Source organism: Phocoena phocoena, chromosome 13 (assembly GCF_963924675.1).
Source record: "Phocoena phocoena chromosome 13, mPhoPho1.1, whole genome shotgun sequence".
NCBI classification, from domain to species: domain Eukaryota; kingdom Metazoa; phylum Chordata; class Mammalia; order Artiodactyla; family Phocoenidae; genus Phocoena; species Phocoena phocoena.
In genome coordinates, this window is record NC_089231.1 from 13,373,342 (window position 1) to 13,445,430 (window position 72,089).

Genomic DNA, 72,089 nt, shown 5'->3' on the forward strand with positions numbered 1-72,089 from the left:
GGCTGTGACGCTAAGTCTGAGGCATTAGGATCCGGGCTGCGGGCGGGCCGCGTGCACAGAGGGACAAACCCATCCAAGGGGAATGTGTCCTGGCCTCGCGGTCAGGACAGTTCCAGTTGCGGCGCCGGGAACCAGTTGAAGGGACGGGGAGCACTTTCTAGACCAACCCTGGGGAAACTGTGCTGAGCCTCTTGGAAAGGCCCCTTTCTCACCGTCTGCGAGACCCGCACACACTGATGCTCCGAAGGTCAGGTGGTGCCGGGTTGGGGCCCACCTGGTTGGGTCCCATCTCCCGAGCTCTTCGGCTCTTCCGGGCCGCTGCGCAGGCCGAGGGGGCGCGAGAGGGCGGGGCGAGGCGAGGCCTCCACGTGGACGCCGCGCGCGGGTGGGAGGGGCGAGGCCTACACTTGGACCCTGAGCGCCGGCGGGCGGGGCGAGGCCTCCTCCGGGGCCCGATCGCCTTTCCGGAGGGACCGTCCTTGGTGGTGCGGGCCTCTGTCAGGGCATTTAGCATCCTCAGCTCCGGCAGGACAACACCCCTGGGGGCGGCGCGCCAGGGGAAGATCCCCTGGGCGGCTCTCTCGGTCCTAAAATGGGTTAGGAGAAGCGCAGAGGGGCATCCACGCGGCCGGGGGGAGGGGGGGCAGAGGCCGCGGGGGTCGCTGAGAAGGCCCCTCCTCGCCCGCCCTGCCGCCGCCCCCAGCCCTGCAGCCGGTCAGTCCCTGGGCGCCCGAGGTCAGCCGGCTGCACCTGCCGCGGCACCTTTGTCAAAAATCAGTTTTGGGCATATGTGTGGGCCTACATCCGGACTCTCTAGTCTCTTCCAGGGATCTATTGACTTAAATAACTATCTGTGGCTACTGGCTACCAGATTGGACAGCTCGGGTTTAGACTGAGCATCTCAGAAAGGATACTGTTTGTAAGGCTCGTCAGAGAAAACATTGTTCTGCCTTGGGCTCCACAATAATAATTATTTGAACATTCCATGCTTACCATGTGGTTGCTGAAGAGGAGTTAAACTTCCACTGTTTCCCAGGAAGTGGACTTCCATTTTTCTCTATCAGTTTACTGTCAGGTCTTTAAGGGCTAGAGGCCCAAGAAGAGAGCTCCAGGCTCCAGGTCCCGCATTCAAATGCGGACTTCGAAACTGAGTGGGCAAGTTCCTTAACCTGTCCTTGACTCGATTTCTCCATCTATAAAGTGGGTATCATAATTATACCTATTTTATAGGCTTGAGGGTTAATAATACGTGGAAGTGCTCAGGATAATGCCTGGTGCATGGTATGGACTCAAATAACAGCTAGTCATTATTACTTGGTGTAAAACAAACAAAACCCCACAGTAGAGGAGGGGGACAGCCTACACTTTCTGAAGCCCCCTTTCTTGTCTTCTGAGGACCTCTTGGGTGTATCAGTACATGTTTCAAGCACTTTAGCTTTGGTAGCTGTGCAGGCACTGGGGGGGGGTCTCCACGACCCCATTGCTATTATTCCCATTTTGCAGATAAGAGCGAAGCCATTTAAATATTTGTCCAAAGTCACACGGCTACTGGGTGACAGAGTCAAGATCTAAAGCCAGCTTTTTAGGCTTCTGAAGTTTGTGCTTTTAACTTAATGATTTTCAAAATTCTGTGCATCGGAATGGAGAGCTTGTGAAGGGCTCGCTCTTGCGCCTTCCGCCAGGCACCCTGTGCAGGGGGGGCCGGGGGGCGGTGGTGGTGGTGCTGGAGTCTGTATTTCACAGGCCTCCCAAGGGGCTCCCCAGGCGGCACTGGGAGAAACAATGCGCTCCACCAATTTCCCTCCACGTGACGGGCCTTTTCCAACTGTTTTCATTCAAGAGACCATCTTTGCTAGAGTAAACACACCTCCACTTTCCATTAGGTGGAAAGTCTGGCTTAAGAGGAAACTGGGATTCAGAACGAGCTGGGCACAATGATTTATTTCCGCTTGGATCACACGCACTCTAGAGTAGTTCACTTCCTCCTCACCAGGGTTTTCAATGTAGCCAGAAATATGCCTATTTCGATACTGAACTCCAGAGAAGATACTCAGCTATGTGGAAGCATTAAGGCATTGCATCAATTTATCACGAGATGGGTGGGTGGGAGGGGAGATCTGAAGACCCACAGGCAAAGCCCCTCTGTGGAGCTGAACTTCCCGTCTGCTGCGGGGTGACGACTTTCCATCCTGGGGGAAGCACTATTGTCTCTTGTTCCGCCGAGGCCCCACCAAGGTCTGTTTGCGTCTGGCGGAAAGGAAGCTCATCCACACCGAGGCGCACAGGCAACGCCGGCAGCCCTGCTTGAAGCCCGGCGTGGAAACGGCTTGCTTCCTTTGCCGTGCACGTCTCTGTAAACACACTGGGGAGGAACTCGGTCCTCTGTGTCCCAAGTAAGGTTGAAGAAGTTACGAAGGGATGTCGCTGTAGACCCACAATTTCTGTTCTCTGGGCAAGTAATAAAAGGGCCAGCGGTGGCCCAGCCGCTTAATCTTGCCGGTTGTCCCTTCAGAGGAGGTACTTGGAAGCCTCCAGGGTCCCACCCCAGTTGCCAAGTGCACCCCCAGCTCTGCATTGAGGACCTGGCAACCACTACAGGATCCCGCTTCTGACATGTTGTCGGACGCCCGCTGGAGATGTCTGGCGCTGCGTCTGAGAAGAGTAAAGACGCAGGGGGACCCTCTGGGCTCTGTCCCTTGGTGGCCTCACATTCCCGTTTCATCCCAATAAAAAGAAAAAAGCGTTAAAAGAATGCTTTTAAGGAGAAAATATTTGCAAAGCACAAAGGATTGGTGTCCAAAATATACAAAGAATGCTTAAAACTCAATAATAAGGAAATAAACAGCCCAATTTAAAAACATCAGCAAAAGATCTGGACACCTCACCAAAAATGACAAACATGTGAAAAATGCTCCACATCTTATGTCATTAGAGAATTGCAAGTTCACACAATAAGGTGCTACTACGTACTTATAACGGCTAAAATCCAAACAAGGACAACACCAAGTGTTGGTAAGGATGCAGAGCAACAAGGACTCCTGTTCACCGCCGATGGGAACGGAAACGGGGCACCACTTTGGAAGACAGTTTGGCAGGTTCTTACAAAACTAAACACAGCTTACCATATGATCCAGCAATCGCACTCTTTGGTATTTACCCAAGTAAGATGAACACTTACATCCACACAAAAACCTGCACAGGGATGTTTAGAGCAGCTTTATTTATAATTGCCAAAACCTGGAAGCAGACAAGATGTCCTTCGGTAGGTGAGTGGATAAACAAACTGGCACATCCAGACAGTGGATTATTCAGAGGAAAAAAAAAAAAAAAAGAGCTATTGAGCCATGAAAAGAGATAGAGGAAACTTACAAACTTACATGCATATTACTAAGTGAAAGAAGCCAATTTGAAAAGGCTACATACTGTGTGATTCCAACTATATGACCACCTGGAAAAGGCAGAACTATAGAGACAGTAGAAAGATCAGTGGATGCCAGGGGTGGGAGGGAGGGGTAAAAAGGCAGAGCATGGGATGTTTTGGGCAGTGAAACTATTCTGTATGATACTACAATGCTGGATACACGTCATCATACATTTGTCAAAACCCACCGAATGTTCAAGACCAAGAGTGAACCTTGATGTAAACTGTGGACTTTAGTTAGTAATAAAGTGTCGATATTGGCTTATCAGCTGTAAACAAACAAACAAAAAAGATATAAAATGCGTGTATAGGATGACTGCAATTATGTAAAACAAAAAGAGCTAACAGGAAAGAACAAAGCCCAGTCATAATCCAAAGGGAGGCATTCCTAATTCTGACAGGCCCTAAAATAGGAAGGCAGGTTCTGAATAAGAAAGTATTTTTAAAGGAAATATAACGTTGTGTTAGTGCTCCCTGTATGCCTGGCACCACGTTGGAACGTTTTAACCCTCACAAAAACCCCAGAAGGTTGACACTCTTGTAATCTTTGTTTACAGGTAAGGGAACTTGCTCAGAGGCCCCAGCTCAAGTGACAGCCTTGGGATTCAAAGCACTACATTATACTGCCTTTAAAAATAAGTAGCAACTAGAGTGAGGTTAGTTGTCCATCCTCACATCCTTCTGTCTTCCTCTGGCTCTCCTCTCAATCCCCCGCAACTGTCGTCTTAAAGTTACCAGTGACCTCGTGACTGTCAAGCTCGTGGCCATACCTCCTGACCTCTACTGTATGTGGCAATGACGACCATTTCATTCTCAAAGTTTATCTTCCGGTCTTCAGGGGACATTCTCCACTATCTGGATCCTCCTTCTCAGCCTTCTTTGACGGATCGGCTTTGCTCTCCCCTGCACCCACCAAAATAGACATTGCGAACTTCCATTCTCTAGGTGTGTGTTTGCAGGGAGGGAGAGTTGAGGAGTGTGTGTTTTAGTGACGCCCTTCAGGTGACTCTACTGCAGGTGACCCAGGGCCACGCTGTGAGACAAACACTGGATGACCAGGTGTCACTCAAGCACCACAAATTCAGCAAGAGTAAAAGAATGCATGTTTTTTCCTTCCAAACCCTTGCCCGTCTGGCTCCCTCCCGTCTTCATGCCCTGCTGCCCCACACCTGCCCTTGCCTGTTCCTCCCACCCTCTCACCTCCCTACCCAGCACTCCTGAAGTCGATGACATTTTCTTTGCCATCTCTTTACCTCTTCACTAAGAATATCTCACTTCTCCCTTTCTGGCCCAGCGGAAATGTTGTCCTTTGAAAACCCTTTCCCAGTTCTCAGCAGGCAGAGTTCACCTGTCCACCCACTGGGACCCCACGGCTTGTGACCAGGCTGTAGCTGGTTATGCCCCTCGTGACACTCAGCTCCCAGCCAAGAGATATTTGCTAAACAGCTGATGGAATGTGTGCACCAGAGGTGATCTCATTTTGCTAAGAAGACCCAGCAGCAAAAAGGAGAGTGAAATTCCTGCACTCGCACGTAGGACCTGAAAGACACCGGAGAGCGCACCTTTACTTAGAGAAGGTTGCTGTGTGTCAGGGGTCAGCAAGCTTTTTCCATAAAGGTACAGACAGTACCTCAGGCTCTGAGGGCCACGTGGTCTCTGTCGTAACTGCTCAACTTGACCATTTCTGACGAAAGCAGCCACAACGAGACAAACGAGTGGCCGTGTTCCAAGAAACTTTGTGCACACGGAAATGTGAATTTCATATAATTCTTTTATGCGTCATGAAAACGTATTCTTTTCAACCATTTAAAGATGTAAAAACCATTCTTAGCTGTGGACCGTAGTTTGTCCATCTCTACGTGTTGCTGACCTGTGAGCTATGGCTAACCCTGTGTCCTTCAGCACAGGACTCGGTACGCGAGCTTCGTTTTTTGACTGGAAGGCCCCCCCAGGTGAAAACTTTATCAGTACAAGTAGAGGAGAACCTAGAATCTTGAGGACAGGACAGAGCACCTGCTCCTCCGCTGGACCAGACACAGTCAGAAGCCGGTGCTGCCACCTAGTGCCCAGCCAGCCCCAATTGGGGTCTTTTCCCTTGCCGCTCCCTAAGGACCTGGAAACATTTCCTGTCCTGTTAGCACATGGTGACAGCTGGGGTTTGTGCTCCTGGCCACACCCAAAAAGGACTTCAAATCAGTTAAACAAAAGTGTAGAGGTAAAGAATTATAAAAACTTGATAAATCACTTAAAGTGAAAAAGTAAGCTTCAAGCCACAGAATTCTAAGGTCATTTAGCTCAGTTTCTACCACTCTTTTCCAAGCAACACTCAGCTTTCGGGTAATAAAAATGAAGGTCCAGGAGGGCCAGGTGTTCAAGATGACAGAGTTTACGGCGGAGCTGGCCTGAATGCTGCCTACCTTACCCCAGTGCGGGGTGCCCTGCACTGTCACACCATGCCTGTAGCATCCTGTGACCCAGGCACAAAGAATTGGAGGAGCCTGGGGGCTAAGAGCGGCAGGTTCCAGCCCCAGCCTTGCCACTGACCCGCTCTGTGCCCTCAGACACTTGGGCGGCCTTCATGCCTCAACCTCCCCAACGGTAAGATGGAGCGGAGTACCCACCTCATATGGCTGCGGTGAGGCTGACATGTGCCTGCCCCCCGCTGGGCATGAAGGCGTTCGCCACCATCACCAATGTCCTGAGCACCTACTGTGTGCCAGACACTGAGTGCTTTATGTATTTTGCCAGATTCAATCCTTATAACTATTCTAACAAAGTGGATGTTATCCCCATTCTGTAAATGAGCCTGAGAAAAGTCATGCGTACTGTGGGTGGGTGCTGAAAATAAGGCTTTACCAGCGCCACCTCTTTGTACAAGTTCACCTGATGGAGGCTTCCAATGCAAAAGTGAGTTACCATGTCACAAATACCCAACCCTGATACGCTAGCAAGAATGAGCACCGAGTACTAGGTGACCGACCTGGTGGCATTCTTAACATCCAGAAAGGCTTTTGGGGCGGGTGTGACTGTCACCGTTCCTGCTTGAAGGTGACTTTGCCTCTGTCATTTTTGGTCTTTGGAGTGTCTTTGAGTAGCGGTGGCGGGTAGAGGGAGTGCTTGGGACAATCTATATATAACGGTCAGAGCTTTTCAAATAGCAGCAGTGAAGTATCTTTCCTGTGTGCCCTGCTACTGCACTTCTTAACTTCTGAAGTCTTAAAATTATGGACTAGCCACCAAATGCTCAAGAGTCACCGAGACATCTGGGGACAATAAAAACCTTTGCAGAGCAAGATTCAGTGTTCCAACAGAGCACATTGCTGCATGTTTCAAACCTTGGATGTAGGCAACAGCTGCTGCTCCTTGAATTCATCTGAGACAGGCAAACGCTGAAAGCCTAGTTCTAAAAGTACTGAGGTCTCCCAGCTCTGCAAACTTTCCCTCACCCCTTCAACAGAGATACAGAAAAGAGACATTCTGACTGACCAGGACCCAGCCCACTCCTCTCTCGGGAATCCAGAGGCCCCATGGTTCTTAAGACATGGGTGCCTATCGCTGTATACGGTTTAAAAGGTCACTGCCCTGCGGTCAGAGAAGAAGCAGTTGCAGGCCAGGAAGTGGGGCAGGAGGTAAGCACTAATCTGAAGTTGGGGCCTGGCCTTCATCACTGGTGGCATGTCTGTGGCACTTAACTCCTCCGAACCCTGAGTTCCTAATCTGTAAAACAGGGAGGAGGGAGACCCCATACCCTTCACAGTTGTGCAGGCCAATGAGCACAGAGAAAAGTGCAAAGGAAACTCTAAAGGACCATCAATGCGTTTAAGATGAGATTGCAATGTCTGAAAGAGGAGACCGCTCAGATTACTTTTATGGCCAGTTGCCTGCATTCTTTAAGGTTTTGAGCACAGGTTTACAATCTCAAATGTTTTCTGCCTTACGCTCAATTTTCTCTACATCAGGTCAAGTGGGCAATGACGTCCGCTTGCTTGCATTGTCCTCGTCCCCCACCAGGCGGCGCTGCTTCCCAATTAGCAATTTCTTTTGGTGAGAGGCTGGCCGAGCGAGACCTTTTACAGTGGATCAAGTCGGAGCTGCAAGAGGAAAAAGACAGACAATGAAGAACCACCCAGCCCCCCACCTCGCCCCACCCCCAAAGTTCAAGTAGCAAATCAGGATCTTAGAATTAAGAGCTCTGGAGACTTGAGGCCAACAGTCACTGAAGAAGAGGTGTGACTGCAGGCAGGCAGGATTTTTGATGCCTACACTTGTGATGTACCCCACTTTCCAGAGCAGGAACGAGGGAGCCTAAAGCCATCTTGCTTCCAAGATGGACAGACATTTGCATACACACAGAGTTCACGTCATATGTACCCATGCTCCAATGTAGGGGCTCACAGTTTTCAAAAGAGGACAGCATTTAAGAATTAGGTCAATTTTTCCTGAAACGTGGAAAAGTTATTTTTGCACATATGAGTACAACAGCTGTGACTCATAAGCAGTGGTATACTAAAATACTGATGTTCGATTGACCTTAGGTATACAAACCGTGCAAGCGGACGGGCGTGCTCTGGGAAAGGATGGTGCTGCCCTCTGCAGGCGGTCTAGGGCACTGCAGTGAGAACACGCCCTCATCTGAGTTTACACCTTGCCTCTCAAATCTGGGGCCCCAGAGCCCTTCATTCTCATAATAGAACCCAACTGCAGACTGTCTTCCATCCCCGAGGTAAGGTCCAGAGGTGCAGCCACCATGTTTATGGTCAGGGCACCTCTTTCGTCTTTCATCCCCCAGACCTCAACTCATTTCTCTGGACAGAAACGGGCCCTTTCTATGGGTGGGGTAGGCGGAGGGAGTCAGCATTTTTCTTTATCCTTTGAGAGGAAAGATGGAAGGGTTATCGGGTTAACTACTGTCACAGCTTGCCTCCATTTGGTTTCACTGCCTTAACCTTAAATGTTTTTGTAATCAGTATGTAGAACTGAAAAAAGGTGTCCTCCAAGCTCAAATGGATGGTGGTGCTCAAGTACTAGATGCTACCTGTTAAAAAAAAAAGAGAGAGAGAAATTATTTTACACTGTGCTTTAACCTTTTTGGAAACTTCTCAGAAAAATTAGATGTTTAGCACTTACATAAAAAATTAAATGTGGATTTGCCTTGTAAGACCTTGTTCTACTTTGGTACTGCAAGACTCAGCCCATGGATATAGAGCCCATAGCTACCTCCACATAGATTTAATTTTTGAGCACAAGAAATATTTTGTCTTTTATAAGTGGACAGAGCTGAAACAACTAAGCTTAATATAATGAAGAACTACAGTTACCAGGCTCCTTGCCACCCAGAGAACCACTGCCTTCACACAGACTTAACTCTCATCCACATTTTCCTCATCTCTGAAAACAGAATCACAATTCTCCTGTGCGTTGAAACGGAATTCAACTAACATTTGGGTGCCTCCTTGGTGCTACTTCATCATGCTGGACCTTTCCCATGTATTATGTAATCCTCACAGCCGTAACTTAGACCAGCTCATCTTCTATCTGGGGAAAACGTGGCTCTGAAGCCCGGGGTTCCTTCCATCCTCTTCCTTCCTGTCGCCTCATCCTAACCGGTCTCTCAACTTCCAAGCCTTCTTTCAAAAACTATCGTCAATGTATTTTTTCTCTACTTAAAACTTGGCAACTTCCAATTTTTCACTCAATCAACTCCAAATTCTCCAGTCTGGCTCTATTTTACCTACTGAACCACAAATCTCATAACTCTTTCAAGATGTTCCCTCTATGACAGCTGCCTGTGTCACCTCCCGACCTCACAACCCATCACCTCGGGTCCTGTGCCTTTCCACACACCTTCTGCCTAGAGCGCGCCCCCTGGTCCACACTGGTCCAAACCTTGCCCGTGCTGTCATGTCAGGCTCTCCTCCACACTCACCTCCTCCATGAAGCCTCACACAAATCCCTCCAAGCCTACACTTATTTCTCCCTCCCCAAGCCGCCGCGGGCACTATCACAGCATTGGGATATGGACTGAGGGGCATGCATGCTGCTGGTGAGAGTGTAAACCACTTGGAAAACCACATGGCGAATCTGGGAAAACTGAATACTTGGCATGTCCTACAACCCAGCACTTGCATTCCTAGATGTATATCCCTGGGAACTCTCGCACATACAAGCCAGGAGACTGGTACAAAACTGCTCCTGTTACAAGAGCAAACGAGTGAAAACCACCCAACTGTCTGTTGACAGAACGGATAAGTGTGTGTGTGTGTGTGTGTGTATTGTTCTCCCCCAATGCAACATCAGGACTGTAAAACCAGATGAGTAGAGATAGTCACAGAAGACGAGGTAAAGGGTACCCTTTCTAAAAAGCTCAAGAAAAGTAGAAATACACTATATTTGGGGAAGGAGGATGTAAAATGTGAGGGGAAAAGAGGATAGTGAAATTGAGAGTAGTGGTGACGTTGCGCAGTGGGGGCAGGAAGGAGAAGGGTCGGTTAAGGGACACAGGTGATGACACTGGAGGTGTGTGAGTTAACTGGAGGCGGGTCCATAACTGCCGTGTGTTACGTGTAGGTGCCTGTTTGCTGGCTAACAGAAAAGCCATCAGGGGTCCTGTGATCTTTTCAAACCTACTGCCCAACTGGGTACAGAGGGAACGTGCGTTAGGTGGCTCAGGACAATCATTCTTAGTGTCCGTCACTGCACGGAACGTTGGGAACAACCGGAGGGGCTGGGCCGAGTGACATCCGTCGTCACCAGAGGACATGACTGATGCATGGATATGTGGAAAGCACCTCCCCACAATCTCTTATAAAATTACTGATTGTGTAAAGACTGACTTGAGACTGGGTTACACAAGATAGAACCAATGTAATTCAAAGGTACTGTATTGGGAGAGTTTCCTGGAAAACAAAATGGTATTAATAAATTTGAGGAAGTAAGTTAGGTCCTCTACGCTTTCGGTGAGGGAGGGCCTGAACCAGAAACACCGCTCTTGGGTGATAAGGACTCTGTCTGAGCCGCCACGGTGCCTCTGGCACACAGTGTGTGCTCAGGAAGCACAGAAGTGCAGACTCTTCTTTCAGCGGTCACACAGGTGCCCCATATATATAGTAAGGCTGCTTGTGGGAAACATTTCCAGATGGTAAGTAACTTGGGGATTCACTGCCCACATTGCAGGAAAATAACGGGTTGATTCTTTAAAAAGGGAAAAAACCCCAAACCCACGAGGTATGATGTCCTCCTATCTTTCACTTTTACAAAATTTGCAATAAAGCACAATTCTTAAGCCATTTTTCATTTTTTTATTGCTGTTAATTCAAGGAAAAAAGGTTGCATAAAATCCAATCTGTTCTAGAAATATAAGTGGCCTTTCCAGTACATAACATTTCAAATATCAAAGTATATGGTAAACATACAAATAAGGAGAAGGTAACATACCTCCTATGTACAGTACAGTCTTTTAAATCATAAAATAAGCTCCGTAAAGTACAACTGGCAATGGTTCACAATGCGGTCCAGATGGGGCTTATCAAAACTCTCACTTGAACAACTCAACTGCAGCTCAACAATTAATTTAATAATGTGGTCCAAAAATACCCAGATCAAACAAAATACATTTAATCAAAATAATTTCCTTTACTCGGACTTCTTCTCTTTTTAAATTAAAGCTTTCGCCTACCCCCCCTTCACACCCTCCCCTTCCTTCCCCTTTAACTCCCACCCCAGAAAGAAGGTTTCAAAATGTACATTGGTGCTATAAATATAAACTCTATCTGTGAAGCATTACACGAAGCTTCTTTCTTCAAGTGTCTCCTTTTGTCCGGCAATCTGTTAGGCTTCCGAACCGAGACCAGATATTCAAGTTCCTCTGCTGGACACCAACGTGACCCCACACAACAAACATCTGTCGATTCTGCCCTGTACTGAGGATGGGGAAACAAACCCAACCCCAAGCCCTCAACCTGCGACTCTACAGTGGTAGCTGCTCACTGCTGTTGAATGCAGCGGTCCAAACCTGCACCCCGTTCTTCCAGATAACCTCAGTGCACTTTAGGAAATCAAAAATTACCTGGAAGCAATTTAGTACATAGATTGGCTTTAAAAAAACTTTTGTTTTTAAACAGCAGCATTAAACTTAGTGATGTGACACTGACATGATTCATACCATCTTAACACACGCAGAATTCAGTCTTTCACATTATAATCAAGCATAGTGGTAAACTGTTATAAAAGTGACTTTGCTACGAGACAAGTTAGGGAACAAATACCTGACTTTTGTAGAAACGCAGAGCTTCTGTTCAGATTGCAATAAAGCATACACATTTTAAACACAATGGAACACTGTAACAGTTGGTGTAGGAAAAGAAATCTTGACTCAAGTGTCTCTTTTACATGACACAGTGGTAGACTACAGGTAAAATTGGCTGTTGATTTTCATGACAAACAAACACACAGAAGAACCACACTCACACTAGTTTGTTCACTTTATGTCTCTCTGAAGCAACAGGCTAAAAAAGTATGATGAAGTAAAAAGGTTTTGTTTTTTTTTTAAAGAAAAAGCTCTTTGTCCACTTCATATGTCATATTTTCTCAGTTTCATATGATTTTACTTCCTCCTCTCTCTTCCACTTGTTTTAATTTTTATTTGGACAACAAGCACTGCATATATGTATTTACGTGGTGCTGTTTATTACATATATACACACTATTTTGGGAATGTGATTCTCCCTTATGATTAAGGTGAAACATTCTACCCTCAATTTATATGCAGAGCAGTTTACAAAGTGTGGACAATGCAGTGCCAACCACTCCTGCGGCCACTGGAAAGAGTGAGGGTGGGGGAGAAAAGCGGAGTGTAGGACGAAAGTGAGAAAAACTGGGGAAGAAGCAAAGTTTTTTTCCAAAACCATAGGACTGTCACCAGTGTTATTAAAAAAGGTCAAATACACAGTTTTAAAGATTCAGTAAACATCGCACACAGCAAGTATTCAGTGTAAAAAAAAAAAAAAAAGCACGCATTAGCATTTTCCTTTTGGTAGTCTGTTTGGATGTTTAAATTACATGTATCATACAGATAAGCCTGTTGTTGTACCAGGAGACCAGAGGCTCAAAAGCAATGCATTCTTTTCTGTTTTGGACATTTTGGTACAAGAGAAATGAAAACTCCCAACTGCATAGAAATCTAGGAAATGTACAGACAAAGAAACACAAACAAAATACCTTTCCTTTCCTCCCCTCCACACCCCAACCATGACTCCCCACACTTCAGTGTATTAAGTAGGCAAGCTTTACTTGTTTCAGTCTGCAGAATCCAACGTATCATTAGAAGGGGGGAGGGGAGGTGCGTATCTCAGTCTGTAAGTGCCTAAAATGGGAAAGACAGAACTGCTAAGTCACTGCGTACAATGCAATGCATCACAAACCACTACAAGATATCAAATGGGCATGCTCCTCAGCCGCTGCTCCTTCGGCAATACTCGGACCGCAAAATGGTCCATAAAACGACTTTTAAAAAGTAATAATGAAGTTTGTGCTTTAAGTTCAACCTAAAGCTATCAAACTCAATTTTCCCTTAAAAATGTCAAGCACATACTCCCAAGTCAAGCCTTTTTTCTGTGTGAGATCTGGCAAAATGACAAAAGCCTAATGTGAGTGAAAGGTAACAGTTTCAGGTCTACACTGAACTGGGTATCTTACACGTACTTATTGAAGAACAATTTCTTTATTCTGGTGGTAATAATATTAAACTCAGTTTGAATCTCCTTACTCCAAAAACCAGTGCTTAAATATTTTGTGCCTTTTAAAATGTAATAGCACTGAAAAAAAAAGTGTCTGCTGGGAAGGAAGGGTGTAGCATGAGGCCAGTTGGTTATGCATAGATAGACCCAAACAACTAAAAATCTTCCATGTCAGATGACTATCACTTCCTAGTTTTTCAGCATTTAAAAATTTTGCTTACTCTATGACACAGGATTGTAGCTTTAAAAAAAAAAAGTGCTGCTAGCAAGAGATTCGCAAATCCCCATTATATTCCTTAAGAAGTGCCTTTATGGTTTATTCCTTAATTGGGAACTGAATTTCTCTGAGCTTCCTTGTGCTGTGTGTGTGTCCTGTGTGTGTCCACACTAGGTTTTGCCGTTTGCACTTTATGATTTGTCACGGAAAGCACAACATCCGTAAACAAACACACAACAGCTCTTTCTGCTTCAACAGGATCACCGTGATCACCAGGGGAGGGAGGGACGGGCACACTCAAAAACAAGTCCTCTGGGAGCTCTCATGATTACCTTGTTGACTGGCCTCCATGGACGACTGCTTACACTCCTGTGCATAGTGCCCGCTCACACCACAGTTGTAACATGAAACGTTCCCATTCTTCTTGGGCCCCGAACCGCTCGTGCTGGCGACTACATTAGGTGCTGGATACACAGGATAGAACCTCCCGAATCCTGCCATCTGCTGCATGCCATAGTTGGCTTGGACTGGGTCATGCACCAGTCCATTTGCATATGGAGTCTGAGGCAGAAAAAAAGGAAGTTGGTTTCCATTGCTCTGATGTGCTTGGTTGAGGTAGCTGCCATTGCAGATGGATGGCAGAGTAAAGAACGATGGGACTCGGTACATTGGTCCAGGCATTGGATTAGGATAATAGTAACTATTTAGCTGAAGGTTTCCATTGGTCCCACAGCTGCACCTTCGCCCACAAGAACCACAAGGACCTGAGCCCATCTGCTGTGGAGGCAACACTGTCCCGTTGGCGTTCGTGTTTCCCACAGCACTGATGTAAGACGTGCTGTCGCCCTGCGCAGTACTGTGTGTCAAAGCAGGGCTCGGGCTTGGGGCGGGACCGGGGGTGTGGGTAGGAACCGCGGGAGGAACACTCGACTGGGCCTGGCTGATGCCTGCTCCCGCGGACTGGGCAGACGGTGCCGCCGTGCTGAGGACCGTGGAATTCTGGCTGGGTAACACCCCGGCAGCAAGGGGAGAGCCTGGCAAGGGGTAGGAAGCTGGTGGCTGTACGGCCGAGAGGCCAGCTGCTGGAAGAACTACCTTCACATTGGTAGGCTGAGGGGCTGTCCCTGTGTTTCCCTCAATCTGAGGCACCATTTGATTTAGTCCTACCACTTGAGATGCAGATTTTGTGATGGGGTCTGTGGTAGCAACAGGAGATCCTGGAAAACTACCTGGATTATGAACAGGAATAAAGGCAGTGTTTGGTGATCCGACGCTCAGACTCCCGGTTGGTTGCTGGGAGAGGTTCACCGTGCAACTCTCGGAAGATCCCTGCGGCGGCGGCAGTTTTAGCCTCTGAATTGTGAGGTGCAAAGCGGGAGTACTACTATGTGGAAGGAATGTTGATGGAACAGGTAAAGGGGACGCCAGTAATTCAAGGTGCTTTTCTGATTCTGCAGTAGAAGCTGTTGACCCTAGTATTCCGACGGGGGTTGAGTTCGTGGACTCCCTTATTGCAGAGAGAGCAACAGGGCTAGGAACAAGCATCCCTATTGTTTTACCATCAGCAGATTTGGGTGGAGGAACGACCACCTCAGACTTCTGGGCACCATTGTGCATGACACAGTGTAAAGTTGGCATAAAAGAAATATGCTGATACTTGGGTGAGCTTAAGGGATCTTCTAAAAGGTTTGCATCGTCGTTTCCTAATGAAGCAATCTGAACAGGTGGCTTGACAGTGACAGTCTGGTTGACAGAACCATAACCTGTAAACCTGGTTGTGGATGGATTTCCAGAATCCTCAGAATTGCTGTCTGTGTCTGAGGGAAACAAACATAACTAGATGTTAACACAAGCATAATCTCCCAACCTTCTTGCTAGAAATAAACTTTAAGTATATCTAAAGTAAACACTGAAGTTTGGACTAATAAATGTATCCCTAAGCTTCCTGACTACCAAGCTGAACTTCTTTTAATTTTTGGCTTTCTGTGGCCTTCACTGTAAACATATGGAGATTCTGGAAAAGAGGCAAGACTATGGAAACAATAAAAGCTTGGTGGCTGCCAGGGGTGGGGGCTCCGGAGAAGGATGAACAGGCAGAGCCCGGGGTGTTTTCAGGGCAGTGGAAATACTCTGTGTGATGCTGTAATGATGGATATGTATCATTATACATTTGTCCAAAGCCACTGAAGGTGAACCCTTAGATAAACCATGGACTTTGGGTGATAATGATGCATCAAAGTAGATTGGTTCATCCTTGGTAAAACATGTGTCATTCTAGGGAGCAATTGTTGATAACAGGGCAGACTATATATGTGTGAGAGCACGGAATATTTCTGTATCTTTCTCTCAATTTTATAGTAAACCCAAAACTGCTCTAAAAAAATTAAATCTTAAATTAAAAAAAATCCATGGAGAGGTAAGAAACAAAAGGTTAATGGAGACTGAATGAAGCACAGTATAAAATACAGACCTTTATTACAGAGAAAGGGATCAGATATTTTTAACCTTAATCAATTTTAGGCAATTCACTTGATTTATATTCTGTACTACTAAACCCGAGGTCTTCACATTTGTCTCACATAAATAATACAATTTAAAGGAGTTCAATCAAGACTATATTTAACTCGGGACTTCCCTGGTGGCGCATTGGTTAAGAATCCGCCTGCCAATGCATGGGGACACAGGTTCGAGCCCCGGTCCGGGAAGATCCCACATGCCACGGAGCAGCTAAGCCCGTGCACCACAACTATTGAGCCCACGTGCTGTAACTACTTAATCCCGCATGCCTAGAGCCCATGCTCCGCAACGAGAGGACACCACAAGGAGAAACCCGCACACCACAACCAGAGAAAGCCCGCGTGCAGCAACGAAGACCCAACACAGCCGAAAATAAATAAATAAATTTATTAAAAAAAAAAAAAAAGACTATATTTAACTCAAATATCCAGAGATAGGGAAGGGAACAGAGTTTTCTTAGAATGGAATAAATATTCTTACTTTTAAATATTTCAGTGGGGGAAAGAAAATTTAAAGCTACCATTATGGTCATAAAACAAGTGTGCTAGAGCACAAGAAGCAGTGCCATTTCTCCTAAAACAAAACAGCAAAGTGGCAGATACAAAATTGTACTGCATTTGTTTTTATTACTGCATCACTCTTCTGCTTGTAAACAGAAATAACTTCAATCTAGACTTCCCCTGGATTTCTTGACTTTTGGTATAAAGGGGACAAAAGACAAAATCTAACTCACAATGTTTAAATATCGTAAACCCAGATACTGCAGTACTATGTATAGAGACCATTCAGTTAAATGTAGTGCCTAATTTAACATCTTTCTGCCCATAAATATAAGCAGAATGGCACTGTGTACTTAAAATGTTTATATTTGTTAAGGTAATAATTAGTTATATTCAGTTAAGATGCTACAATTTTTTGAAACAATACTAAAAACAAATCATACTAGTCTTCCTGGAGAAAGGTTAAATAGAACCTTCCTGGAGAAAGGTTAAACCTGAACCAACCTACAGAATGTCAACAATGTTATTAATTCAACAATAATAATTTATATTAGAAGAGATTCAACTTATGAGTAAGTGGTTCTAACATATACTCTCCTTAATAGCTGAGGAGTTTCTGGTTAAACTTTGCAAAACAAAAAGTATCCAAAAATTAGTAACTTATTTAAGGCACTGTATTTATATCTGTACCTTCATACAAGTATAGAGTTAAACATCTAAGTTCAAAAGAAGCTGTAATATTTTTCAGATGATCAATTAAATTTCTATAGGAATTGGGCTTTGTTTAAATCTTCTTAAGTCACAGCAAATGGCCCCATGACCCCAAATGGTTTTCTAAGCATTATAAGGACTCACCCAGCTATTTAGAGAGAGGTCCTCCTTTTTTGCGCTGACTCTGAAAAGTATAAAGTCTTACAACAAAACCCCTTTATGACCAACAAGAACAACAAAGCCACATGCTTTTCAAAGCAACCTTTTCATGCACTCGAAATTCTAAAGATGATCAACACTTGTTATCACAGTGGACATTTTCCCCCCTGGTTGGTTTCAGAGAGCCCTTAATGATCCTTCATTTAGGGAAGGCTCATTTAGTCACGCGATAACAGAGCCTATCTGAAAAAGGGCAAGCTCCTCTATACAGGCCCACCAACTCACCCTATCTGATGACAGGAAAGGACTGCTGCAAAGTCATCTAGGCATGCAGATGTACCCTTAATTCTGACAAAGAGGCAAATCTGCATTGTTAGCTTAAGAGCCATGGATTATTGGTACATCCTACAGAATCGGGCATAGCATATTGAAAGCTTCTCTATTCTGGATAAGGCATAAAAATTAGCTCGTTTAACCTTCATAAGAGCTCTGGGCAGTTAGTTTCATTTTTCTTCTTTCATGAGCAAACTGCAGATCAGAAGTGCAGTGTTGCCTCAGATTAGCAGAACTGGCAGTAGTCACTGCATGCTACATTTGTCATGACTTCAAAGTAAAAGCTGGCTTTAACTGTATGTGATGCAGCAGAATCACTGTCATAGCTCCCTAAGATGTGACCTGACGGTATAACACAAAGGCTAAGGTCTCGAAGAGCTGTGGACTGTGCAGGAAAAAGCCACGTCTGAAATGCTGTTGTTAAAGGATCTTTATGATCTTTAAGTGGCCCAAGAGAAACCATTTATTACTGCCCACCAGCATGGACACACCTTATAACCAAGACACTATTACTAAGACGTTTATAGCCAAGATGTTATCAGATAACATTATCACTGTAAAGAATGACATCCTCATTCAGCATATACATTTTTTTGTGTGTCTGTGGACCATTTTTAAAGTCTTTATTGAATTTGTTACAATATTGCTTCCGTTTTTTTATGTTTCTGTTTTTTTTTTGGCTGCAAGGCATGGGGGATCTTAGCTCCCCGATCAGGGATCAAACCCCGCACCCCCTGCATTGGAAGGGGGAGTCTTAATCACTGGACCACCAGGGAAGTCCCAACATATACATTTGTGATACCTCATTTCTGGAATGGCAGGGTAAGAGCCTCTGACACTCCATTCCTCCATAAAAGCAACAAAAATCCTGGCAAAAACTATCAAAATCAACTTTTTCAGAACTCTGGAAATCAATTAAAGGCTCGCAGCAATGTGAAGAGTGTTTATTAAAGAAAAACAGCTGAATCTTGTAAGAATAGCAACCACTGCGGTATTTCACCTTGCCCGAATTCTTGCTCACATTCTCCACCTCTGAAGTAGCTTTGTAAACTAATAGTCTTGCAACTACAGTAGCTACGAAAACAAGCAGCCTAGCAGCCGCTCTAAGAAACATGGATTTGGAACTCTATAAAAGCACCTTCCTAAGGAACCGTCACTATCTGTCTGGCAACTTGAGTTCACTCTGTGTTAACAGCAGCTTACCCACAGGGCATGTGTCACAATCAATCTGTGGCAACTGTTTAACAACTTGGCTGCCTGGGCTGGCATGGCCAGTTGAGGCTAACAATAGTCTGACCAAAAAACTTAAAAGGAAAAACTGAAGAAGCGGATGTTCACAGGGAGCTCTGAAAAGCTTCAATATATTCCTGGGAATCTAAAAGGCCATGCTCATATCTAGGGCTATATATGCATGCCCAGGAGAGACCTAAGAAGGCTCTATACTCTTATTTCTGGCTGACTCTGAGCCTCCATTTAAGGAGGAATTGAAGACATAGTACATACAGAAAACAAAGCGCAAAAGAGCAGATGTAAATCCTACCTTATCAGTAATTACAGTAAATTTCAATAGGTTAAACACTCCAATCAAATGGCAGAGATGGGCAGAATTGCTAAAAAACCATAATCCAACTATAAGGTGTCTTTAAGAGATACTTTAGAGTCAAAGACACAAATAGGCTTAAAGTAAAAGGATGGAAAAAGAGGTACCCTGCAAACACCCAAAAGAGAGCTAAAGTAGCTATATTATTATCAGACAAAATAGATTTTAAGAAAAAAATTGTCATTAGAGACAAAGAAGGATATTTATAATGATAAAAAGGGTCAATCCATCAGGAAGACATAAACATTATAAATATATGTGCATCTAACAATATGCAAGCTTTCAATCTTTCTACATTAACTCTACATTTTGTTGTGACTGTCTTCTTTCTCTTTAATTTCATATGCAGTGAAATAGGTTTAAAAAAAATCAACATCACTAGGAACTGCTAAGTCAGTGGTCTACACGACACCCTTTATGCCAATTAAAGTCAATAATGACATTTACAGTACCATAAAAATACTTATGTTTGACTGATTTTAAGAGCACACATTTTCCTCTGACACCCCCAAATCCCTCCAAAGAGCAAACCTCTGTCTTTTTCTTCTTCACTTTCAAAACTTTCTCTTCCATCATGTCTTGGGCTAGACGGAGAACTGTAACTCTCTGAAGATGTTTCTCCACACGTGTCATGTCCAGATCCAATGTCCAAATTCACATCTAAAAATAAGGTGATTTTTAAAAAATAGAATTGTTTAGTTAAATAAATTTCTGAATTGAACCATCAGAAATTAGTTACACCCTTAAATTTTTTTTTCCAAGTTTTTCTATAATTACCTAAAAAAGCTGGCCTCTGACCTAGGTAAAAATTCATTACTGAAGCACAATTTTATTTGAAAATAATTGACGACTTTTTTGCGGGGGACAAATGCATTCTTAGGCAGAGGCAGAGGAAAAAATCAATATAACCGACTTTAAAAAATCAGAATTAAGATTCTCTGCAGGATCTGTCCAATATTAGCACATTGAGCCGCTTTTTAAGTCTATACATTTTAACTCCTCAGAGCATGTTGTAAAATTCTTTCTTTAAAAGAACTCAAAAATAGAACTGACTGCCAAAAATGCCTATTCAGTTAAAATTTGTATGCCTGAATATTTAAAAAGAGTAAATTGCTTCCCATCAAGTAGACTGAGTAACCCCTGAGTTCTAACCAGAAATGATGGACTGGGAACAAAACAAAACAAAACAAAAAAAGCTCTGAAGAGCTTTAAGTTTCAGAAACGTAAAAAGAAAAAAGAAAAAGGCAGCTATTTCTCAAAATGAATTTATGAAATGATTTTGTTTAGATTATATAGCCAGCAAATATTCTAACCACCAAATGTCATATACTAATTTGCAATTTTCAAAGAACTAAATACATAAATGTAAATCTATGCTGAACATAATTTTCCCTTTCTGACAATCCAGGTGCTTCAGAATTGTGTAGAGTGTCTTTGGAATTTTTATAATAAAAAAATATGTGATCCTTTGGAGTCAGAGGTGTGGCTGCAAAGTGAGGATGAAATAACTATGCCAAAGGCTATTCCACAAATTGCCCTTTTAAACAGAGAGATAAACTGTTTTATCTATCATGTCTCAAAGAGATTTTAAAAGCAAACACACTGCAAAAACACAGATGATGAACAGCACTGACTGTTTTGGGGAGAAGACAACATGGAGGGACGCAGTGAGGGATTTATTTTGTTCCCTTTTGTACCTTCAGAATTTTGAACTACATAAATGTATTTTACTCAAAATAGAAGTTAAATTTTAAATTAAAAATAAATAAGGGCTTTCCTGGTGGCACAGTGGTTGAGAGTCCGCCTGCCGATGCAGGGGACACGGGTTTGCGCCCCGGTCCGGGAAGATCCCACAGGCCGCGGAGCGGCTGGGCCCGTGAGCCATGGCCGCTGAGCCTGCGCATCCGGAGCCTGTGCTCTGCAACGGGGGACGCCACAACAGTGAGAGGCCCGTGTACCGCAAAAAAAAAAATAATAATAAAATTAAATAAATAAATAATACTTATCTTTAACTGAGTTATTTAAAATTTTCAGCTTCAGTATAGTATCTACATTTATGATATGCATGATTGTTCTATTAAAAAAATCTTAAATATATCTTAAGTTTACTGAATGCTTAAAGGTAATCACCTTCTTAAAGGTAATTCCTTAGTATTTCAAAGGGGAATTAATAAACAAAGGGTTTTCCCTTTAAGTTGGAGCCAGCAAACATCTGAGCTATACTAGACAATAAGACAAGTTGTACAAAGTATTGATATATATATTTATAGTCGTACTCTATAAATGTAAATATATATGAATCAGTGACATATAGAGAGAACAAAATAGACAGAAAAGGTTAATCTTGAATCAAAAATCTTGAGATTGTACTTTCATAATATTTGAAAATAAAGAAATAAAGGAATTAGAGCCTGAGATGTTATCAAAAGTTCTTATAGATAGCTAGTAGGAAGCAGCCACATAGCACAGGGAGATCAGCTCGGTGCTTTGCGACCACATAGAGGGGTGGGATAGGGAGGGTGGGAGGGAGACGCAAGAGGGAGGGGATATGGGGATATATTTTTATGTATAGCTGATTGACTTTGTTATAAACAGAAACACACCACTGTAAAGCAATTATACTCCAACAAAGATGTTTAAAAAAAAAAGTTCTTAATAACCTATACAGCATATGTTTTCTTCTAACTTATTAGAATAGGGAAAAGGAACCACATTACTGAACACCTCTGTGCTTGATACTAGCTAAATGCTTTTCTTGTTATCACATTTAAGTTTTACAGTCTGGTGAGGTAGATATTCTTCTTCTTTTACAAACTTAAGAAAATGGTGGAGTAAGGATTCAAACCCACATCTGTCTGAGATCAAAGTCCACACACTTCTCTGAAAATATGAAGCTAAAAGGGAAAGAACTGTTACAAGCTTTTTTGGCATAGTTCCCAAATCATGTGAAAGACGAGAGAGTGATGTCATAAGGGTGGTATACATTTGACAGGAATTTCAACTATAGAATGACCTGATTTAGTGTGTGCTTTAGAAGACAGTGCAGAAAATGAACCAGAAGGAGGAAACAGACAGGGAGGCCTGGCAGAAGCTATTTCTAATCATCCACTAACAGAGAACTCTTGTCTTCCTTATTTTAGCTTCTCCCCCTCCTTTTAGCTGCCATCACCACAGGAAACCTCAAAGATACTGAAGTGTTACAATATACTCATAAACATGGTTTTTTTCCCATGTCATTTTCCCCCCAAAGACAGCTCAGTTAATTAATTCAATGAGTGGGCCAGATGATTTTAGAGTCAAAATGCAACTATATTTCCTTATCAATATTAAATCTCTCTAAACAAATAGCTAGCTTAAAAATGTACTCCATTAAGAAAATGGATATATTCTGGTTATTTATGTTGCATCACAACTGAAGGTACTAACATTTGAATAAAATTTAAATTAAACAAATCTTATTTGTAGGGTCAGCTGTCAACATATGTGTTAGAAACAGACACGGACAAACACTTTCCTAGAGGTCTGTGAGCTTTTATTCTTTCTTTAAAAATCTTTACTATTAGTGCTGAAGGTAAATGTAACACAGAAAAGTTACCAATGAACCAGCACAAGGGACATTTCTCAGTCAAATGAACACAAAATCTTTCACTTAAAAATAAAAGGACCTTAAAATAATGGTGGGTAGATGGAGACCACACAAATTGAGTACAACGAAAATCTGAGGGTCTGAATTCCCCTGAAGTCCCATAAAACTCCACAAAGGACAGTCATTAAAACATGAAAAAGTCAACAAGATTTTTAAAAGTGACTTTACACAAGAACGGGTACAGGCTTCCACGAGGGTGGAAAGACCCCGCAGGTCCTGCGGCCTCTGCTCTGGAGCAGGGATTGGCTGAGAAGGAAACAATCGAGGAGACTGCTGCTACCAGGGGAAGGAAGAGGTGCCAGAGTGTCACTGTAGCAAAGGAGAAATTTACCTCCGTGGCCGGATCAAATTTCCTGCATTAAACAATTCTGAAGTATTAATGGAGTTAATTCAGAAATCACTATTCACATCAACGCAGGAAAAAAAGTGTTACCAGGCTTTGACACAACAGCCTGATACCTCCTGCAATAGGTACCCTGCTAAATATATTTAGGTGACGTGTATTTGAAAGAAAAACACCCTTACCTTTCACAGAACCACCGTGGGTGTGCTGAGGAGCAGATATTCGAATACCATTTATTCTACTATTCAATCTGTTGTCAGTTTTCTTAATTTTCTCCCTAAGCCGAAAGTATACATGTTACCCACATTGTTTATGAGTCCCTAGAGAACAACACTAAGTACAGTATTAATAAAATTCCCCTCAAATTTTTTTTATAATTAAAAAAAATGTTTAGTAAGGTACAATGTAAATCCAAGATTCACCCTTTAGTTTACAGGGCTGAGAATTTTGCCCCTCCAAACTGAATATAATATTTGACAATAGCTTTATTTTTATCAACTGCATGTGTTGATTATTTAGAACTGAAAAAATTTAAGTCCAGAGTAAAAATATAAAGAAAACGAATGGAAAAATACTATTTATACTACATAAATTAAACATGCCCGTCATCAAATGTTGTCTCTTCTTACCAATTCCTATTACTGGAAAGATTAAATTGCACCTACTTTTCTATTTGTGACTTTCCTTTTTTCTTACTTATTGAAGATAAACTTCGTTTTTCAGTTGAATGCTAGGGAAAAGAATAAAAAAAAAATCTGACTAAAGCGAGACCATACTCGTGTAGGTATCCTCTTATTCTGATAAAAAACATTAAAATAATGCAGTCCCAGTTGTATATTCTAACACGTTTTTATTTCCAACCTCTTTTTTGAAGTTACCTACTTGACTCATTAAAATCTGCATATTCTGACAAATACTTAATATTAATTATGAGTATAGTATTTATTTCGTAGTTTGCTTTTAAAATGGATGTGTATTTTTTCTTCTCATCACAAAATAAAGCACAATCAAGTAACCGGTATTTGCTATATGTTTACTAATATTCTCGTAAAGTTCAGGTTGGTAAAACTGCAACACAGAATTGCGTCAACTCTAAGAATAAAAGGTGCTAGCGCTGAAGTAGAGGGGGAAAAAGTATAATCACAGAGACCTAAAACTCGGCCATTAAGTAAGCATGACCCCGATAACACACAATTCCTCAAAGTATGCTTTAATGCTTTAGTTCGTAAAAACACATTCCAGGAAAGGTTAACATTTGGATCTGAGTGTTGGCCAGTAATCAAAATCAATTTTCTAGAGAGAAGGTGGTTCTCTCCATAGCTGTACCAGTAAGTATCTCTCATGTATCTGTAGTGCCATGTTACCTAAACACACTTGAGAGCATTCTGTTCTCTGATTACACCAACTCCTAAAAACCAAGTATTTCCTAAGTACATTCAGGATTTGCTGGTAAACTGGCCCAACAACTCATGAGGGAAGGTCCGTTTCAAAATTCACATCACCAATAAATAGCAAGACAGTGACTGAAATGTGAATAATTCAAAAGCAAAAAACCTGGCATAACAATGCATCCCTAGTGAAACATTTTAGGCATCACAATAAAATGTACTAATATTTTAGAGCAATAAAAGTAATACAGGGCTTCCCTCGTGGCGCAGTGGTTAAGAATCTGCCTGCCAGTGCAGGGGACACGTTCGAGCCCTGGTCCAGGAAGATTCCACATGCCATGGAGCAGCTAAGCCCACGTGCCACAACTATTGAATCTGCGCTCTAGAACCCACGAGCCACAACGACTGAGCACGCGTGCCACGACTACTGAAGCCCGTACGCCTAGAGCCCGAGCTCTGCAACGAGAAGCCACCACAACGAGAAACCCGCGCACCGCAACGAAGAGTAGCTCCCGCTCGCCTCAGTTAGAGAAAGCCCGCGCGCAGCAACGAAGACCCAACGCAGCCAAATATAAATTAATTAATTAAATTAAAAAAAAACCAAAGTAATACATATACACTTCTTCAGGTCACAGAGGAGCTTAGATCATGTACACCAATTAACTTTGAAGTCTTACATTCAAACATTCCTTCATTTCTTCTTACCAGATACACTATCTGACATAATAATGCTTAAAGAACTCGACTCTCATGCAGCGACAATGCTTGAACAGTATGGCACGAAGACAAAACAAAGCCCCCGTACCTGGTCAGCTAAGGCCACACAGTGCTCCGGGTGCTGAATGGTGGTGCAGGTTTGCTTCCTCCAATCCATGATTCCATTCTGTTCAGAATACTGCATGGTGAGCCCATCCAACGGAGAACAACTTGTACCAATAGTGCTATCAAAAGAAGAGTTCACGCAAGTATGAAACTCTGTCTTCAATCAGCTAACCTTCTCATCTCATAATGAAGAAGCTATACTAATCCTTTCTTCAGTATATTAGTTTTTTATAGAATGCCTAGCAACAGCTCTAAGGAAAAAAGTCTACTATAAGAATAAACCAGTTCATACCTCTCTTACCTATTTAATAATTAATACCTGCCTCTGAGGAGGCTGACAACAGAGGCACAGTCTGTCTTTAGACTCACCCTGCACCACTCACAGCTGGGGTAACCCCAATCTCAAGAGAACCACTATGTACTGTGTGTGTCTAAGGCAAGTGAAGGGACAGGATAATGTGACTGAAAACCAAGAGAAACACACAACAGAAACAGACTCAGACAGAATCCAGAGAATGAAGTGACTGGACACGGACTCTGAATTAACAGTGTTTCACAACGGTCAAGGACTACAAGATGACAGAATTTTGGAAGAATACTGGAATATATAAAAAAAGAACCAAATTTAAATTCTAGAACTGTACAATAAACTGAAATTAAGAACTCAATGGATGGAAACAGATGAAAAAAATCACTGAAGAGGAAATTTGATCATGAGAAAATAGACTGGAACACAGAGGAAAAAAATGTGGAAAACAAAAAAAATTTGAGAGAACACCTAGGACATAGTGAAAAGTCTAACCTGTAAGCATCCCGAGCCTCAGAAGAGGGAACAAGAGAACAGGCAGACGCAATACGTGAAGAGAGAATGGCCTGGGCTTCTCTAAAACAGAACTGTATCAAACTTCAGACTTAGGAAGCAGAACTCATTCAAAGAAAGCTACAAATATATCATAGGAAACTGCCGAAAACCAGACAATGGGAAAATTCAAAAACACAGTCGGTTTGGAAAAGCACACTAACTTTCAAAGAGCAGCAATAAGATTGAAGAACAATGGATACCCACTGTCCACTGTTGCCCCTAAAAGCAGAATCTGGGGATGACACAGTTGATTTGGGAGGTGATCCAGAAGTGGGAGCAAGGAGTGGGGAGAACAAAACAGGAAAGGAGGAAAAACCAGCGTGTGGGTCCATTAGTGAGGCTGCCGCTATGAGCGACAGAGGCTCAAACCAGCTGGGACCTCCCAGAATTATCTCCCCAAAGGGCAGGAAGCGGGAGCTCCCCACCAGTTGAGGACTGACCCCTGGGGCAAATGAACGTGCAGCTCTGAACTGGGCTGGTCCGAGGGCTAAGCAGGCTCATAGGATCAGCGCGGGCCCTGAGGCAGGAGGTGGACAGTCACGAGGCAGGGCCTGCGGAGGGACAGTCGCAGTGTGAGGGGGGGTTAGAGGTCACATAAATGATTTTATGTGGCTTGCAGCAGAAATCAAACTGGGCTGAGAGGATATGATGTGAAGGACCAAGGGCACTAGACCGGAGACAGCGACACTGGAGCTTCCGAGCACTCACAGAAAGTAACTACTAGCCTGGAGTCCTATGTCGTATGAGCAAAAATGTCTTTCAAAACTGAAGGCAAAGTAGACATTTTTTCCAGATAAAAACAAAGTGACTTCATTACTGGCAGATATGATGACAGGGAATCCTCAAGTGTTCTTCAGTTAGCAGGATGCTCAGGTACACTGGAAGGAATGAAGAACAGTGGAATGGTAGAAACCTAAATGGTTAATGCAAAAAGGTTTCATGAGGTTTAAAACAGAATTAAGATGCATGACAGCTACAGTTTATAAGCTGGGAGGAGGTAAGTGAAGTTACAGTGATCCAAGGTCCTCACGTGGGAAATGGTACAAGCACAAATATCAGACCTTCCTAAGTCAAAGATGTAGAATAAAACCTCTAGGTAACCATCAGAAGAATCGAAAAACAACATATGGAAAACTATCAAGGCTAATAGAAGAGAAAAACAGAATTTTAAAAAAACGCCCAAAAGCAAGAAAGGAGAGAAAGGAAAACACAGAAAAGGTGAGACAAATAACAAGCAAACAGTAAACCGGCAGAATTATAGCCAAATACATCAGTAAGTAAATGTGATGCTGATTTAAAAACACACAAAGCCATTCATGTTTTAGGAACTAGATACCTACTTCACAAGGGGATTTTTCCCGGTATGTTTCTTGTGGATTATGGTGTGCTGTAACACATCTAGAGTGGAGGAAAAAAACAATTTATTATACCATATGCTTCTACAAAATCCAAAAGGAAGACACAACTAATGTATGTGACCATAACAGTGTTGACAGACCACGTAGAGCACTTCCAAGCATTTTTCACAGAAAATTCCTTAAAGAAACAATTTTTCAAAGGCACAGTAATTTCCTTAAATACCCTGTCAAATATGTTCCACCTAATAGCAAAATCAATTTTGTCCAAGACTACGAAATTTGACATGAGCATTACGCTGCAAAACCACACATTCAATTTCAGGCTCTTTTTTAACCATTAGAAAAAAAAAGAAGTGTCTCAAATATCAAAACACCACATGTTAATAAAACCAACACCCATGTACCCACCTCCCAGATATCTCTGTATTTGCCTCTTTTTATTAGGAAAGGAAATATCCCAGAAACAACGGAAGGCCTCCCTCCATTCCATTCAGCTCCCTCCCTCTACAGAGGTTAACTAGTTGAAATAATCTAGTGCATGTTTTTATTTTAACTACCCCTGTGTGTATTCAAACACACAGTGGTGCGACATGTTTGAATATACTATAAATATGCTTTATTTTAATTGCCACCTAGCATGAATGTACCACAATCTATTTATAACTTTATTAACATTTGAAACATTTGGGTTAACATCCAAGTACTTGCTGTTACCCATAAGCTGCTGGGAGAGCCTGAATCCCTGTCCCCTGAACACACGGACGACAATTTTCATAGAAGCAGAACTGCTGGGTAGTAGCATTAATCACCTCCAACTTCACAAGAGTGTCAAATTTTTGTCCAAAATAGTTGCACCAAGAGTTGTATCAATTTAAATTCCCATCAACAGTAGATGAGGATTCCCATTACTTCATATCTTTGATAATGTCAGACTTGAAAATGGTTTGCCAATCTGATGAGTGTGAACTAATCTCTCATTGTTTTTTTGTTTCTTAATTATTTTATTTATTTATTTTTGGCCGCTTTGGGTATTCGTTGCTGCGCGCGGGCTTTCTTTAGTTGCAGCGAGCGGGGGGCTACTCTTCGTTGCGTGCACGGGCTTCTCATTGCAGTGGCTTCTCTTGTTGCAGAGCACGGGCTCTAGGCACATGGGCTTAAGTAGTTGTGGCACACAGGCTCAGTGGTTGTGGCTCGCGGGCTCTAGAGCACAGGCTCAGTAGTTGTGGTGCACGGGCTTAGCTGCTCCGTTGGCATGTGGGGTCTTCGTGGACCAGGGCTCGAACCCGTGTCCCCTGCATTGGCAGGCGGATTCTTAACCACTGCGCCACCAGCGAAGCCCCTCTCATTGTTGTTGTTTTTTTTTTCTCATTGTTTTTAGTTTGCATTTTCTGGACTACTCGTGAGGCTGAACCATTCAAGTTTCTTCTGTGAGAACTGCCTATGTTTATCTTTCCCCATATTGTTGACCAGACTCATTTTCTCAATGATTTTTAGAAGAATCTATAGTCTTGGACGTATAGTCTTTACACCTGTAAATATCCTGCAAATGTCCTCTGAATGGTAACCTCTTGTCACTTGTTAAGCTTTCATTTAGATTAGAAAGATCTCCACTATGGTCATGCTCTGGCCTGTCAAGAAAGCCTTCTCATCCCAGACTATTAACATTTAAAAATTTAAGTTTTACATATTACATTAAGTTTATATATGTTGCAAATAATTTGTTATTCATTTGAAATTTTCTGTGCCCAAAGAAGTAGGGATCTAATTATATAACTTTTTTTTTGACTGGAAAGCCAGCCAATACCATTTATTGCATATTCTTTCCCCACTTTTCTGTAAGGCCACCTGTCACATTCCAAGTTCCCATATGTCTGTTTCTCAGTTCCTTAACCTGTTCTAATGGTTTGTCTACCTATCCCTGTGACAATATCACGCAGAATGACTTTATTCCAGTGAATCAGCGTTTACCTTCTTCTTGACTTGAAGCTTCTGAGCTGTCTTCTTTTAAGTGTTCTAATATCTTAGAGGTCTTCAGAGAGGATTGTAAGTTATCTGCGGGAAGTATTAAATACCATTAACTTTTAGGGAAAATTATAATAGTGAGAAAAACAAATATAATAATTACTCTTCTCCCTCGGAGGATGAGAGTGGAGAGTTAATGGTAAAGAGAACATGTCTAGTAGTTAAGACTTTGAAGAAAGCTAGAGGACATAGCACAAAACCCTGGACTGGGAGTGGGGACCCTGAAGCATGGAGCCAGCTCTCCCCATAAAAGCCACAGGAGTGAAGCAAGCTGCTTCACATCTGCCTGCCCCCGCGTGCTCTTGTGCAAAATGAGGAGATGGACTAGATTAGTGCTTCTCAACTATCTGTGCTGTGTAAGGTTTTGCAGAATTTCCAGTTTGTGTGGATCGCTCCTTTTATGAAAGACAGTATAACGTGGCAATGTCAGATTACTCCCAGCGTCTCCTCTCTGTTCCTGTTCTTCTACCATAGACCAGTGACCAGCAGTCACGGACCAGCACTGACCCATGGAACCCACTCTGATGCACTGGATTACGTCTCCATTAAAATACAGACCAGGAGGCTTCTGGAGGTCAACATTTTAAGTCATTCAGGAGTTTAACATTTGTTCTCTCAGCTGTCAGATACGGAATATTGCTCTCTATTGCGGGGGCAGGGGAAGTTAGAGCTGTCATTTCTTAAAAGAGTAAGTGCAAATGAACTTTGCCAATGATGTGTTCTTTGGAGAAATAATTTGAACATCCTGACCAGATTTTCCACAATCTCAAAACATGTCCTTTACTTTATTTATTTATTTATTTATTTTTTGCGGCACGCGGGCCTCTCACTGCTGTGGCCTCTCCTGTCGCGGAGCATAGGCCCTGGACGCGCAGGGCCAGCAGCCACGGCCCACGGGTCCAGCCGCTCCGTGGCACGCGGGATCCTCCCAGACCAGGGCACGAACCCACGTCCCCTGCATCAGCAGGCAGACTCCCAACCACCACGCCACCAGGGAAGCCCTCAAAACATGTCCTTTAATACACTATTTTGATTTCACAACGATCTGATATCTTAAAATCTACCAGCCTCTTTAGCATTGCTCATGTAATTTAGATACTGCCAAACTCTCCAGCCAGGTTTTCTGTTATTTATGTGTGTACTACTCACTTGGGTACATTTTCCTAGGCAGCCTGCTAAAATCCGAATTAAAAGCTTAAGTTCATGCTTCAATGCTTTTTTAGAATTAGACAGACGCTATTTATAGATATTCATTAAAAACCACACTTGGTTCAAGTGGAAAGCCCTGACTGTTAAATCTGTTATGACTCTAGAATGATCAGGATTCTCTTTTCAAAAAGCTACTGCCACTATTCAGACATGAATTTAAACATGGAGTTGTTCATCTCGTCTTAGTCATGAAGAGTCATTAATTCTAGTTGCTACTTTTTGTTTAAATTGTTTAAGGGATATATACATACACACAAATGATTAGAAAAACTAAAACTATGTTACAATAAATATCCAATCATACTATTTTTTTTTTTTTACCTCTTTTTTTTCTCCCACTTCGAACTGAGGAAAAATGCATTTTCTTTCCCCTCTAGGTACAGGGAGACATGGCTTTGTTGAAAGCAGAAGGAAAGATTCGAAAAACAAGAAAAATACACAGCGATTTGCCATAGTGGCTGTGCTTAAAGTTAGCAGAAATTCTCCTAAAGCACACAGCGATGTTACTGGCAAAATATTTGTTAAAAAAGGCAGCTAAGATAGACGTGTATAAAACTAAACTCAAGGCAGACCATGATGAATGCTGAAACACGTGGGCAAAACCAAACCACAGGAACATAAGAGAAATCTAGGGAATCCTCACGAGGTGTTATTTCAGTTGGGTCCTGAAACAGGTGTGATTTTAACAGACTGTAACAAAAGATGGGGTGCAGAACAAGCCAAGACCCTGGGACAGGAAAAGGCAGGGAGGGTGTCCTGAGTGGCTGCCAAGCCTGTGAGCCCGAGAGAGGTTGAGAGGCGGCTCAAGGGGCTCACGGCAGGGCTTGAATTTCACAGCAAACGTTTAAGGTTCTAAATAGAGGATTAACAAATTGATCCCCGAGACAAGCCCAGGACAGGTTATAGTACAGTAAGAAACTAGAATCTGAGACAAGTGAGGCTTTGCACAGTCTGTGCATGAAAAAAAGACCTAACTAACAATGGGATTGGTGAGGAGGGGTAAAAAGGATGATGTCCTTTGTCTGGTGTGACTTGGCCTTTAAATGACTGAATACAAAGAGGAAAAGTGAAAAGAGTAAGGCCAGCGTTTCCAGCCTAGGAGGCCGGGGAGGTCATTATGGGAACAGGGGCACATCATGAGAGGTTATCCATCATGCAAGCAGCACTGAAGCATCTCTACAACCTGTAAGCCAGATCTCCCAAGGAACTTGAGGATCCAGTATGCCCACGAGTTTGAGATACTTGGCCCTTGCCTTGGAATCAGTCTGTTTTGTGACATTAGCTTTTTTTTTTTTAATTTTTTACTTTTTACTAGAGTATAGCTGATTTACAGTGTTGTGTTAGTTTCTGCTGTACAGCAAAGTGAATCAGTCATATATATACATACATACACTCTTTTTTATATTCTTTTTGCATATACGTCATTACTGTTTTGTCACATTAGCTGTTGTAAGTTATTTTCTTTAAAACTGCAGTGTAAAATTCACTAAAAACTACAAATGTTTCTAATTTTGTATGCCACTATTCCTTGACCTTAACTAAAGTGACAATCCCATACAAGATGGCATGGTAAAGCAAGAAATCCAAGCAAGGAAAAGGCCAAATTTCTACAGAGAAGCAGAGGGACACTTACTGAGGCTGTGTAGAGGGTCTGATGATATGGACTGAAAAAAGCTGTGTACTTTCTGATTCTGTAGAAAAGCTCGTGATGAAGTTGAAAATAGCTGCCTGCATATAAAAAGAAAAGACATTCATTAATTTCATGTACTATAAATCCATGAGATAGTTTAGATTGTAAACAAACCCAGTGGCAGTTTAATTCAGGTATAAAAAACTGTTTTCCTAAGGAAAAGAATTATTATTTGCTAATGTACTTCCCATAGGAGGAAGTGAATAAAAGACTTATTTACAAGAATCTAATAAACAGGCTTATTTTTAATTTTATATAATCTAGTGGTAACACTTCAATTCTAACCAACTATGTATTACTTCAGCCTTTTACCCAAGTGGTCCAATAGTCGCCTTTCTGCTCAGAAAAACAGCTTCAGTTTCTTTACCCTTCTTCATAGGTGTTACTTTTCATCATTTGGGTGTACCACGAAGGCACCTTCCCACAGTCTGAAAGTAAGAGGTTGGGAAGTTCGGGATGCAGGAGTTCTGGAAACTACGAACGGAACGCAGCCGCCAAGTTAGTTACAAGTATTACTACAGACTAAGGTATGACTGATGACGCACCTCAATATGTATCATACCACAATTCTAAGCTGTTATCTTTAAAAAACGGCTTTCCTCATGCTTTGCTAATGTCATTAAAAGATTCCAACTGGAGGTCTTCCCTACAAAAGGGACTCTGCAAAAAGGGGCATAGTTACAGCACAGTCTAATGCAAAGTTTACTTGGGATCTGAATACCAGCTCAATCGCTTAAAAGCTGAATCACCCTAAACAAGCTATCTGGCCTTTCAGTTCTGATTTCTTCTTAGGGAATATACTAACATTCTTCAAGATTATGACACTCAAATAGTATACGCATATTAAACTGTCATCCTGCTCAACATCCAAACCCCCTTCCATTACTTTTGAACATTTTAAATGCTCATTTAAAAATTTAATTCTTAATGTCTCCCCAAGGTTTTGGATCTATCATTCAGATTAGTTATAAAATCATCAAAATACCATATCAAGAGATGAACCTTATAGACCAAAGTTGCCTTGTGCATTAGACAAAATTGCTTCTTTGTTCTCAAATGTGGAGGTAAATATTCAATAGGAAGACAAAGGGAGGAAATGAAGAGATGGAAGAGAAACTGAGATACAAAGTGTGGAGCTAATCTAAATTTGCAGGTCTGAACACATTACCTAAGGCTGAGGATTAAAATCCAAAGGCATCTACTGCCCAGTTACATTTACAAACCAAATTAACTGGTCAAAAGTACAGGCATATCCAGTATAGGAAAACCACACCTGAGATAAAGGCAGGGGCTTGGTTGGAATCAGCATACAGACTCAAGTCAGGGTTCATTGCTGCATAACCACAAGATGGCAGTTATACCCAACTAGAACCCGAAGTGGCCATAAACTACTCAAGCAATCAAATAAGAAAAACTGGATTATATTTTTTTGTTTGTTTGTTTGTTTGTTTGTTTTTGTGGTACATGGGCCTCTCACTGTTGTGGCCTCTCCCGTTGCAGAGCACAGGCTCCGGACGCGCAGGCTCAGTGGCCATGGCTCACGGGCCCAGCCGCTCCGCGGCATGTGGGATCTTCCCGGACCGGGGCACAAACCCGTGTCCCCTGCATCGGCAGGCGGACTCTCAACCACTGTGCCACCAGGGAAGCCCAGGATTACATTTTGACATAACAGAAGTCATCCAACCCCAAATGTACATTTCAGTGCCATATCTTCATTTTCCTAATTTACAGTGTACTTGGAAGTAAATGCAGTATGTCCTGTACCAATCCAATCTCCACTTCACTTATAAATTCACTACCTACCTCTCGTTTTCATTTCTCCCCCTCCTTTATAATTGCTACATTTCTTAAATGAATTATAGTGATACTAATCTAAAATTCACAAACTGAGAATAACTGTCCTAAAATCCAATTAATGGTGTTGAGACCACAGGCTAGCCATACAAAAGAATCAAAGATGTTTTTAAAAGGAAGTATTACGAAGAAAACATTTTAAAAATATAATTTTTGAAGAGAAAATGTCTTTTCAAGCTGGACACAAAACCCTGAACCCGTAAGAGAAAAGACTGATAAATCCAACTACATAAAAATTTAAACCTTCTGCATGGTCAAGAAATAATGACAAACAGTGCTCCTTTCTTCCATCTAACAAATAACTCTTATAAATTAGTAATCAATAAAAAAGTGAAAGGGACTGAAAAATTCATTCACAGGAAAGTACAAATGGCCACTCAAATACAGATTAAAATGAGATACAGTCTTCCTTTTTGAGAGACTGGCAAAGATGAGAAGTTGAGAGTATTTATGTCTGCTGAGGTGTGGAGGAGATGCAAAAACAAGGCTTCTGAGGGTATAAAGTGCTACTGCCTCCTCAGAAGTAATCTGGAAGTACCGCATATTAAAAAATGCACACTGTACTTCTGACCAAAAATTCCAATTCCAGACATTTCTCTTACAGAGAAGTGTGTTAAGAAACATATATGTGGACAGTCACTGTAATATTCTTGTAGCTTTAAAATATTTAGGAAGAACCAAAACAGCCATAAAATACACTGATTAGTTTAATTATGGTACAACTAAAAATGGAACATTACGTAGCAAATAAAAAATGAGGCAGCAATCTTTTTTACATGTACTGATGCTTTACCATGTCCAATACATTTAATGAAAAGACTAAGTGGCAAAAAAGTGTGCAAAGGAGATTCATTTGTGCAAAGGAAATACACACAAATACACAAATTCAGGGATGTGTACGTGCACAGAAAATTTTTGGAAAGGTATGTAAGTTTTTAATGAAGGCCACTTCTAGTGAGTAGACTTGAAGAAAGGGATATTAGGGACTTTTCACATTACACCTTCCTTTGCATTCCCCACAAATAGCTTGAATAACATCTTTATAGTAAAAAGGCTATACACACACACACACACACAAGATCATATGAGGAGAATCCTAAAAGCTATAACAAGGAGTCCAACACATACGTCTTAATTGTGGTGTTGGCCAAGAGCCAAATTTCTGAAAGTGGCTCCTTGTGGAAGTATTTTTTTTCCCTCTGAAAACCTCAAACTTACAGAGAAGTTGCAAATAAAGAGAATTTTCTTTCTAAACCATAAATAACTGACCTCTGCTGCCCCAACACCGGGTGAAACATGAGTATTCCTACAAAGACATTCTCCTACAATCAAAATCAGGATGCTAACACTGATAAATCGTGACCTCCTAACCCCCAGATGCCAGTTAAATTTTGCCAATTGATCCCAAAGTATCCTTTTTACCACAAAGACCCAGTTCAGATCCTGTGCTGCATCCAGCTAGCCATGCTATCTTCTCAGCCCTCCCTCGACTGTCCTGGCTTTAAGAGGACAGCGCAGATATTTTGTGGAATGATCACAATTTGGGTTTGTCTGCTGTTTCCTCGAGATTAGGTTCACAGCAGGAATATCACAGGAGTGAGGCAGTGCTCCTTTGTTGCTGCCTACTGTGTAGTAGGCGATCCTGATTCAAGTTCACTCTCCTGGATCCAAGTAGCATCTGTCAGACTTCTCCACCCAGGGTTACTCTCCCTTCTTTAGAAGTAAGAAGCTCTGGGGAATGACTTTGACAATGTAAATGTCCTAGTCCTCAAACGTTCAATCTATTCGTTTATTATTTATCTCAACATGGACCCATGGTTTCCTATTTTATTCAATGATACTGTTCTTATTTATTTTGATGTTCAATTTGCTCCAGATTTGACCACTAGGAGCCCCTTCAAGCTAGCCTTTGTCCTGTGACCAAGCCAAACATTCCCTGAGGGCTTCCTTGCTCTCTGGCACGATGGGCTCATCTTGTATTTTTCCTCCTCCAGACCTACAATCAGCTTCTCCTCCAAGGAGCCCTAGCTCTGTTCAGTGGAGAACGGAGTTACAAGTCAAGCTCTGGATACCAGGGATGCTCACCGCTACTGGGGTATGGCTGCTTCCAGACCCTTTCAGTGACCAGAGCCAGGGAACACACGTGTACACACACAACCACATTTATTTCTGTATCTACCTATATATACTGCAAATCATGAGTCTGCACCGGTATCTTCAATTCCAATGAGACACTGCAGGGTTCATTCTGGTTTTCTCCTTTCCATACCATAACTCTCTTCTCCAACAGAGAAACTTGGTTCTCATGATTCTTAATATATACCCTAACTAGGCCCATCCCCCTGTAGTAAGCTTATCTGTCTCCCACTGTCACTGCTTCTCCCTTCGGAGCCCTGAGCATACGCCCTCCTGACCCCGTCTGGGCCCCACACCCGGCCGGGCCACCTGTCATGTGTGCACCCTCTGGAACATTAGGCCACGCCTCCCACCACCATCACGGGGAGGGGGGGCGGGGGGGGGGCGCCGAATGATTTCCCTCCCCAGAGGCTGTCACCCAGCGCAGACACCAGGCTCGCGCTGCCACCCCCCCACCCCCGTATCACAGCTGCACAAGCCCCTCCTGAGCCACCTGTACGTGCGGGGGGCCTGAGAGCGCACCACCCTCTAAGGCGTGCTCTGCGAACCACGTGCCTCCAGCAGCCTAGAATCCCAGCACTGCGCTCACCCCAGTACTGTGCGGCATGACTCTGCCCTTTAACAGGATCCCCAGGGATGCACAAAGGGGACTCGAGTTCAGCCAACTCTTCCTCACCCAACCCCACCCCATCTCAGCCCTGGAATGCTCTCTGTGCCCACCCCCAAGAGACCCAGCCCCTCCCACTTCTCTGGACCCTCCCACTGTGCCCTCTGGGATGCCCGCCCTTCAGTGAATGGGCTGGTGCCTTCTGACTCTAAAATCCCGCCGGCTCGGCCCGCCTTCCTCACAGCCCATCGTGCGCCCGTCTGCGCGGGACGGGTGCTCCCCTGAGGCTGCTCCCCGGCCACTCCACGTCTGGCTCCAGCCTCCAGGTCGCTCTTCAGTCCCTCCACGCCTTCCATCATGCTCGTGCCCGTAGGGGGGCTTCAAATTGTACCCTCCAGCTCTCTGCTCCGCTGCCTTTTCCCAGTCACTCCCTCCATCTCCTCTCTGGTTTCCCTCATTTGCTTCCAAATCACACCCTAAATCTTGTCATACAATGGAAATACCCTCCCTCCCGGATTTCTGCTTCTGTCCCCAGCCCCACCCCATCCTGAGAATACTCAGGGGGCCTGGGGGCAGCAGGAGGGTCACTGCATGAAAAGGCTCGCACCTCTGCCTCAGCAAGTCTTCCTCCCAGGCTGGGCCAGCTTAGCTTCAGAGGGCAGATCAGTCTCACCTAAGCCCCGACTCTAAGCCACATATGTGCCAACACTGCTTTCACTTATTTTACTTATTAATAACTGCAAGTTTCCAGTATAACAGCATTTGTTTCCTTGGCCGTTATTCCTTAGATTCTCTCTCCTAAAGGGGGGCCTTCAGAGAGGGATGAGTGCCAACAATGACCAAACCACACTGCAAACCTCGGCTGCCCTTCACTTTCCCACCCATTAGCCTAATCTTACTCAGCAACTTAAATCCAAAACCATCTCCAAAGTTGAGCTCTTGGACAAGGGCCTCTTCCAATAAATATTATATGGTGAAAATAAGAGGTTTCACTGAATATCTGTATACTTTAGAAACGATTTTTATGATAACAGACAGCTGAAAAGTACAAGGATATGAGAAATTCGTTTGGTGTCTACTACTAGCCTAGATCTAAATAACACAAGGATAAAAAGTCCATTCTGACAAGTACTCCAGAGGAAGAATCTCTGTGATCTCCCCTAGAACTCCATCCTCAGCCCCGGGACAGCCACGGCCCAGCCTGTGAGGCTGCCGGGGAGGTGCCAGTAAACCGTTACCTCAGGATGGGCTCCAGGTCAGGGTGCCGCCATTCTTCCCTCTTCAATGAGCCCTGATTCAGGGCTCTTAAGATGGTCTTGTCAAAAGTCTCCGAGGACAACTCCTTTGGAAGCTAGGAAAGAAAAACCACACGACCAACGTTAAGTTTCTCACTTACTGACAAATATGTCACACACCAGAGGCACAAAAGGAAGATGAATGCCTCCTACTCAGAAATCATCCCAAAGCAGTTCCTTTTCTAAATCTTCCCGAAAAGCGGCACTGCACAGGGCACCGCGGGGTCCCGAGGGACGGGGAGGGGCCGAGGGTGCCGGCAGCGCTAAGCCTGCTCTGGGCCTGCCGGCACTACCCTCCCATCCCAGGACACCACACCAAGGTTCTTTAGTGAAATGGAGCCTTTCGCAGGGCACAGGGAGTATTATTTTTATCCTCAAATAGTATTCTGAAAACTGCGATCTCCGCCTTTGTAGTTATCACTTTTGTGCCTTCTGTATCACGTGTGAACCTCAGGCCATGTCAGACTATCAACGCTACACACCAAATAAAGACCTGGGTGTGAAAGATGCGGTGAACACTCAGAATCTTACATAAAAAGATTAATTGAAGGTTTAGTAACCTTTTCCTCAGTGTGATGGAGGTGGCCTCAGAGCCATGTACAAGAAATCACAAAAAAATCATCAGTTGACCAAGAAAAATTTTTAATTAAATAAAATGACTTAAAACTTTGTTTTTATTAACTAGTTTACCTATTAAAATGCCTAATAAATTGATCCCTTATAAAACTAATTTTCCAAGTCTTTCAAGAACTCAAAGTTTTAAATTGGACTTTTGATAACTAGTCTTTGCAATTAACTTGTGAACTGCAGTCACTTTCACTAAAATTAAGAATAGAACCATTAACACATTTATCTAAGGTGCCACAGGAATATAACAATCTATACAAATTTGTCAGTTTACATATTAATGTTTAATTGGAGAACCCAAAGTAAGTATTCTTCTGACAAATAAGCATTTTGAGTCAACAATTCAGAAATGGAAAATTTAACAAAGGTAGCGGAAGTATTACTATTTTAGGCACAGTAAGACTATGGAATCAAGATGTTACCACAGAATGAAGCTCTTCTTGGCCCTTTTATTAACGTAGTAAGGTCAAACACTCTGCTGGCATTCCACACACCCACTGTGTAAATCACATCCTCAGACCACTAACAGGAAGAAACACGTTCTGGATCTACACATTTTTCCAAACAAGGAAATGACCATTCATTTCGGTATTTATACTTTGATGTTATCATTTTAATACAGATTTAGAACATTAGGCATATATCACATTACCCATTTTAAACACAATTTCTCCTGAATATCTGTACACAGCCAAAACCAGCTTCAGTGGAGAAGCTTATTTCAACTACCAAATGACTGATCGCTCTTCTAAACACAGGAAGGTGAGAATATATTCATTTTCACCTGGTCAGTGACTGCTCACGTGACTGGGCAGAGTGCGGATATGCAGCCAGCAGTATTTGCAAACTGATTTATTTTCAAGTGCTTTTATCTTCAATATCCAGGGACTACTTCCAGTCCTAGAGGAAGGCATATTCGCTAAAAATACATGTCTCTTCTATACCAGTCACTCGAACTTTCTCACCTGCCTGGTCTTTGTTCCAGCATACCCAGTCCCCCACCTCCGGGGCCCCGGCTCAGCCACAGCACAAGCTCAGCATGCTGGAAGGCATTCACACCTCGGTACAAGTTTTTCTTTAAAAACACTGAGGCCTGATGGATAACCATCTACAAAATCTCATTACAATTTAGTTTTTGCAACTCTCCTCATTAATCCATTCATTCATTGACTCAACATACAGTTCAAACTCTGACCCTCTCCTAAGTACTGTTTCTGGCACTGTAGATACAGCAGTGAGGATGAAACAAGAACCCTGCCTTCATGGAGCTTCCTTTCTGGCAAGGAGAAACAACACAGGTGCCAGACACAGCCGTCAAGGAGCAGCAGGGGAAGGAGGCCAGGATGTGGAGGACAGAGAGGCTACTACTGATATGGAAGAAAGGATTGGAAAGCACTGACCTCAAACTCACTACAGAAAACTCACTGACCTTTCTCACTATAGCAAACTTTAAGTGCAGTTCAACAGCCTCCACAGAAGTTAAAGACTGTTAGTATGTACAGGTTGTCAAGCGGACAGCTTATGCTCTTACCTTTTGTAGATGATTTTAAAAGGAAGATGAAAAGGAAAAGAGACATATGGTAAACTTGAAAGGATATTTCATAATCAGCAATTCATTCCTAAAAGTATGCTAGTTGCCAATTATTTCATATAACCTGATAAGGCATTGGTCCTATGAAAAAAACACTATATTCAGATGTTGGCTAAGCAGGGGGACCATTAATTACTGTGATTCTGAAGAGCAAATTATTTATTTCGGGCTGCATTTTTTTTAAAAAAACACCTAAGCCTTTAGAGAAATTCTGTGACTGAAAAATGAAATCTGTCAAGACAAACAGTAGATAAAGTTTAGGGAAACCCAGAGGAGAGACCCTGTCGGGCGCCAGGCAGAGCCACCAACAATATACATCTCAGCAAGAAACCAGGAATAAGGTTCCCCCCCCCTTTTATTTTTTAATGTGGAAAACCATCAATTCCTTATATTGGTAATGTAAGGTAACAAAATCTATGTTTAGAATAACATGACATTTTCTACATCAATGTTCATGAAGAGTTGTAAGCCAGCCTCTATATACACGCTTTAATTTTCCTGGTGTTTGTTTTGGTACTAAGGTTTTTGGATTCTGTATACCAGCAGTCCCCAACCTTTTTGGCACCAAGGACCGGTTTCGTGGAAGACAATTCTTCCATGGACCGGGGCGAGGGGTCGTGGGATGGGATGGTTCAGGCAGTGATGCCAGCGATGGGGCGCAATGGGGAGCAGCAGGGGAAGCTTCGCTCACCGCCACTCACCTCCTGCTGCGTGGCCAGCTCCTAACAGGCCAAGGACCGCTACCTGCCCGCTGCCCGGGGCTTGGGGACCCCTGCTGTATATCACATAAAAATCGTTTTAACAAAAAAATCTATACTTTTACCTTCAGCAGAAATTCCTGTAGTTCTTGGTGGGTTTTTGTTACTGTTGTGACTGAAAGATCAGACCAATTTACCTGATTTAAAAAAAAAAAACACGTTATACAGTTATTTCTTAGGCAGGAACTGACTGGAAAAAAGCCATGTGTAAAACAAATGACCTTACTTTAACTTTATCAAGATTAACAATTAGAAATATAAAAATCTGGTATTGTCATAATTTCTTCAAAACTGTTAAAATTAACTGTATATTGACATTCTACTTTAAAAAATTTTAATAACTCCTTTCAAAGTGCATGGTTTTCAAAACAAGCTGTCTTCTAAAAATGTGACTATACTTTAGTAATTTTTCAGAAAGGGAAATGTCTTACGTTCCTCTTGGTGACATTGTAGGGACTCTAAAATGACACTTCGACAGCACAGATCTATGCCCCAAGAAAAAAGAAAAACTCGATCTCCTGGAACTTTAATTAAATATACATTCTTAAGAGAAATACCAAGTTTACTGCCCTTCTTTGGTAGTACTGTATTGCATTTTTATGGGGACTTATGGTTTATGAAAAGATTTCATCTTTATCTTAATGCTTTACAATCCTATTAACGTAGATGGGGCAGACATGACTACCTCTGTTTTCAGATGGAGAAACTAAAACTCAAAAAGGTTAACTTACTTAGATTCAACTCTAGGTAAGCAGAAGAGCCAGAACTAAAATCTATTACCCACCTCCTTCTTGGATACCTTTAACTCAGTGGACTCGATGGTAACCCACTAATAATTTCTACTTCACAATTATTTGAGCTGAGTGAATACTTGAACTATGCTAATATATAAGCCTTACCAACCAATCATGCCACAATTAACCATATACTTAAGAATACATACAAAATTTTATCTAGCAACCCTCAAACAAATATCCTTATTAAGTGACACATCTTTTAAATGATTTTAATTATTCAAATGTTTGTTGAGCAGCTACTTGTGTCAGACACTGTTCTTATGAAAGGATACAGGAGTGGACAAGACAGTGAAGCCTCTGCTGGCTGAGGTCAGAGTCTAGTGCAGGAGTCAGATTAGAGCCAATGAATGTACAAGGAGTTCCATCAGTGATCAGTGCTCCAAAGAAAACGAGCTGGGCATGCAGCAGGAGCTGGGAGAAGCACGTCAGAGGGGTGCCAAGAAAAGTCTCAGAGTAGGGGCCGTCGAGCCTGTGTGTGACCTGAAGGGACGCCAGCTGTGCCAGGGTCTGGGGGAATATCGTTCCAGAGCCAGAGGACAACGAAGGCCTTAAGGAAGGAATGCGCTTAGAGCTCCAGCAACAAAAGGAGAGCTGGTCTAACTGAATGACGAGAGCAGGGGGACTTGTGTTAAACGTTACAAAACGTAGGTGAAACATGGAGATAAGGACTTCAAATTTGAAAACTGAGGATATTTCTCACAGAAGAAGGCAGAAGCCAGTGTCCTGAAACTCCAACTAATGTACTAAGCAAGTCAGATATGGCGAGATGCAGAGGATGAAGATTCCTGCTCTCTTTTGACATGACAGCCTACTGGAAAGAAAAATCATGTAACCCAAATTAAGAATCTGGGAAAGGGATGATGGTGGTGCACCTGGGATGAATGAAGAAACATTCTGCTGGAGGATCAGAAATGACTTTGTGAGGCAAGTACAGCTAACGCTGGGCAAGCAACACCTTTGGGTAGGAAGCGAAGTGAGGATGCACAGAAACACAGCGTCCTTCCATGTGGCTTCAAGGCGTGGGCAGTCCCACGTCAGAAGAAAGTGCTTGACAGCAAAGCCCAAGCAGGGAGGAAGGAAGATGCCAACACGGAATGCACATCACAGTCAACAGGCAAAAAGGAGCCGCGGGGACTGACAGAGCTGGGCTCTGCAGTTAATCAGAAAGCTGTATGAAGGACAGAATGACAGCAGAGCAATTAGAGATAAGAAAAGCCAACAAAGGCCAGAAAATAAAAGCCTTGGAGAAAGAAGAGGAGGAGAAAAATACCAGGAAAAGACAATGCCTGTGATCTTGATTTTTAAAAATACTGGTGAATGTTTACTTTCACTTTTAAAAGATATATCTTACACCTTAAATCTAAGGCTCTTATTTCTTTTTAATAAAACTGTCAGAGTAACTTTAATGTGATACAATTTTTAACACTTGGCAAACCATGCAGTATATACTGAAAACAGTACATTCCCTTAATTCAGACAAACACAGACATGGGTATAGCTTCCCTTAAATTGGCAAACCTGCCATTAAGTTGTTCCAAAGATCAATTTTCATTCTTTCCAAAAGATCATTTAACATAGTATGAGATATCTTTTTGGGTGATGAGAGTAGCTTACTTTGAAGGTGTACTCCCAATATTTGTCAGCCCTTTTTCTCTGGACTCCTTTCAACATTATCTTCTCAATGTGTACAGCTGAAAGAAAGAAAACATGCTGACTTGTTCTACAGAGACTAGATACATATTTCAGTTACCCAACCTGACAAAGCCAAACGATTAAGCTATTTATCTTCATCTTTACTACTAGCCTTAATCATGAAATAAAACAAAAAAAAACCCAGAAGCACAGCAGTGTGCTGTCCATCCATGAAGTAATTTGTTTCTATACCCACTAAGCATGCTGAATGGCTGAAGTCATTTCAGGCACTCTGCTAAGCACCAAAGACAAATAATAAAAGGCGCCTGCAGTGAAGGTTATTTTTCTAGATGAAATCTTCAGAACTGTTAATTCAGATTACCACAAATACAGCACTTTGGAGTCGTTCAGTTATTTATGCATATTAGCTGTAAATTAGAAAATGTTTATTGGGTTTTTTTAAATTGGGGGGAGGGAACCCTTCAAAAGTAATATGAACTAGTAAAAATTTCCTTCCAATTGAGAATTTAAAAATTGTTTTTCTCGAATGTGACCCTTAATATCATATAACAGTAACACAAACTTAACATTGTAACAAACTATGATGGTTCACTGTAGCAACATTTTTCACAATTTATTATACAGATAAAATAGTGATTATAAATTACATTAATGGCTTAAGAACAATTACTCTGAATTGAACTAGGTAAGATGGTCAGCTTACTCGTGAAGTAATAAGCAAAAGTGCAAATCCCCAAACTACTCATTTCATACATCCTTCAGTAAAAGTTATCACCTTAGCAAGTAAATCTCTTTACAAATTGAAAAGAGCCGGTCTACTAAGCATAATATAAGGACTTAAGGGAAAAAAAAAAAAAGATTGTTGCTCACAGTGTAAGTAGAAGAAATAGTCATGAAGATGATAAAGGTCACAGGGAAGAAGTTAGGAAAGTGACTCAACAGAAGGTCACTGTTGGATTCAGGGGACAGGAGATGGAGAAGAAAAGGGAAGGACTCACTCTGCCTTAAAAGAAGAAGTTAAAATAGGCGAAGTAGAATATACAAAGTAATAAAAGTATACAGGAAGAATTGAGATTGCTGTAGATCACAGAAGGTGGGCACTGAGAAAGCAGGAAACATAAGATTACAGAAATTTGCTGGTAAACAGGTATAATAAACTAAGGAGATACCATTACCAGTATTTTGTGTTAACTTTCCAAATGTATAATGTTTGGTGGCCTGCTTCTGGACCAATTTCCCTTGGTGGGTGAGAAATGTTGAGAATGGGACAAAAGAAAATCTCAGAAGCCAGGTGAGAAGCTTTCAACTGCTCACAACTGCTGCAGTATGATAAAAGCCAAAGTGGGGAAGTGAGAGAGTCTGCTGTTTCCAAAAGCTATTCTATTAAATTATGTGAAGGATGATGCTATTAAATAAAAACCACCTGAACTAATCAATGTTCCAAAATATGAAGCAGCTTTACTTCTAGGGAAGGGGACCACTGGGGCAGTGTGGGTACGGGAACACGGCTATGGCTTCAGCCTTGATTTCAAGTTATACCTGCTGTGATCTATCAGAATCAAGATGAGGAAAACAAAGGAGTATGTGGTGAGGAATGGCTGATAACGGGAGATCCCCTAACCCTCATAAATTAAAACTGAAAAGCATGGACTGTGTACATTTGTTTACAAATTAAGAATAAAGGAAAAACCATCTGTGAGTACATTACAGTTAATTGTTACCTTTTTGATGTAGTCTTTATGTTTTTTTTTTAATATCTTTACTTTTTTTACAAAAAGGACCTTCATGGCAAAACCAAACTCTGCTCTAGGTTACTGGTAGGCTCACTGAGCCTGGCTGAAGCAGTGCATTCATGATTCGAGTAGTTTAATAGTCTTGAATAGAAGTTGTAATTCTGTAAACATTTTCTAAACATTAAACATTCACAACTATTTTTCCTCCGTGAGGAAAAATTCATTACACGAAAGGATTATTACTGGAATTAAAAGGAAGCAAAACGACATCAATTCAAAGCTGTTATAACTGAGTGTGATGCTAACTGTACATCCTTCACCTTTCCAAGACCACCCAGGTGGCAGTCTACATTTGCCATTTCAAATTTCCCTCAATACAGGTAAATGGACTCCCCAGATGTGAGGAGAAGAGAATATCTGAACTCATTTCTTTTCAGGTGGCAATGTCCTTTCACTCCTCCACCCAGTCCCCCTGAAAACTGCATTACTGCAGGAAGAACGGGCTTGTTAGGAATTTCTTCACTCTCTTGCAGTGAACTTCTGTAAAATTAATTTCCTCAATAGACACTGAGCACGTTCTACAGATAAAGCACTATGCTAATACTCTGGGAGTACGTTAAGGTCTTTGTCCTCCAGAAGTATGCAATCAGATTTAAGACAAGGGACCACAAGGCAGAACCATGTAAGCATGGGCTGGGACAGGCCAGGGGCTGCAGAGCCAGAGCCCAGACACAGAGTCAAGAAGTGGGAGGGCTGGCATTTGAGCTAAACCCAGGACCTGTAGGATTTCTCTACTTCAAAAAGGAGAAAGAGGAGTGAGTTAACCAATGTCAGTAGCGCTCTGCAATCTTTTCGTGTACATATGTTTTAAAGTTTAGGAAAAATACAGCATACCTTCTCGCTGGGTTCTATGAGGTGCCACAGTAAGTCCATCATGAGGTATCGGGGCTTGTTCCATTAAACTGGCCTCATTACTTTGCATATAATCACCATGAGCGGAGTCATTCTAGAGGAGAAAGAGCGGCACATGTTAATCTATATCAGAGACTAAGAATAGTGAATGCCACAAAAATAAACCAGATTAAAGTCCTACTTTTAATAGCAATAATTTTAATAGCAATTTTTAGAGATAAAATAGGTGATTACACATTAAGAGCAGAAAGGTACAGTGTCAGAGCAGTGGGGAAAGAAGTATCAATATTTATCTTCATTTAATGGCAATATTCTATCCATTATTTACTGTCCCAGTTTCCTGGGACACCTTGCAAACTGCTATTCAGAACTGCCAATGATGTCAATTCTTTACCTAAGTGAACCAGGATCGAAGAAATAAATATAAAAAGATGGTACCCTTTATGCTATTCGCCAGATGTAAGGGTATTTGTATTTTTTATATAATTGTGCAATTTTTATTCATTACTTGGTCTTAGTGACAGTCTAACAAGACACTTTGTTAGGAAAAAGTATCATCAATACACAATTCTAAACAAGAATGTGTGTGGACAATGACCTTACTATTAATGTTAAACCATCTAATAGCAACCGGGTGCTCTAAATCTGAATTTGCTCAGCCAATCGCTACCATTAGTGAACTAGAGGTAAGTTTCACCCCAGAACTGCTACTTGGAGTAATGAAGAGCATGCTAATCTTACACACAGCTCTCAGAATTCAAGTATTGTCTTGTATATATTGTTACTCTAACCCACTGGGTAAGCCAAAAATTAAAACAGCTTTAACACAGTTCTTTATCACAACTCACACCTTATCCTCCCCTTTATGTTCAGAATCTCAAAACACTACTCAGACCCAAATTATCTCAGTTACAGGAACCAATTACAATTTTGCAAATCTGCAATAAATAATATACATTAATTTTTTGAACTGTATAGAGAAATGAAGTAAACAGAAGACCCTAAACTTTCCAAGAATCCTAATTTAAAGACACAGACATAGAGAATGGACTTGAGGACACGGGGAAGCAGAAGGGTAAGCTGGGACGAAGTGAGAGAGTGGCATGGACATATATACACTACCAAATGTAAAACAGATAGCTAGTGGGAAGCAGCCGCATAGCACAGGGAGATCAGCTCGGTGCTTTGTGACAACCTAGAGGGGTGGGATAGGGAGGGTGGGAGGGAGACGCAAGAGGGAGGGGATATGGGGATATATGTATATGTATAGCTGATTCACTTTGTTATACAGCAGAAACTAACACGCCATTGTAAAGCAATTATACTCCAATAAAGAAGTTAAAAAAATATATTTTGTTCTATAGTCTCATCATTCATTCTGGCCTGTCAATGAGTGTAGGTTGCCAGTTGACACCTCTATTTCTAGTAACAAGGCATCATAATAGATACTCTTGGGAGCGAAGTTTCAGCCTTATAGTATGTCTTGTTCTAGAAACCCAAGGAAATAAAGACTGTCTACACAGAAACACTTAAGAAGGAGAGCACCGACCTCTTAAGTCAACATCCAACTTTCGAATGGCATTCACCAACTTTCAATATTACTGAATAAAAAAAAAGTGGATACAGGAATTCTTCTAACAATAACAAAGTCATGTATTTCCTAACCCAAACCATATAATCATTTACTACAAAGCAATACAACCACATTGGCCTAAAATTGCTGTAAATACTTCAAAAATCAATATAAATAAAGCACTGTAATCCTCTCAAATACTTGTGTAAACTGGAAGTTTAGCTTAATAGGTCAACCATTTTATAGAGAGTATTTTCCACACTGTTCATATGTAGTTCATGAATTAAAAATAACACCTTTAAATATAAATGAATGCAAAATATAAAAGAAACAACAGTTTTCATTAGGGAAATGCGAAGCAAAACTACAATGCGATACCACTTCATACCCATCAGAATGGCTATTATCCAAAAAATGGACAAGCAGTGGTGAAGATGTAGAGAAATCGGAGCCCTTGTGCATTGCTGGTGGGAGTGTAAAACAGTGCAGCTGCTGTGGAAGACAGTACAGCAGTTCCTCAAAAAAATAAAATTATCATATGATCCAGCAATTCCACTCCTAGGTATATACCCAAAAGAACTGAAAGCAGAGGCTCAAGCAGATAATCAGTACTCCAATGTTCATAGCAGCATTATGAACAATAGCCAAAAGGTGGAAACAATTCAAATGTCCACTGATGAACAGATAAACAAAATGTGGTATATATACAACTGAACATTACTCAGCCTTAAAAAGGAACAAAATTGACACATGGATGAATCTTGAGGGCATTATGCTAAGTGAAATAAGCAAGACACAAAAAGACAAATACTATATGATTCTACTTATATGGGGTACCTTGGAGTAGTCAAATGCATGGAGAAGGTAGAATGGTGGCTACCAGGGGCTTCAGAGAGAGGGGAACGAGGGGTAGCTGCTTAATGGATACAGAGGTTCAGTGCGGGATAAAAGAAAAGTTCTGGAGATGGATGGTGGTGATGGTTGCACAACGGTGTGAACGTACTTACTGCCACTGAACTGTACGCTCAAAAAAGGTTAAAACAGCAAATTTTGTTATTATATTTTACCACAATAAAAAATTAAGAAGAATAATTTTATCATGTTGTCTCCACAAATTTTATATTGAAGGAATTGTGTGAAAGTAGTTTGCTTCACAATCAAAATCACATTTTTAAAGCCTGAAGTTACTTTAAAGAACACAACTTAACAACCAAGTAAAAAGCCTCCTAGTTTAATAAGATAGGCAGAAAAACGGTATTTGACCAAGGACTGAAGTTCGTCAGCCCATGAAATATCTACTAATTAAGTTTTCTGCCCCCTCCCAACACCAAGTCTCAGCATGTACCAAAGCTATAAAATCATTTAGACTAAATTTAGAAACTATAAAATTTTAAATTTTATTAATTTAACAAAAATTTAATGCCTCATGAGCTACAGAGATCAGAATCACGGTGTTTATTGGTCCCAGCGTGAACGGTGGTCAGTTCTGCCGTTTCCCCTCTCCTTGTCACGTGTGCTTTGCTCTGCGTAGAGGAAGGTGCCATAAAATCTGAGAACTACTGGTTCAATGGAATCGTACAGGAAGGAATTATGCCCACTTTTTCTATTAAGTTCAGATTCCCATGCAAATGCAATATAGATGACATGCCAGAATTGGCATTTTACAAAAAGAATCAGGACCAAGTGGAAAGTGGGAGAATTTTCTCTGCTTGGATTAAGAAGACGAAGTTTAAAAATTCTAAGCCGGCAAAAGAATGCACAGGAACAAAAAGAGCATTGGTATGTGTGTGCCCTTCTCCTTTCTATAACTCATTTGAGTGTGTAAAGCTTTTTCTGACCTATGGCGTGCTCCTGGTTAGCTCAAATCCACATGTCACGTAATATATCTCGTTCATTCTAGAGATTGCTCAGATTTCAATTTTACGCATGTAGAGCCATCACAATTACATACTTGAGATCTCTTAAATGTGGAGAAAGTTTGTGAAATAGTCAAGTGACTGGACAGTCCTAAAAAGATTCTTCTATGAAAATACATCATTAGAACAAAGATCACACTGGTCTCATTTTACTTTAAGAAAGGTCAAACTGTAGGTTTATTTTAGCTCATCTACCAATGTTCTACACATTCCCTCTCGTCCTTTGATGCGGACTGTACATTTTAAAATACCAAGACATTCTTTCTAAGAAGAAAACAAAAGCAGAAAATGAATTTCTTAGTTTTTTTTTTTTACTAATTTTACTAACTTCAGAAGTTTTTACACTCATCAAATCAGACTTAGAATTTAACACTAGTATATATAACAACACCACCTTATTAAGCTTTTGTGGTAGATGAAAGATAGCCAAAAATACTTTTGATACTCCTCCCACTGAAAGGTGGGTCTAATTACCAACCAGTGGATCTGGGCTGACTTTAGAGATCTGACTGACCAGTAGGATGGGATGGAAGGGATGTTCTTGGATGGCTATAGATAGGTCATAAGAAGCCTTGCAGCTGGGCCTCTGGGAACACTTGCTCTTGGAGTCCTGAGCCAGCCTGTGAGGAGTGCAATTCCCCTGAGGCTGCCATGCCAGAGACCATGCAGAGAGAGGAGAGGGGTAGAGATGCCCCCAGTCCCCAGCTGTGTCTCCAGACATCCTGGAGTAGAGACAAGTCGCCCCTGCTGTTAGTTACCTGTCTAAATTCCTGGGCCAAAGAATTATGAGAAATAATAATAAAATGGCTGTTGCTTTAAGCCACTAAGTTTTGGGGTAATCTGTTACAGTTCTAGGTTTTAGATTCTCTTCTCTAAATAACCAGGATTGTACCTAAAGCATATGCTATTATTTAAGCAAGATTCATAGAAAGTCTTCCTTTGAATGTCAGAAAATGATTCATTATTAGAAACATTACTGAGATGTCAAATTTCATCTCTTTTGGTAGAAGAAGAGGGAAGAAGCTGAGGCGAATTTAAGAATTATTGTCTGTCTCTTTAATTGAGAGGATGTGGTAGAAAAGCAGATATCTGTCTCATCTTTACTCAATGAAACAGTATAACCCAACCCAAAGAAATGCCTTGAATCAATCTATAGCATCTGATAAAAGGCAAGTTCTGGTGTGAGAAGAAACATGGATGGTAAATGTATTAAAGTTATGCCGCAAAGAACAAAACTGACCCCACAGTGCAGAAAGGAGGGAGCAGTGAATCAGCAGCTTAGAAACAGTATGCCATTTGGATTTCTGCTATGATCATGGACTCACTTCCTATGTAATTTACTGTTTAACTAGAAATATGCGAATAAGGTGATTCAGCAAGACGAGTGTGGTAGAATTCACTATGTTAAAGCTCGGGTAAGCGCACTCTAGTTATTGAAATTGGGAGGAAGTACTAAACTATGTACTGAATCCGTGTATACACTTTGCCATCACAGCCCACAGACCAGACCTGGCTCTGTTAAATTCTTCCTAACACGACATCTCTGAACTGACAGTGGCTACCTGTGTAGAGCAGGAGTGGCCTGGAACTGGGTGCGTCAAACAAAGATGGGAGTGGGAAACTTGATTCACTGTAACTTTCTATGTATTCTGGGGAACTCTGAATTTATTACAAATAAAAAACATTAAAATTGTCGATGTCATCGTCTTTTCTAGGATGCACTCTTGTAGGATGCACAATTAGGGAAGATCTAGCAGAAGAACACTGATACAAAAGCCTACTGGGGATGAGGGGAGTATAGAATGAAAGAAGTGGGGGCAGCAGTTTTTACCCGAGAACCAGCCTGGATGTGATGTTTACGAAACTCCCTTTGTGTTTCTGCTCTTTGAACCTCAATGGCGCCATCTGTAGCTGATAGGTGGACTGGTGAAAAAATATAAACTGTATTGGACTACAAAGGTATAGAATGCAGGGAGTAGTGGTAATGGCTTCTGGCCTAGACCAAAGCTGGGGTGCCCCTCTCTTTAACATCAGCGACTGTTTCCTTTACCAACCTTCTGCTCTCCTACCACAGAAGGGGAAAGATCTCTTCTTTTACCCTGGAATTAGGAGGCTGAACAAGAGCTGCTACATCCCTGGGCTAGCAGCCCCCAGATTTTTAAATCCCCACTTTGCCAGAATGTTTCTTGGGTGAGTTGAAAAGAACGCACCCATGAGCATGGGTACAAAAGGATCTAACGAGGATGTGTCTCTCCTCCCTAGCCTGTATATGACCGAACTGCCCTCTCCTACACAGCCCCACCCCACAGGAGACACCAAAGGATCTTGGTAGGAGGTGAGCCTGGGCTCAGGAGCCTGACCACCGAATGGCACTGCACGGACTTCTAGCTGAAGCACAGCCTTCACCCCCAGCGGAGAAATGTTCCTGGGACCATGTGGAAATTGTAGCTTATAAAGCTTATGAAGCATCCTTGACAGAAAGTGACTTATAGGTCGGTAATTATTAGTGTTGGGAAACACTGCATTAGGACTTGTGTTCAATACCAACTGGGAGAACAGGCACCTTCCCCAAACTAACAAAACCACTCAACATCACCCTCTCTGTAAGTGTTTGATCTCTTTCCTGAGGAAGTCTTCTCCAAACACCACAGCACTGTGGCTGACACACGACCATGCTGTTCCTTCCAGGACCACTAGAGAATTTCAAGCATTTGATACCCAAAACAAAAATCAGTTATACTGAGGGAACATTATGCTTTCTAACGCTCCCAATTTAAACCTTCCTAACAAGAAACATAAAAACCCCACAATTCTTAGATTATAAACTGCTCACTTGAGTGACCAGTTTTTAACTTTCAGATCATAAGCAAGGTACTATCTCAATTCCACATCTGGCTCCCACCACCCCTCAAGCAAATCACGGATCAGAGATCAACACTGGGCGACAGTAACTACGATTACCCAAACAATAATACAGTTTGTAAGTTGTGACTTTCTCCATCCTATCAAAACATCACCCATAGGTTTGCACCAATATGCACCCCTACACACAAAAGCTTAATTTAGGGAGTGCTGTATATAACACACGACCTGATTTTGAAAGAATAATTAATAAGCACAACTATTCAGCATTCACTCATTGAAGCTTCAGTTCAAATCTATACTGTTCCATGCTTTCTACCTAAAGGAACAATTCCTTCTATTACTTCCAAAACAACTGTGCCTATACTACATGGCTGCAAGTAACCATAAAGTAGCTGATAATTCACCAAACCCCCCCACCAAAAAAAAATCACTTCCTGATGCACTTTGTCTTACAGCAATTAATCATAATGGTATTTTTCAGAGCTATATTTGAAATATCCTAAGCATAGGAAATTTTGACTGAACATTTACAATATATGCAATGTTGACAAAAAAATGAGACGTGATGCCTGAGTCTTTGGGGAACTTATAAAATTGACCTTCCCTCCTGGATTTTAAGTTAAAAATAACTCAAAGTAAAAGAAGAAAAAAAAAAGAATCATAGGATATGTAGCGAAATTGTAACACAGAATATACACGCTACTGGAATGAATAGGCAGCGAAGAGTCTTAGGAGAAGATTACCACACGGACAATTCCAGAGAACAACATGCAAGAGGTGATGGCATGAGTCAGCCTTGAATAAAAGAACAGACATAAGAGGAAGGAGCAGAAGAAAGATTTTGAGTCCAAAGACCTAGTAGAGACCACGTCCCATCAGTCACTGTAAGAAAACATGGTATGATTAAATATTGCTTTAGGAAGATGTATCTGGCAGTGGTATCCAACAGGTAAGAAGTGGGAAGGCTGAAAGCAAGGGAATCAGAGGTAAAAGTCCCAAAACAGAATGGTGTCAGCAAGGATGAGAAAAGGGGGGATTCAGCATATGAGGGGTGGAGAGGATTAAGATTATCAAGCAAATCAGAGTGACTAGGAATATGATGGTACCATTGAGAAAACTGGATGAGTCTGGAAGATCTTTTTTTTTTTTACAAATCAGTGATGCATTCTTTTCATACATATGAATTTAAAGTGACAGTGAACATTTCAGGGAGACACACAAATTTCCACCTGCTCCCACTGCAAACAGTTTCTTTCATCTGACCTTCAAGGCCCTCTGTAACCCAACCCCTATCATCTCTTCAGGCTTCTGTATTTCTGTTCATCCACTGCAACCAAACTGTGCTATCCACTCTTGGAACCATCAACAGACAGATGGGTTGACCTATCTCACTCATGTTTACCAAGCATTTTCATGTACGTTATCACGTTCATCTTCACAGCAGTTACATGCAATAAATGGTGATGAGATCCCTATTCAATACTAGGCAGTCTGAAACTTGAAAGGCCAAATAACTTGCAAAAATGACCTCTTCAAAACCTAAACCTGACCTCAAATGATTTCTTGAATGAGCATTAAACAGGCCTAACGAACTAAGACATTTAGAAGGGCATTAAAGCCAAATGTTCCCTGGAGCATAGGAAGAACAGAAGGAAACGGACTACCGGGCACCCAGCATCTCTGCCACCTGTAACATAAACACCCGATTAGGCACTTCCCTTCTGGAGTGACTGTTTACACAGCCTGGATGAAGGCGGCTTCTGTAACAAAGCGCTCTCTGTGAAGAAAAGGAGTGCTGTGACAACACAGTCCTCCATAATGGAAAACACGGTTGATAAAAGTGAAACAGTCTGCTTTGAGGGTAGTTCAGGCTTTTTCTGCTTTTCTTAAAAAAAGAAAAAAATTAAGCTTAATATTTCTCAAGAATAACAAAAATAGTAAATATGCTTAAACATCAGCCAATTTAATAGCTTCTATTAAAAACGGCATAAAAATGTTTAGTTATCCATGGATTCCAGGCTGCACTCTGAAATAAATGAAAAATTACATAACTTAACAAAACTGCAAAAGAGCTTTACATTATCCTAACTAAATGTGAAAAAGATTTAAGCAGATTATGGTTGCACGGGAGTTCATGATAATCCAAATTCAAAATATGTATTTTCTCTATTCCCATCCCCAAATCCAATATGGTGAAAATACATATTTTAATGATTTGTGACCCAGAGAAATGCTTCCTTTGGGCTTATCTGTAGCATACCAGATCTTTACAATGTAAGAATTAACAAAACTGCCCCAAATGTGTCTCATACACCAGCTTAATTACTTAACCTTCCTGAACACCAATCAATTTAGAGGTATGGTAATAGAGAATACAGAAAATACTATTATGTATAGACTTCTATTAGGTTAAAAAAAAGAAAAGAAAAGAAAACCTACTCCTGAAAACAACTGATGTAACAATCTGGATGGCTGCATCTTAGTGGAAAAGAAAACGCACTGAACATCATTCTCAAAGAATTTGTGCTCAAGACAATGTGAATTATTTTGCATCATATCTCCTTAATTCAATCACCATAACCTTAAAAATAAGTTATTATTCCCATTTTACAGATCAGAGTGAGGCTCACGGATTTAAGTGGCCTGGTTAATATTACAAAGTAAGTGGCAGAGCTGGAATTTAAGCCTCCAAGTCTAGTGCTATACTAAACATGGCTATCACTCTTCAAGGCTTTGATAGCCTCTACAACACACTTCCTGTCCCCTATCCCATAAAAAAACCCCACAAAAGGTAATTAAAAACAAACGATATATATTACATTAGTTAATTTGCAGAAAAATTAATGGTATATTAACTTACGGTATAAGTGAGATTTTCCCTGAGTTCTCCTTACCTGAGAAAACCACTGCAGAGAAAAATGTAAGTAACTGGAGGAGGATACCCAATAGCTCCCATTTGCTACTAAAATAATCACTGCTTAACTGTGATCTTCTAAAAGCCTCTCCCCAAAGGCATTTATTAAATGAGCTGTTTGTATTCTTTGCTGCAGCCAAAGCAACCTAAAACTTCCCGTAAAAGTCATGGCTAGTATACCCTTACTCTAATAGAGAATTAAAAGACGATTAGCTCTGCTTCATCCATTTAATATATCTGATGCTTAAGACACTAGTGAAGAAATACAATTATTCCTAAGCAATGAAGAAGTTACAAGTATGGGTCTGAAAGGTTACTTCCGGGGCCAAAAAAGGCTGCCACAAGAACTCCCCTTTGCCATTCCCAGAGTGCACCATGCAATCCACAGGGTTCTTCGCTCGATCCTGCAACTCCGCCTCGTCCAGCGAAGGCCTAAGGGACACCCCCTTGGAAGCGCGGCCCGTCCTCAGCCCGCTCCCTCGGGGGCGGGCCCAGCGCCAGTCACGTGGGAGGCGCGCGGCCGCCATCTTGCAGGGCGGGCGAGGGGAGGAGCCCCGTAGGACCGGCCCCCAGTCACCGTCCGCCGGTCCGCGGCGGCGCGTGACCGCGCGGCCCTCGGGCGCGAGCCTCGGGCACCTCCCTGCAGACTCGGAGGTGGGCCCTCCCTTCCCCTAGTGCATCGACGGTGCAAGGCCGCGGTACAGCTGGGTTGGACTGCAGTGAACAGGGATTGAAATCAATCCACCCCCATCTGCCGCCTCTAGAGAGAGAGCCTGGGAGCAATAAGATCCGCGGAAATGTCTTCAAGGCCAGAACAAGCCACAGCTGAGGGCCTCAGAGTCCACGCCAACAAGCAGAAAGTGTGGGGCAGTAACAATTTAGTGAGACGTAAGTGACTTGTTACGGTAACCCTAAACAGCTACTGGAGAAAAAAAGTTCATCACAACACCAACGTCTAGAAATAGCTTTCAGTGTCACCTGTAGTGTGTGTATCCCCTATTATTTATTCCCCCACTTCTACTGATAGCCACAGCACAAGGCACTGCCTGAGAAGTAATGATGTGCTGAAATTAATGGCAGGATGCCCAGCCTCACTCTGTCCACTCTTCCCAGCAGTCACTGGTTGCCAGAAAAGGCCACACACTGCAGTCACGATAAAAATTTCATTACTGTGGTTTTCGTGCTTCTCTCTCCTTGTCTAGTCACCTTCCAACACATTATCAGCAAATATTAAAGGGGAAAAAAAAAAAAAAGACTCAGCTTTAAAACCAGAAATCGGTTACCCTTGTTGGAATGATACGAATGGAATAATATAAACTGCTCCACTGTGGGACATTTTGATTATATCTACACTCTAAGGTTATCTTTACAATATATACTATTACAAGAAAACAATTTTTTTAAAGATATATAAGTACTGCTTCTGAGTTCAGACTTGCTTCTCTAAATTTAATGATGGGTGCAGGATTTTTTTGGAATTATTTTAGTGAGTAGGCTGAAGAGTGGTAAGGGCTTATACCATCAGTATACACAGTTGCATGCTAGTAGTAGACATTGGAAAATATTTCAAGCTCACCAAGAAAATTCTGGATACTAGCGTTACTACAACTGAGTTTGATAAAGTATGTCCTAAAATGTGAGTTAGTCACTTCACAGAAGCCTCGTTATAAAAAGGAGGGTTCAGCCTAGATTATCCCTAAATCCCTTCCAGCCCCCAAATTCCTTTGATTCTATGGGTGCTGGGTCCACACAGCCATTAGAGAAATACAATGCCCAGTTTAAATTCCAAGGTATTGAACGTCAGCAGATATATAAGTTTAATTAACTTTCAAGCAAGGAGTGAAAAAACTCCCCCTTTCCATCCTGCAGATCACCTAAGTTAACACGGCATCCAAATAAATACTTTTTAAATAGTTGTGAACCACGAAAATAAACTTACTGTACAGGTTTTACTCTAAATAAAAGCTACTACTCCATAAGATTGTGACGCTCAAGGACTTTATATTGGGCCTAGATTATTATTAAATTGCTTTCGTGGCCAAATAAAATTATTTTCTTTAATGTTTGCAACAAATGACTTATCTTAATTCTCGTCTTCTACACTTCGGCGTTTAATAACTTTTTAGAAAACACTTATGCCTCAGTAAAGGACCAACAAACATCCCCGTACTCAAATGTGTAAGCACGACTCAAACCCGTTAGAAACTAGGACACGCCAGAGGCAAAGAGCATAACCAACCGCCCCAGGAGGGGTTTCTTTACCCAGACAACCAGCGCTACGACTTATCTAATTTGAGACATTTCGCGGGTTTCCACATCTGACGTTTTTCTGGGAACATCAAGTTCTCTGAGCAGGAGCCAAAGACCCTACGACTCCCTCTAACTCAGGCATACACTGAGCAAAAAGAGCCCCTCTGTATCAAAGACAGGGCCACACGCCGGGAGCGCACCTTTAGGACGCCTCAACGAGGGGCAAGGCAGAGCTTTACAACGTGTGACCAGAGCGCCAGGAGGCAGGAAAGGCAAAGCTCAGCCCAGGGCTGACTGCGGCCAACACACAGGCTCCCCTAGCGCTTCGCCTTTCCCAGCACGTCGAGATGCTCAAAGCCAGAAAGGTCCCGAGACCCTTCATCCGAGAGGGGGACGGGGCTGAGAGCTCCATGTTTTCCGTGGCAACTCCGGCACGGAAGAGACTTCTAGAGCATTCTGTTATGGCGGGTACCCGTGTGTGTAGGGGCGGGGGGGTGGGGAGTGCAACTGAGCGGCCCAGCAAAACGCAGATTAGTGCTCTGGGGCTGGGAGCCTGGGCTGGGGATGCCGAGCCACCTGCGCCGGGGTGAGGCTCGGTCAAGGGGCGTCCGAAAGGCAGGCGGGGAAGGCCGCCGGGGCAGTGACCGCCCCGCGGGCGTAGGGAGGCTGACGCGCCTTACCTGGGCCCTGGGGCCGGCAAAGTTACACAGCTCCGCCTCCCCGTCTTCGGGGCTCCCGCGGAGCGCGGCGCGGAGCCTCTCCAGGTGCTCCCTCAGGGTGACCCGCTGGTGGAAGGAGAACGCCGGGTGCAGCGAGGCCATGGTGAAGAGCAGCAGCAGTTCCTCCTGGGCCCTGAAGCCCAGCCCGCCGCAGGGCTGGGGCTCGGCGCCACCGCCTTCCGGGCCGGAGCCGTCCTTCTCGGCGTCCTCCTCGTTGTCGCCGTCCTCGCCGGGCTCGTCCTCCGCGCCGCCCCGCGAGCCGTCGCCCCGGGCCGCGCGCAGGCTCTTAAGCACCGAGTCCACCTGGGGCAGGAGGCGGTGCAGGCGGCCGGCGGCCTCACGGTTCTCAGAACCCAGCAGCGCCAGGTAGACGATGAGGCGCGAGCGCACTGCGGGCTCTCGGAAGTCGGCCAGCGGCCCCGGGTCCGAGAGACCGTTGGCCTTGGCCTCCGAGTCGCGCAGGTAGTGGTAGTCCTTGCGCGCCAGGTCCTCCAGGCACGAGCCGAGGAAGCGCAGCTCCAGCGGGTTGCACAGGTCCAGCAGCCCGCACATGAACTCCAGGCGCTGCGCCGAGCCCAGCACCAGCCCGAACCACTCATACACCCGCTCCTGCTCGCGCAGCGCCGCCGTGGGCCCGCCGCCGCCGCTCGGCATGCCCGCCCCCGCCACCGATCCACCAGCAACAGGCTGCCCGAGCCCCCCGGGTGGCGGCGGCGGTGGCGGCGGCGGCAGCGGGGGGCCCCGCGGCGGGCCCGAGAGCGGCGGCGGCGGCGGCGGGGGTCGGCAGTCGCGGCGGCGGCGCGGCGGCGCCTTCGCGCCTGGCCGCGCGTCCGCCTCAGGCTCCTCCGCCTCGGGCGGCGGCTCCGCGGGGTGCGTCGGCTTCAGCGGCAGCTTCATCCTCAGCATCCTCGGCTAAGGCGGCGCGGACATGCGAGCGGGGGCGGGAGGGCGGGGCCAGGAGGAGGGGCGGGGGCCGAGGCGGCGGCGCGGCCGTCAGGAGCGGGTCCCCTCCATGCCGCCGAGGGAGGGCCGGGGGCGGGTCTCGGCCGGCAAGGGGGGCGGTGGCCAGCCGGCGGGGTCGCTGGCGTAGTCTTCCCGGGCCGGAGGCGGGGCGTGCCCGCAGTGGCTCCTCCCCCTGGGCTCCGCGCCGGCTCTAGGAGCCCGGGTGCGGGTGGGAGCGAGCAAGCGAGCGAGCGTGTCCTCCTTCTGCCTCCCTCTCCCGTCGTCCGCACTGGGCTGTGGCGGCGGTACCTGAGCGGTTCCCTCGCGAACCGGTGCGGACCGATCGGCTGGGAGAAGAGGAGGAGCGGCTAGTCGGGGCGGAGACGCTTGCGGGCTCCACTCAGGCACTTCAGCCAATCAGCAGCCCGAACCAATGGTTGCGTAGATCTCCCCGCCCCCGGGGCCCGCCTCTCTGCGAGAAGCCACGCCCAACTGGCCTCTAGGCGCCTTCCCTCTGGACGGCTTCCGCGCGGTCCTAATGTCTGGTGGTTGCCTGCGGGTTGGGGGGAAGACGCTGTGGGACCGTGGGTGGCGGCTAGATGGGCAGGAGCACGGCGAGGAGGATGCAAACCCCACGTGTGAGGAGGGAAGTGGGAAATTGCACCTTTTCCAGGGGCCCGAGCACGGCTTGTGACTACCGACTCTGCCCTACCTCCTCACGGGGGCCGCCGCCCCGGAGCGCCGCCGGGTTCCCTTCGCGGCCGCGTGGTACGCGTCCCAGGAACCGGGCTTCCTCCGGAGGGAGCGCGCTAACCCGCACTTCTTCGGTTCACAGCCCGGCCGACTGTCTGGAAGTCAGCGACAGGACAGTTCCCACCGCAGCTTTACCGGGATCTCTGTGTCGGCTCTCCGGATTGCGGATCGGGGAACAGGGTGGGGAAGCTGGGCTGCGGCTGGGGGTTGGGGGGCCAGGACACCTCGATCCCGGGCGAGCGCTCACCCGGGGCGCGGGCGGCAGGGGTCGACGCTGGGGGCGCAGGGGCGACCCGACCCACGGGAGTTCCACGGCCTCTGGACCGAGGCGGGACGCTCTGGTGTGGACGCCTCTGGCCTAACAGTTACCTCTGGTCTGTAACGCTCTTTGGAAATTATTTCCACGACAGTTAGCAAAAGCCCTCCAAAGCCCCCATCTTTGGGGGATTATTTTATTTTCTACAAAACGTAATATTTTGAATTCCCATGCCGGGAACAGGCTTTCAACTTTTTATTTTACGTTTTCATTTTTAAGGTTTAAAGACCTCCAAAATCTCTTCCCTCTCTCTCTCTGTTTGCTTTTTTTTTTTTTTAATTTATTTATTTTTGTTTGTGTTGGGTCTTCGTTTCTGTGCGAGGGCTTTCTCTAGTTACGGCAAGTGGGGGCCACTCTTCATCGCGGTGCGCGGGCCTCTCACTAACGCGGCCTCTCTTGTTGCGGAGCACAGGCTCCAGACGCGCAGGCTCAGTAATTGTGGCTCACGGGCCTAGTTGCTCCACGGCACGTGGGATCCTCCCAGACCAGGGCTCAGAACCCGTGTCCCCTGCCTCGGCAGGCAGATTCTCAACCACTGCGCCACTAGGGAAGCCACTGTTTGTTACTTTTTAAAAACCAATGGAGCCTAAGTTTTTACGGTCCCACTGGATCTTTTGAGGGTTAACTTTAAAAAGGTGGGTTTAAAAAAAAATCCTTAATGTTTTAAATTAGGAAGTCCTATTATAGCTATATTGTGGCAGTATGTAAAAAAAGAATCACTTTTTACGAAAGTCTTTCTGAAACTATTTGGACATCTGTTGGGAGAGCATATGCTGAGCCCTCTTTACCCCACAGCTTTATGCCCTAAGAAGCTAATTTATAATTCAGTAAAAGGCTGAACTAAAGCCTAAATCAGTTTCAGTGAAAAAATAGGGAGACAATTGTTTTCAACACACTTGAGATTAGTAAAATATATGAAAGCCATTCTTTCCTGTAATTTGCTATTTCCTTGTGTTCTTTTGGTGTGATGTAGAAATCATTACAATCAGGAGAAAACTTTACAAGGACTTTTATTATTACAGTCCTTGCCCCTGTTTGCTGTCAACCTCACCTGCCCTGGAATCTTCTATCCTATCTCATCTGTTCCCACATTTTTGAAGCTTAGGGTGAAATACTTTAGGCAACCAATAATAATCTTGCTAGATACTCACAGGTCCACAGTGAGTCACCCTGTCTAGATGAGGATCGAGGTGATCCAGGCATATGGTCTTCACCTCTTCCTTGGCAACAAGAAGCCATTTGGTATGAACTCCCCACAATACTTGATCCATAAATTTTGGGTCTGAATTCAGATTTGTAATCAATGATGATTACTTTTGTCCTTCTATCTTTCATCCATATTAGAAAATGCAGTGATCAAAGCTCCTACACATACATGACACACAGTGATTTAATGATTCTGGTCATCATCCATCAGCTGGATAATTTGCTATTTATGCCCCAGTACATGGTTTCAGAGGTCCCTCTCCATACCGCTACTCATTAGACCAGGCCTCTGTTTTTTTCCACCCCACCCTAAGTGAGAGAGAACACCTTCAGTTAAGACTAATGTACTACAACAGGGAGGGGCCCAGATGGAAATCCCAAGATGAGGTGTAGGCGTGTTTACTGGAAAAACAACTATCCAGATGATTCTAATAAGACATCCTAGCAAGGTATTCCTCCCACCGGACCTACCTATTGGGAACACCTGCTCTAGATTCCCTGGTATTTTATATATTTTCTATATAATCATTCAGATGGGCCAAATAGTATTGCTATGGTAATGGTGTGTGTGTGTTTGTATCCAGATCTTTCAGAGGAATATATCCTGTAAAAGACATCTTTAAGGACACAAAGTGCTATTGTGTCTTGTCCCTAGATGATACTTATGCATATTCAATATACTTTGTTTTATTTGCCTCTTTAACAATGAAAGATGGTATACCCAGAAGAAGACTGGTTTCAAGTTAAGATTATACTTTGGATTAAGAACCAGCCAGTGTTTGAAGATTGAGGAGACTTTGTAAGCCTTTTGCAGTTGGGTTACTGCAAGAAATTTCACTGAAACCACAATTAATTGGATGGTTCAAGGCAGACTGGTAATGACATCTACTCCATATGGATGCCTAGATACAGCCACGTCTACCTCAGATGATATCCTGCAACAGCTAACCTGATCCGTACCAAGAATTTGTTCTCTTAGTCTTTGTGAATGTTGACCTATCTGCCCCCTTCCCCATTATACCTCCCTGTTTCCTCCATTACAATATAAATATCTTAACATCAACGACCATGTTTTATTCACTTTTATATTTTCACATCTGGAACACAGTAGTTGTTACTAAATGTTTGTTAAATAATGAATGAATAATGCTCCAGGGACCAAAAGTAACTGCTAACAGCTCCTGGGATCACCTGAACCCTTTTCACCTCTAGCAGGGAAGAGAAAACATCGGCTCCCAACCTTGCCAGGCTAGTTCTGAGATTTATTCTAACTGAATTGGCTTCGGTTACATGCCTGTTCCTGATCAATCCTGGAGCCAGAGAAGTGGAGGCAGCTTCTTCAGAACTGTGTGGATCCCCCAAAAGAAATCCAGGGCTTTTGGAAGGAAGGGAAACCTGGATGCTGGGGAAGCACCCAACATGTGTCCAGTGTCATTGTACTTACAATCTATAGTTTTGATCACTTAAGTTGTCATGGGTTTAAGGTACCTCAGAAACAATTTTTTGTTTAGGTCACATATTTTCCTTTTGTTACATCATATTTATTTTAAGAGATTAAATATTAAATTGTCTTTAGAGATTACAGTTAAAAATCTGGTCTAAAGGTCTTGCAAACAACACAGGTAAATTATTCATTGACATATAACTTAAGGGAAAAAATATTGCATATTTAAAATTAAAAGGATAAGTTTTTGTAAGGTTTACAAAAACACCCAATATGACAGATTTGAGATAAAAAGAAATCCTCAGTATTTATGCTGTGACAGTATTCTCATTGATCAGCTGGCAGTCCATGCCCAATACTGTGGTATATGGCACCTTTTCTGGAGGACTACCATTGGGTAAAATTCGGAGTCTCCCTGGAGTTATGGTTCCACTTGTCAGAAAGGTTCTTAGGGACTTAGATTGACTAGGCTGCCTGAATATTCCCACTTGTAAATCAAAACTTTTAGAGAAACCCTGAAATCCACCAATCTTTGAGCCCTGTCCGGAAATAAACTTTATTCTGAAGTGGTTTGGTTTGCAAAATCCTCAGGCTTCTGATTTGTGTTAGAAATTAAGGAACTGGATGACCTTAGGCACTTGTGTGGTTCTTTGGTAGCTTTGCAAATAGACCTTGTACCCAATTGCTCAAAAAGGCAAGGGCTGTCTCTCCCCCACCACCACCACCCCCCAAAAAAAAATCACACTGCCTTCTAGGGACCTGTAGAAAGGTAGAATTGAAGTTCTGGAAGGCTGACTTGCTAGATAGAAAAATAACCTCTGCTCCAGCAGCGTCTCTGGAATAGAATTTGCTGAATTCATGTACTTCTTTAAACATATGGTAACATCATATTATTGGTGAGCTGCTGATTGTCAACCCACCTTAAACCCACCATCTCTTACCCTTTCACCTTCATAAAAGAAGCCTCATTTTTTTTTTCTTCAAGTATCCAGCCTTCTCCCAAAGACCCTGTGTGGCTTGGGGGATACCTTTGCCAGCTCCGTGGATTGAGCAGTAACCCAATCAGGAAAGCCCATACTTCTCTCCAATTGGTTCAGAAACCCAGAATGACTGGGATATATCAAATGGACATATGAGCCAAGAAACTCTATAAAATTGGTACGTGAAGGGGCTCCCACTGGCCAAATCTAGCAGAATTTGAATATCAAAAAGAATAAGATGGAGCCAGTGAATAAAAAAGAATCCAAGTTCATAGGGATTCTCAAAGAAAAAGGGGTGGAGAAGGGTGCATGGAAAGCGCTTCTTTATAGAAGAATGCCAGCTGAAAATTTTAGAAGGAAAGTATCATTTTGCAACCACCAAATGCAATAATTGATCCAGGCATTTTCACCACTGGGTGCAAAGTTGTTGGGAAGCAAAACATTCACAGGTCCTCAAAATAACACCTCACTTAGTTAAAAGGGAGGGATGGTACTTTTACATTAATAAATCTGATGGATACCACCTTAACCATGTGGTCGCAATTAGCATCACCAATAATGAGACAGTCTAACATTCCTCCTCCTATCATGGATGTCATTGGAAGCACACACTATTTGCAGTATTCTTGCCAAAATGTCTACAGTGAATCTAGTCATGGGGAAAGAGACAAAATCTGGATTGGGGACATTATACGGGACAAAGGCCTGAATCAACCAAAATATCAATGTCATAAAAGCAAACACAGGCAGGGGACTGCTGTAGCTTAAAGAAAACTAAAGAGACATGACAACCAAATGCAATTCATGATCTATGATTGGATCCTGGGTTTAAAAAACTCTAAAAGACATTTTGGGAATAATTAGGTAAATTTGAATATGGACTTCTTATTTGATATGGTTACTGTATCAATGCTAACTTTCTTGGGTGAGAATGACATCATGGTTGTATAGAAAAATGTTTTCAGTTGGTTCATGCCAAAGTACTGAATGTTGAAATGTCATGATATCTACAATTTTGTCTTTTAATTTAAAAATTATATATAGAGAAATAAAGCAAATGTGACAAAATATTAACAGTAGACAAATCTAGATGAAGGGTATATGGGTGAACATTGTACAATTTCACTTTTCTTTAGGTGCGTTTTTTTTTTCACAATAAAGTGGGAAAAAATGGCGATTGCAAATACACATCCACAGGATTAGTAAAAAAATAAAACTTGTTAATTTATGAATGGAGTTTAGCACATTTAAAGTCGCTTTTTAAAAACTATTTATTTGGCTGTGCCAGGTCTTAGTTGTAGCACACAGGATCTTCATTGCCGCGTGCAGGATCTTCACTGCTGCATGCGGGATCTTTTAGTTGTGGCACGTGGGGTCTAGTTCCCTGACCAGGGATTGAACCTGGGCCCCCTGCATTGGGAGCTCGGAGTCTTAACCACTGCACCAGCAGGGAAGTCCCTAAAGTTGCTTAATTAACTGGTTTTGTCAATGGGACAAAACATTAATCAAAGTCCCCTTAAAATTATATATAAAATAGAATAATAAGATTTGTAAAAGGAACACAAGCCTAATGGAGAATGGGTTTTCTGAATTTGTTACCTCAATATATTGACCTTTCAAAATATTAGAGAGTAAAGCTGGTTAGAATCAACTTGAAATGGCTTGCAGAGTTATAAGGTGTCCCAAGAGTCAGTTTGTCAATGCATTCTGAAGGAAACCTGGGCCACAGCCAAATGCAAGCAAGCAAGGTCATCCTCAGACGGAAATGTTCCTAAAGAAGAGTGCAAAATCAGACTTCCCTGGTGGTGCAGTGGTTAAGAATCCACCTGCCAATTAATCTTCGTAACATTCTATAAAATGGTATATGCCATTTTATAGATGAGAAAAGCGAGACTAAAAGGTTAAGCTGTTTTCCCAAGGTCTCATGCTAGAAGGTGATGGATACATGTTTCAAACCCTGATTGGCCACCCTACACTGTTTTCAACCATTATACCATCTAGATAATAATTTATCACGTGTTTCCTGACTATAAAAGCCACACACAGTCACTATTAAAATTTTGATTAATAAAAAAAATTTGATTAAAATTAAAATTTTTAAGCAAGCCATAATTCCACTGCCTAAAGGTAACTTATACAATTTATTTCCAATATTTTCCTGTGATGGTATGTGTTTGAGTATGCACACATATATGTGTGTATATTTGTGCAGGGTATATATATTATACACTGTAGTTTTGTGGGTGCTACATTTTTAACTTAAGACTATGTTGATTTCTTAATTTTAATTTTGGATTGTTTATTGCTAGTATACGGAAATACAATTGATTTTTGTATGTTGATCTTGCAGTTTGCACCTTGCTGACTTGTTCATTCTACTAGTTGGGTGAGTGTTTGTGTATGTGTGTGTTTTAAGATCTTTTACGTACAGGATCATGAGTCTGAATAAAGACAAGTTGTATTTTTCCTTCCTGATCAGTATGCCTTTTTTTTCTTCCCTGTCTGCACTGGCTAGAATTTCTAGCACAATGTTGAATAGAAGTGGTGAGAGTAGACATCCTTACCTTATTCCCAACTTAGTGGGGAAAAAATTCAGACTTTCATTGCTGAGTATGATGTTAGTTGTACATTTTTCATAAATGCCCTTTAATAGACTGCAGAGGTCCCTTTCTCGTCCTCGTTTGCTGAGAGTTTTTATCATGAATATCATGAATAGGTATTGGACCTTGTCCTATACTTTTTCTGGGTCCTTTGAGGTGATCATGTGGTGTATGCACTTTGTTGTATTATATTAAATGATATTTAGATGTTGAACCAACCTTACATTCCTGGGATAAACCCCACTTGGTCATAATGCACCATTCTTTTTATATGTTACTGGATGCTGGCCTGCTCTGGCAGCTGTCTCTCATCATGCCTCTCCATGAAGCTGAGGAAAGGGGTGTCTGGGAGCAGCCCCAGGTTAAAATGCCACAAACTTCCACTGATCTCACTGAAGTTCAATAGTTGTCTCAGATAAATTCTTCTCAACTTTTTGTATTTACAGAGTACTGAGATGGTTGTTTTTGATAATTTTGATAATTTTGTCCAATTTTATTGTTGCTGTTTGGGGAAAAGATTTGCTGTGCTTCTCCCTCAGTCATTTGGGTAATCCTGCCCCTGCCCCCCCCAGTTCTTTCTATAGGGATACAATACACATCCCTAACTTTTCATTCCACTTTATTTAATGTTTCTACTTCATACAAAATGTAGAAACCTTGTTATATATAGGTTGATTTACTACTGCTTAGGTTCCTATATAGGTTCCTTTGTTGTGGAATATGTAGGTTCATTTACCACTTAGAGACTGTAAACATCCCTACCTCCTGTCCTTTACACTGTGTTATCATATATCTACACACATGTACAAACAACTTTCAGGATTTAGATTAAATAACCAGTAAGCCTCCTTTCACTCAAAATAAGACAAATGCTTTTAGCAGAGAAAAAAAGTTATAACAAAAACTCTTTACATGTGTCCTGCATCTATAAATAGCACGTCTTTGCCTATAGTTTAAAATTCTTCAAAGAGGAAAGAATGCCTTTATATTTTAGGAACTAGTGCCTAGAATAGTAGCTCTAATTCTTTCACTGTATAAAAGGTGCAGCAGGTTATTTGGGGCAAAAGTATTGTGTGCAGAGTGAGTGATCTGTGTATATTTGTAACACCTTTGCCCTCATGCAATCTCACAGAACTGAACTGACATACCTTTTACACCAGGAGAGAATCAGCATCCACCAGTATTTTGCAACTATGTGATCACTAATCATTAATATCCCTTAGGCTGTTCAGGAAATGGTATATTTTCTATTCCAGACTATTCTAGTTTATAGCAACACAACTGAGGAAAAGTTTTCAGGGTGTGTTTTTTGCTTTGTTGTGTTTATTTTTTTGAGGACAAACAGTTTATTTTTCAGTTCTATCTTTTAGAATGTATTTTTCCCCTAGCCCTAAAAATCACCTCTTGGTGAGGTGTACTGTTAATTTTATCCTGTGTGTATGTTCGCATGCCTCTGTGTATGCCACAGTTATCTGTTCAAGAAAGTTAATTTTTAGTGATCAGAGAGCACGTTTATCTAACTTGCCAAAAATAGGCACATTAGACTTCCATTTCATTCCTTGTCTGTAATGTTTCTTACATCCTCCTAATTCTTCTAAGACTTAACCACTCTCAAGGACCAATGTCAAATCTTCACTCTTTCAGGAACTCTCCCATTGCTATCCCACCTGGAAATGGTCTTTTTTTCCTTCCTTCATTTATTTGTTTAGCAAATACGTATTGAGTACCTACTCTTTGTAAGACACTGATTATGTGACAGAAGATAGGTAAAAGTTATCTGTATCAAAGTTATGTGTATCTGTATGCACATTGTAGATATATGTTTCTAAATATTATTTTCTCAGTTAAATTGTGAGTTGCCTAGGGCTACACCCTCCATCTTATTATTTATTGCATTCCTCATAAAATTTAGCAGAGTGACTTCTATTAAGACTTAAAGGAAAAGTTTAATTTGTATGATGATTATATTTGCACTCTTTCTTTAAATATACTTAAGTATGCAAGACACAAATAGCTCTAATATTTAGTTACACCATTTAATCATTCCACAAAAAATATTCTAATACGGGTATGGAACTAAACTTTAAAGTTGATGAAAACTCAGTCCCCTCTTCACATCTATATAATCACTCCTATCTGGCACCCCCCTCCCCCCAATTATTTTCCCAGGCTCTGTAAGAATGTTGTGTGTGTGTGTTTAAACATATAAATATAAGGCATTAAATAAACCTGGTCTTTGTCAGATTCCCATCTGGTGTGCCGGAGTGTAGGACCCCATAGAAAAAGCACTGTCCTAGGAATTAGAACATAGAGCTTCTAATCCTTCACTCTTTTCTACTTCCTCCTTTGAAAAATATAGAATACGGGAGACACTGGGCTGAGCTAAGATCTCTTCTAGCTCTAAAATCAGATGAGCTTATGTGGACTGACTTCTTTGAGTACAAATCAGGAGATGGAACATCAGAATTTAGTGTACAAATGTAGGTTACATCACTTGTAAATTTTAGCCTACTGTCTCCTCATTTCCTTTTATGGCAAACCTTCTTTGTAAATCCTGTTTTCCCAGTCTCGAAGGCCCTCCTCAGCTCATCTGTGTTTATCTAGGTCTTACCATCCTTCAGTGTCAGATTCCACCACTGCCAGAGGAATAGAACTCACCTGTCTCCCCAGGCATTCCAGTCCCCACGAGTCTCATCTCCCTCTGAACTGTGGGGGCCCTTACCACCCAGTTCAGCAATGCTGTTTTCCCCCAATTATTTCTATATGTAATTCTTGTCTATCCTATGGGACACAGACCACATTCTATATTCCTCTTTAGGCCTCCATGTCACACAAATAAACTGATTAAAGCTTGATTTTTAAATTCAAATATGGTCACAGTAGTTAACTGCTAAAAACCTTTCAGAGGCATAGGTAAAATAAAGGACATTTTGGTATAAATTAGATGTGTGGGAAACTTATTTTAAGGGAATATTTGCTTCAAACAACTTTAAGTAACTGATTTTGCTAGGAACCTTGATGCTAAATAGGTTAGAGTGTAAATTGCTACAATCATTTCGTAAAGCAATGTGACACTATGTGTCAAGAATCTTAAAACTTTTTGTACCATTTAGTATAGGTTCCAGAACCCCCTTGGATACTAAATCTGAGGATGCTCAGGTCCCTTATATACAATGGCACAGTATTTGCCTATAACCCATGCATATCCTCTCGTATACTTTAAGTCATCTCTAGATTACTTATAATACCTAATGCAATGTAAATACCGTGTAAATAATTGTCAGCCTATGGGAAATTCAAGTTCTGCTTTTTGGAACTTTCTGAAATTTATTTCTTCCAAATATTTTTTTTTTTTTTTTTTTGCGGCACACGGGCCTCTCACTGTTGTGGCCTCTCCCGTTGCAGAGCACAGGCTCCAGACATGCAGGCTCAGTGGCCATGGCTCACGGGCCCAGCCGCTCCGCGGCATGTGGGATCCTCCCAGACCAGGGCACGAACCCGCGTCCCCTGCATCGGCAGGCGGACTCCCAACCACTGCGCCACCAGGGAAGCCCCTCTTCCAAATATTTTTGATCTGAGGTTAGTTGAATTGTGTATGCAGAACACACAGATATGGAATGCCTGACTATATACCTATTTCTGGGAATGATTCCTAAGGAAATAATTCTAAAAAACAAACAAACAAACAAAAACACAAACTTTATATGCAAACATGTTCATAACAGGATAATTTATAATATTAATGTCCAAAAATAAGTGAATGGCAAATGCATTATATTCAAATGAGAGAATATTACATAACCATTACAAAAATGGGGTTGGTAAAATTTGTACCAACAGGGAAATGCTATAATATAATGTTAAGTGAAAAAAAATCAGGGTATAAAATTTTACAAGTAGCATGGTCAAGATAATACGCCAAAAATATGAGTAGAAAAAAGAAATGGAGAAGAATACCTGAAAATGTTAAGAGGAGTTATCTTTAATGGTGAAATTACAATTTGAATTTTTTTCTCCTTCTACTTTCATCTGTTTTCCAAATTGTCAAAATGGGGCATATATTAATTTTGGAAAGGAAAACCATGTACTTTCAACTACAGGGTCATCGGATTTCCCAGGTGGCACAGTGGTTAAGAATCTGCCTGCCAATGCAGGGAACACGGGTTCGAGCCCTGGTCCGGGAAGATCCCACATGCCTTGGAGCAACTAAGCCCGAGCGCCACAACTACTGAGCCTGAACCCGTGAACCACAGCTACTGAAGCCTGCGCGGCTAGAGCTCGTGCTCTGCAGCAAGAGAAGCCACCGCAATGAGAAGCCCGCGCACGATAACAAAGAGTAGCCCCGCTTGCCGCAACTAGAGAAAGCCCGTGCACAGCAATGAAGACCCAACGCAACCAAAAAACATAATAATTAATTTAAAAAATACAGGGTCATCAACGATTCAAGTTTCAAGCAGAAATTTTTTAGAGTTTAAATATCTTAATGATTTAGTGTCTGAAGTATGTGTTTGTTATCTAAATAGAAGTTCAATCTTTCTTTTCCCTAAGGGCTGTCAAGTCTGAAGAGCTTTCTAACCACTTGGTCACTATTTCGAGTCCTTTCCTCACACTTTCCAGTTCATGTTGTCCCATGGAGTCCTTGGCCTGTTTGGCTTTGACAGATTTGAGAATAAGCTGTGAATGACGAGGCTCACAGGCTCCTTCCCTCCACTTTACGGCCAGACTATCAGCAAGTTCAGGAAGTTCTCAATCAGTCCTTTTTCTGGCAAAGGCAGAAATCCTGGATATGGTTCATTCACAATAGGCTGATTAGGGTGTCAGAGATTCCTGGTGGCCTTTTCATATCAAGCAATGTATAGATGGGGTAAGTTAAGCCATGGATGCATAGATACCGAAGCAGCTACTGGGAAACTTTATGGTAATAATAAAGTAGATGCATTTTGCTTAATGCTAGAATAAATACACATGATGCTAACCTTTAAATCTGTTTAAACTTCTTGTTTAGGAATATCTGCCATAGAATAACTTGTGTATCTTAATCAGGTTCAAGGGCACAAATGAACAATTATAATAAACAGGATCAGATAAAACCACTAAAAAGGGAAAGAGAATATCC

At 42.5% G+C, this 72,089-nt stretch overlaps 1 protein-coding gene across 1 annotated transcript; it reads right to left on the reverse strand.

Annotated features, from left to right (window-relative positions):
- Positions 1–12,714: 12,714 nt before the first annotated feature.
- On the reverse strand, positions 12,715–59,638 carry ZCCHC2 (zinc finger CCHC-type containing 2). The gene is made up of 14 exons (XM_065890291.1): positions 58,694–59,638; positions 46,478–46,589; positions 43,812–43,888; positions 41,466–41,537; positions 38,368–38,480; positions 32,476–32,570; positions 29,580–29,663; positions 27,594–27,651; positions 25,375–25,510; positions 23,847–23,911; positions 23,364–23,458; positions 19,724–19,852; positions 13,705–15,189; positions 12,715–12,782 (listed from the first exon to the last, which is right to left on the reverse strand). The coding sequence occupies exons 1-14, from the start codon at positions 59,636–59,638 to the stop codon at positions 12,715–12,717; spliced, it is 3,534 nt and encodes a 1,177-aa protein (XP_065746363.1).
- Between the last annotated feature and the right edge of the window lie 12,451 nt (positions 59,639–72,089).

Bases quoted from the DNA above. Each gene is read 5' to 3' on its own strand.
- ZCCHC2 (XM_065890291.1), bottom strand. From the start codon at position 59,638: ATGCTGAGGATGAAGCTGCCGCTGAAGCCGACGCACCCCGCGGAGCCG. The intron at 46,590-58,693 runs GTAAGGCGCGTC...TTTCTCCTCTAG, and splicing joins TTGCCGGCCCCAGGGCCCAG to AATGACTCCGCTCATGGTGA. The intron at 23,912-25,374 runs GTACGGGGGCTT...TCTTTTCCCTAG, and splicing joins GTGTGGCCTTAGCTGACCAG to CATTCAACTGAAAAACGAAG.